This window comes from Oncorhynchus clarkii, unplaced genomic scaffold, assembly GCF_045791955.1.
Source record: "Oncorhynchus clarkii lewisi isolate Uvic-CL-2024 unplaced genomic scaffold, UVic_Ocla_1.0 unplaced_contig_2184_pilon_pilon, whole genome shotgun sequence".
Lineage (NCBI taxonomy): Eukaryota > Metazoa > Chordata > Actinopteri > Salmoniformes > Salmonidae > Oncorhynchus > Oncorhynchus clarkii.
Window position 1 is genome coordinate 528,615 of NW_027257947.1, and position 63,472 is coordinate 592,086.

Sequence of the window (63,472 nt, forward strand, 5' to 3'; positions counted from 1 at the left end):
GGAATGGAACCCTGTGACGGGAATGGAACCCTGTGATGGGGAATGGAACCCTGTGACGGGAATGGAACCCTGTGATGGGGAATGGAACCCTGTGACGGGAATGGAACCCTGTGACGGGAATGGAACCATGTGATGGGGAATGGAACCCTGTGACAGGAATTGAACCCTGTGATGGTAAATGGAACCCTGTGACGGGAATTTAACCCTGTGATGGGGAATAGAACCCTGTGATGGGGAATGGAACCCTGTGGTGTGGAATGGAACCCTGAGATGTGGAATGGAACACTGTGATGTTAAATGGAACCCTGTGATGGGGAATGGAAACCTGTGACGGGGAAGGGAACTCTGCGATGGGGAAGGGAATCCGGAGATGGGGAAGGGAACCCTGCGATGCGAATGGAACCCTGTGATGGGGAAGGGAACCCTGAGATGGGGAGGGAACCCTGCGATGCGAATGGAACCCTGTGATGGGGAAGGGAACCCTGCGATGCGAATGGAACCCTGTGATGGGGAATGGAACCCTGTGATGGGAATGGAACCCTGCAATGGGGAATGGAACCCTGTGATGGGAATGGAACCCTGTTATGGGGAATGGAACCCTGCGATGAGGAAGGGAACCCTGCGATGGGGAAGGGAACCCTGCGATGGGGAAGGGAACCCTGCGATGGGGAAGGGAACCCTGCGATGGGGAAGGGAACCCTGTGACGGAAATGGAACCCTGTGACGGGGAATGGAACCCTGTGATGGGAATGGAACCCTGTGATGGGGAATGGAACCCTGTGATGGGAATGGAACCCTGTGATGTGGAAAGGAACCCTGAGATGTGGAATGGAACACTGCAATGTGGAATGGAAACCTGCTATGGGGAATGGAACCCTGTGATGGGGAATGGAATCCTGTTATGGGGAATGGGACTCTGTTATGGGTAATGGAACTCTGTTATGGGGAATGGAACCCTGTGAGGGGGAATGGAACCCTGTGATGGGGAATGGAACCCTGTTATGGGGAATGGTACCCTGTGATGGATTAAGGAACCCTGGGATGGGGAATGGAACCCTGTGATGTGGAATGGAACACTGTGATATGGTATGGAACCCTGCAATGGAAATGGAACCCTGTGATGGGGAATGGAACCCTGAGGTGGGGAATGGAACCCTGGGGTGGGGAAGGGAACCCTGAGATGGGGAAGGGAACCCTGCGATGGGAATGGAACCCTGTGATGGGGAATGGAACCCTGAGATGGGGAATGGAACCCTGCGACTGGTAAGGGAACTCTGCGATGGGGGAGGGAACCCTGCAATGGGGATGGGAACACTGAGATGGGGAAGTGAACCCTGAGATGGGGAAAGGAACCCTGTGATGGGGAATGGAACCCTGTGGTGGGGAATGGAACCCTGTTATGGGGAATGGAACCCTGTGATGGGGAAAGGAACCCTGTGATGGGGAATGGAACCCTGAGATGTGGAATGGAACCCTGTGATGGGGAATGGAACCCTGTTATGGGGAACGGAACCCTGTTATGGGGAATGGAACCCTGTGACGGGAATGGAACCATGTGATGGGGAATGGAACCCTGTGATGGGGAATGGAACCCTGTGACGTGGAATGGAACCCTGTGACAGGAATGGAACCCTGTGAAGGGAATGGAATCCTGTGACGGGAATGGAACCATGTGATGGGGAATGGAACCCTGTGATGGGAATGGAACCCTGTGACAGGAATGGAACCATGTAATGGGGAATGGAATCCTGTTATGGGGAATGGAATCCTTTTATGGGGAATGGAACTCTGTTATGGGGAATGGAACTCTGTTATGGGGAATGGAACCCTGTGCTGGGAAATGGAACCCTGTGATGGGGAATGGAACCCTGTGATGGGGAATGGAACCTTGTGATGGGGAATGGAACCCTGTGATGGGGAATGGAACCCTGTGATGGGGAATGGAACCTTGTGATGGGGAATGGAACCCTGTGATGGAAATGGAATCCTGTGACGGGAATGGAACCCTGTGACGGGAATGGAACTCTGTGATGGGGAATGGAATCCTGTGACGGGAATGGAACGCTGTGACGGGAATGGAACCCTGTGATGGGGAATGGAACCCTGTGACGGGAATGGAACCCTGTGATGGGGAATGGAACCCTGTGACGGGGAATGGAACCCTGTGACGGGAATTGAACCCTGTGATGGTAAATGGAACCCTGTGACGGGAATGTAACCCTGTGATGGGGAATTGAACCCTGTGATGGGGAATGGAACCCTGTGACGTGGAATGGAACCCTGTGACAGGAATGGAACCCTGTGATGGGGAATGGAACCCTGTGACGGGAATGGAACCCTGTGATGGGGAATGGAACCCTGTGACGGGAATGGAACCCTGTGATGGGGAATGGAACCCTGTGACGGGAATGGAACCCTGTGACGGGAATGGAACCCTGTGATGGGGAATGGAACCCTGTGACGGGAATGGAACCCTGTGATGGGGAATGGAACCCTGTGACGGGAATGGAACCCTGTGACGGGAATGGAACCATGTGATGGGGAATGGAACCCTGTGACAGGAATTGAACCCTTTGATGGTAAATGGAACCCTGTGACGGGAATTTAACCCTGTGATGGGGAATAGAACCCTGTGATGGGGAATGGAACCCTGTGGTGTGGAATGGAACCCTGAGATGTGGAATGGAACACTGTGATGTTAAATGGAACCCTGTGATGGGGAATGGAAACCTGTGACGGGGAAGGGAACTCTGCGATGGGGAAGGGAATCCTGAGATGGGGAAGGGAACCCTGCGATGCGAATGGAACCCTGTGATGGGGAAGGGAACCCTGAGATGGGGAGGGAACCCTGCGATGCGAATGGAACCCTGTGATGGGGAAGGGAACCCTGCGATGCGAATGGAACCCTGTGATGGGGAATGGAACCCTGTGATGGGAATGGAACCCTGCAATGGGGAATGGAACCCTGTGATGGGAATGGAACCCTGTTATGGGGAATGGAACCCTGCGATGAGGAAGGGAACCCTGCGATGGGGAAGGGAACCCTGCGATGGGGAAGGGAACCCTGCGATGGGGAAGGGAACCCTGCGATGGGGAAGGGAACCCTGTGACGGAAATGGAACCCTGTGACGGGGAATGGAACCCTGTGATGGGAATGGAACCCTGTGATGGGGAATGGAACCCTGTGATGGGGAATGGAACCCTGTGATGTGGAAAGGAACCCTGAGATGTGGAATGGAACACTGCAATGTGGAATGGAAACCTGCTATGGGGAATGGAACCCTGTGATGTGGAATGGAACCCTGTGATGGGGAATGGAACCCTATGATGGGGAATGGAATCCTGTTATGGGGAATGGGACTCTGTTATGGGTAATGGAACTCTGTTATGGGGAATGGAACCCTGTGAGGGGGAATGTGACCCTGTGATGGGGAATGGAACCCTGTGATGGGGAATGGTACCCTGTGATGGATTAAGGAACCCTGGGATGGGGAATGGAACCCTGTGATGTGGAATGGAACACTGTGATATGGTATGGAACCCTGCAATGGAAATGGAACCCTGTGATGGGGAATGGAAACCTGTGACGGGGAAGGGAACTCTGAGATGGGGAAGGGAACCCTGAGGTGGGGAAGGGAACCCTGGGGTGGGGAAGGGAACCTTGAGATGGGGAAGGGAACCCTGCGATGGGAATGGAACCCTGTGATGGGGAATGGAACCCTGAGATGGGGAATGGAACCCTGCGAATGGGAAGGGAACTCTGCGATGGGGGAGGGAACCCTGCAATGGGGATGGGAACACTGAGATGGGGAAGTGAACCCTGAGATGGGGAATGGAACCCTGAGATCGGGAGGGAACCCTGCGATGGGAATGGAACCCTGTGATGGGGAATGGAACCCTGTGATGGGGAAAGGAACCCTGTGATGGGGAATGGAACCCTGTGGTGGGGAATGGAACCCTGTTATGGGGAATGGAACCCTGTGATGGGGAAAGGAACCCTGTGATGGGGAATGGAACCCTGTGACGGGAATGGAACCATGTGATGGGAAATGGAACCCTGTGATGGGGAATGGAACCCTGTGATGTGGAATGGAACCCTGTGACAGGAATGGAACCCTGTGAAGGGAATGGAATCCTGTGATGGGAATGGAATTCTGTGACGGGAATGGAACCATGTGATGCGGAATGCAACCCTGTGACGGGAATGGAACCCTGTGACAGGAATGGAACCATGTAATGGGGAATGGAATCCTGTTATGGGGAATGGAATCATTTTATGGGGAATGGAACCCTGTGATGGGGAATGGAACCCTGTGCTGGGAAATGGAACCCTGTGATGGGGAATGGAAGGCTGCGATGAGGAATGGAAGCCTGATATGAGGAATGGAAGCCTGCGATGAGGAATGGAAGCCTGCGATGAGGAATGGAAGGCTGCGATGAGGAATGGAAGCCTGAGATGAGGAATGGAAGCCTGCGATGAGGAATGGAATCCTGCGATGGGGAATAGAACCCTTCGATGGGGAATGGAAGCCTGCGATGAGGAATGGAAGCCTGCGATGAGGAATGGAAGCCTGCGATGAGGAATAGAACTCTGCGATGAGGAATGGAAGCCTGCGATGAGGAATGGAAGCCTGCGATGAGGAAGAGAAACCTTCGATGGGGAACGGAAGCCTGCGATGAGGAATGGAAGCCTGCGATGAGGAATGGAAGCCTGCGATGAGGAATGGAATCCTCTGAGGGGGAATAGAACCCTTCGATGGGGAATGGAAGCCTGCGATGAGGAATGGAAGCCTGCAATGAGGAATGGAAGCCTGCGATGAGGAATGGAAGCCTGCAATGAGGAATGGAAGCCTGTGATGAGGAATGGAAGCCTGCGATGAGGAATGGAAGCCTGCGATGAGGAATAGAACCCAGCGATGAGGAATGGAACCCTGCGATGAGGAATGAAAGCCTGCGATGAGGAATGGAATCCTCTGAGGGGGAATAGAACCCTTCGATGGGGAATGGAAGCCTGCGATGAGGAATGGAAACCTGCGATGAGGAATGGATCCCTTCGATGGGGAATGGAAGCCTGAGATGAGGAATGGAATCCTCTGAGGGGGAATAGAACCCTTCGATGAGGAATGGAAGCCTGCGATGAGGAATCGAAGCCTGAGATGAGGAATGGAAGCCTGCGATGAGGAATGGAACCCTTCGATGGGGAATGGAAGCCTGAGATGAGGAATGGAATCCTCTGAGGGGGAATAGAACCCTTCGATGGGGAATGGAATCCTGTGATGAGGAATGGAAGCCTGCGATGAGGAATGGAAGCCTGCGACGAGGAATGGAATCCTGAGATGAGGAATGGAATCCTCTGAGGGGGAATAGAACCCTTCGATGGGGAATGGAAGCCAGCGATGGGGAATGGAAGCCTGCGATGAGGAATGGAAGCCTGCAATGAGGAATGGAAGCCTGCGATGGGGAATGGAAGCCTGCAATGAGGAATGGAATCCTCCGAGGGGGAATAGAACCCTTCGATGGGGAATGGAAGCCTGCGATGAGGAATGGAAGCCTGCGATGAGGAATGGAAGCCTGCAATGAGGAATAGAACCCTGCGATGAGGAATGGAAGCCTGCGATGAGGAATGGAAGGCTGCGATGAGGAATGGAAGCCTGAGATGAGGAATGGAAGCCTGCGATGAGGAATGGAAGCCTGCGATGAGGAATAGAACCCTTCGATGGGGAAAGGAAGCCTGAGATGAGGAATGGAATCATCTGAGGGGGAATAGAACCCTTCGTTGGGGAATGGAAGCCTGTGATGAGGAATGGAAGCCTGCGATGAGGAATGGAATCCTGAGATGAGGAATGGAATCCTCTGAGGGGGAATAGAACCCTTCGATGGGGAATGGAAGCCTGCGATGGGGAATGGAAGCCTGCGATGAGGAATGGAAGCCTGCGATGAGGAATGGAAGCCTGCGATGAGGAATGGAAGCCTGCGATGAGGAATGGAAGGCTGCGATGAGGAATGGAAGCCTGAGATGAGGAATAGAACCCTTCGATGGGGAAAGGAAGCCTGCGATGAGGAATGGAATCCTCTGAGGGGGAATAGAACCCTTCGATGAGGAATGGAAGCCTGCGATGAGGAATAGAACCCTTCGATGGGGAAAGGAAGCCTGAGATGAGGAATGGAATCCTCTGAGGTGGAATAGAACCCTTCGTTGGGGAATGGAAGCCTGTGATGAGGAATGGAAGCCTGCGATGAGGAATGGAAGCCTGCGACGAGGAATGGAATCCTGAGATGAGGAATGGAATCCTCTGAGGGGGAATAGAACCCTTCGATGGGGAATGGAAGCCTGCGATGGGGAATGGAAGCCTGCAATGAGGAATGGAAGCCTGCAATGAGGAATGGAAGCCTGCGATGAGGAATGGAAGCCTGCGATGAGGAATGGAAGCCTGCGATGAGGAATGGAAGCCTGCGATGAGGAATGGAAGCCTGCGATGAGGAATGGAAGCCTGCGATGAGGAATGGAAGCCTGAGATGGGGAATAGAACCCTTCGATGGGGAATGGAAGCCTTCGATGAGGAATGGAAGCCTGCGATGAGGAATAGAACCCTTCGATGGGGAAAGGAAGCCTGAGATGAGGAATGGAATCCTCTGAGGTGGAATAGAACCCTTCGTTGGGGAATGGAAGCCTGTGATGAGGAATGGAAGCCTGCGATGAGGAATGGAAGCCTGCGACGAGGAATGGAATCCTGAGATGAGGAATAGAACCCTTCGATGAGGAATGGAAGCCTGCGATGAGGAATGGAAGCCTGCGATGAGGAATGGAAGCCTGCGATGGGGAATGGAAGCCTGCGATGAGGAATGGAAGCCTGCGATGAGGAATGGAAGCCTGAGATGGGGAATAGAACCCTTCGATGGGGAATGGAAGCCTTCGATGAGGAATGGAAGCCTGCGATGAGGAATGGAATCCTGTAATTTTTCCAATAATTGTTTACAGACAGATTACTTCACTTATAATTCCAGTGGGTCAGAAGTTTACATACACTAAGTTGAACATTTCCGGGAATGATGTCAAAGCTTGAGAAGCTTCTGATAGGCTAATTGACATCATTTGAGTCAATTGGAGGTGTACCTGTGGATGTATTTCAATGCCTACCTTCAAACTCAGTGCCTATTTGCTTGACATCATGGGAAAATCAAAAGAAATCAGCCAGGACCTCAGAAAACAAATTTGTAGACCTCCACAAGTCTGGTTCATCCTTGGGAGCAATTTCCAAACGCCTGAAGGTACCACGTTCATCTGTACAAACAATAGTACGCAAGTATAAACACCATGGGACCACACAGCTGTCATACCGCTCAGGAAGGAGACGCGTTCTGTCTCCTAGAGATGAACGTACTTTGGTGTGAAAAGTGCAAATCAATCCAAGAACAACAGCAAAGGACCTTGGGAAGATGCTGGAGGAAACAGGTACAAAGTATCTATATCCACAGTAAAACTAGTCCTATATCGACATAACCTGAAAGGTTGCTCAGCAAGGAAGAAGCCACTGCTCCAAATCCGCCATAAAAAAGCCAGACTACGGTTTGCAACTGCACATGGGGACAAAGATCATACTTTTTGGATAAATGTCCTCTGGTCTGATGAAACAAAAATAGAACTGCAGCAAAGCACCCCCACAACATGATGCTGCCACCCCCACAACATGATGCTGCCACCCCCACAACATGATGCTGCCACCCCCACAACATGATGCTGCCACCCCCACAACATGATGCTGCCACCCCCACAACACGATGCTGCCACCCCCACAACATGATGCAGCAAAGCACCCCCACAACACGATGCTGCCACCCCCACAACACGATGCTGCCACCCCCACAACATGATGCTGCCACCCCCACAACATGATGCTGCCACCCCCACAACACGATGCTGCCACCCCCACAACATGATGCTGCCACCCCCACAACATGATGCTGCCACCCCCACAACATGATGCAGCAAAGCACCCCCACAACACGATGCTGCCACCCCCACAACACGATGCTGCCACCCCCACAACACGATGCTGCCACCCCCACAACACGATGCTGCCACCCCCACAACACGATGCTGCCACCCCCACAACACGATGCTGCCACCCCCACAACATGATGCTGCCACCCCCACAACACGATGCTGCCACCCCCACAACACGATGCTGCCACCCCCACAACATGATGCTGCCACCCCCACAACATGATGCTGCCACCCCCACAACATGATGCTGCCACCCCCACAACATGATGCTGCCACCCCCACAACACGATGCTGCCACCCCCACAACACGATGCTGCCACCCCCACAACATGATGCTGCCACCCCCGTGCTTCACGGTTGGGATGGTGTTCTTCGGCTTGCAAGCGTTCCCCTTTTTCCTCCAAACATAACGATGGTCATTATGTCCAAACAGTTCTATTTTTGTTTCATCAGACCAGAGGACATTTCTCCAAAACGTATGATCTCTGTCCCCATGTGCAGTTGCAAACCGTAGTCTGACTTTTTTTATGGTGGTTTTGGAGCAGTGGCTTTTTCTTTGCTGAGCGTCCTTTCAGGTTATGTCGATATAGGACTCGTTTTACAGTGGATATAGATACTGCAGCAAAGCACCCCCACAACTGGTGCACTTCACAAAATAGATGGCAATCTGCAGGAAGGAAAATGATGTGGATATACTGAAGCAACATCTCAAAACATCAGTCAGGGAGTTAAAACTTGGTCGCAAATGGGTCTTCCAAATGGACAATGACCCCAAGCATGCTTTCAAAGTTATGGCAAAAAATCTTAAGGACAACAAAGTCAAGGTATTGGAGTGGCCAGCACAAAGCCCTGACCTCAATCCTATTGAACATTTGTGGGCAGAACTTGTTATAGCGTTGTTATAAAATGTATTTGCTTCTTCATCAATCTACACACAATACCCCATAATGACAAAGCAAAAACTGTTTTTTATAATTTTTGCAAATCTATAAAATAAAACAAAAACGTAAATATTACATTTACATAAGTATTCAGACCCTTTACTCAGTACTTTGTTGAAGCACCTTTGGCAGCGATGACAGCCTGGAGTCTTCTTGGGTATGACGCTACAAGCTTGGCACACATGTATTTGGGGAGTTTCTCCCATTCTTCTCTGCTGATCCTCTCAAGCTCTGTCAGGTTGGATGGGGAGTTTCTCCCATTCTTCTCTGCAGATCCTCTCACGCTCTGTCAGGTTGGATGGGAAGTTTCTCCCATTCTTCTCTGCAGATCCTCTCAAGCTCTGTCAGGTTGGATGGGGAGTTTCTCCCATTCTTCTCTGCAGATCCTCTCACGCTCTGTCAGGTTGGATGGGGAGTTTCTCCCATTCTTCTCTGCAGATCCTCTCACGCTCTGTCAGGTTGGATGGGGAGTTTCTCCCATTCTTCTCTGCAGATCCTCTCACGCTCTGTCAGGTTGGATGGGGAGTTTCTCCCATTCTTCTCTGCAGATCCTCTCACGCTCTGTCAGGTTGGATGGGGAGTTTCTCCCATTCGTCTCTGCAGATCCTCTCAAGCTCTGTCAGGTTGGATGGGGAGTTTCTCCCATTCTTCTCTGCTGATCCTCTCACGCTCTGTCAGGTTGGATGGGGAGTTTCTCCCATTCTTCTCTGCAGATCCTCTCAAGCTCTGTCAGGTTGGATGAGGAGTTTCTCCCATTCTTCTCTGCAGATCCTCTCAAGCTCTGTCAGGTTGGATGGGGAGTTTCTCCCATTCTTCTCTGCAGATCCTCTCACGCTCTGTCAGGTTGGATGGGGAGTTTCTCCCATTCTTCTCTGCTGATCCTCTCACGCTCTGTCAGGTTGGATGGGGAGTTTCTCCCATTCTTCTCTGCTGATCCTCTCACGCTCTGTCAGGTTGGATGGGGAGTTTCTCCCATTCTTCTCTGCAGATCCTCTCAAGCTCTGTCAGGTTGGATAGGGAGTTTCTCCCATTCTTCTCTGCAGATCCTCTCACGCTCTGTCAGGTTGGATGGGGAGTTTCTCCCATTCTTCTCTGCAGATCCTCTCACGCTCTGTCAGGTTCGATGGGGAGTTTCTCCCATTCTTCTCTGCAGATCCTCTCACGCTCTGTCAGGTTGGATGGGGAGTTTCTCCCATTCTTCTCTGCAGATCCTCTCAAGCTCTGTCAGGTTGGATGGGGAGTTTCTCCCATTCTTCTCTGCAGTTCCTCTCACGCTCTGTCAGGTTGGATGGGGAGTTTCTCCCATTCTTCTCTGCAGATCCTCTCACGCTCTGTCAGGTTGGATGGGGAGTTTCTCCCATTCTTCTCTGCAGATCCTCTCACGCTCTGTCAGGTTGGATGGGGAGTTTCTCCCATTCTTCTCTGCAGATCCTCTCACGCTCTGTCAGGTTGGATGGGGAGTTTCTCCCATTCTTCTCTGCAGATCCTCTCACGCTCTGTCAGGTTGGATGGGGAGTTTCTCCCATTCTTCTCTGCTGATCCTCTCAAGCTCTGTCAGGTTGGATGGGGAGTTTCTCCCATTCTTCTCTGCAGATCCTCTCAAGCTCTGTCAGGTTGGATGGGGAGTTTTTCCCATTCTTCTCTGCAGATCCTCTCACGCTCTGTCAGGTTGGATGGGGAGTTTCTCCCATTCTTCTCTGCAGATCCTCTCAAGCTCTGTCAGGTTGGATGAGGAGTTTATCCCATTCTTCTCTGCAGATCCTCTCAAGCTCTGTCAGTTTGGATGGGGAGTTTCTCCCATTCTTCTCTGCAGATCCTCTCAAGCTCTGTCAGGTTGGATGGGGAGTTTCTCCCATTCTTCTCTGCTGATCCTCTCACGCTCTGTCAGGTTGGATGGGGAGTTTCTCCCATTCTTCTCTGCTGATCCTCTCACGCTCTGTCAGGTTGGATGGGGAGTTTCTCCCATTCTTCTCTGCAGATCCTCTCACGCTCTGTCAGGTTGGATGGGGAGTTTCTCCCATTCTTCTCTGCAGATCCTCTCACGCTCTGTCAGGTTGGATGGGGAGTTTCTCCCATTCTTCTCTGCAGATCCTCTCACGCTCTGTCAGGTTGGATGGGGAGTTTTTCCCATTCTTCTCTGCAGATCCTCTCACGCTCTGTCAGGTTGGATGGGGAGTTTCTCCCATTCTTCTCTGCAGATCCTCTCAAGCTCTGTCAGGTTGGATGGGGAGTTTCTCCCATTCTTCTCTGCAGATCCTTTCACGCTCTGTCAGGTTGGATGGGGAGTTTCTCCCATTCTTCTCTGCAGATCCTCTCAAGCTCTGTCAGGCTGGATGGGGAGTATCTCCCATTCTTCTCTGCAGATCCTCTCAAGCTCTGTCAGGTTAGATGTGGAGTTTCTCCCATTCTTCTCTGCAGATCCTCTCAAGCTCTGTCAGGTTGGATGGGGAGTTTCTCCCATTCTTCTCTGCTGATCCTCTCAAGCTCTGTCAGGTTGGATGGGGAGTTTCTCCCATTCGTCTCTGCAGATCCTCTCAAGCTCTGTCAGATTGGATGGGGAGTGTCTCCCATTCTCCTCTGCTGATCCTCTCAAGCTCTGTCAGGTTGGATGGGGAGTTTCTCCCATTCTTCTCTGCAGATCCTCTCAAGCTCTGTCAGGTTGGATGGGGAGTTTCTCCCATTCTTCTCTGCAGATCCTCCCAAGCTCTGTCAGGTTGGATGGGGAGTTTCTCCCATTCTTCTCTGCAGATCCTCTCACGCTCTGTCAGGTTGGATGGGGAGTTTCTCCCATTCTTCTCTGCAGATCCTCTCAAGCTCTGTCAGGTTGGATGGGGAGTTTCTCCCATTCTTCTCTGCTGATCCTCTCACGCTCTGTCAGGTTGGATGGGGAGTTTCTCCCATTCTTCTCTGCAGATCCTCTCAAGCTCTGTCAGGTTGGATAGGGAGTTTCTCCCATTCTTCTCTGCAGATCCTCTCACGCTCTGTCAGGTTGGATGGGGAGTTTCTCCCATTCTTCTCTGCAGATCCTCTCACGCTCTGTCAGGTTCGATGGGGAGTTTCTCCCATTCTTCTCTGCAGATCCTCTCACGCTCTGTCAGGTTGGATGGGGAGTTTCTCCCATTCTTCTCTGCAGATCCTCTCAAGCTCTGTCAGGTTGGATGGGGAGTTTCTCCCATTCTTCTCTGCAGTTCCTCTCACGCTCTGTCAGGTTGGATGGGGAGTTTCTCCCATTCTTCTCTGCAGATCCTCTCACGCTCTGTCAGGTTGGATGGGGAGTTTCTCCCATTCTTCTCTGCAGATCCTCTCACGCTCTGTCAGGTTGGATGGGGAGTTTCTCCCATTCTTCTCTGCAGATCCTCTCACGCTCTGTCAGGTTGGATGGGGAGTTTCTCCCATTCTTCTCTGCAGATCCTCTCACGCTCTGTCAGGTTGGATGGGGAGTTTCTCCCATTCTTCTCTGCTGATCCTCTCAAGCTCTGTCAGGTTGGATGGGGAGTTTCTCCCATTCTTCTCTGCAGATCCTCTCAAGCTCTGTCAGGTTGGATGGGGAGTTTTTCCCATTCTTCTCTGCAGATCCTCTCACGCTCTGTCAGGTTGGATGGGGAGTTTCTCCCATTCTTCTCTGCAGATCCTCTCAAGCTCTGTCAGGTTGGATGAGGAGTTTATCCCATTCTTCTCTGCAGATCCTCTCAAGCTCTGTCAGTTTGGATGGGGAGTTTCTCCCATTCTTCTCTGCAGATCCTCTCAAGCTCTGTCAGGTTGGATGGGGAGTTTCTCCCATTCTTCTCTGCTGATCCTCTCACGCTCTGTCAGGTTGGATGGGGAGTTTCTCCCATTCTTCTCTGCTGATCCTCTCACGCTCTGTCAGGTTGGATGGGGAGTTTCTCCCATTCTTCTCTGCAGATCCTCTCACGCTCTGTCAGGTTGGATGGGGAGTTTCTCCCATTCTTCTCTGCAGATCCTCTCACGCTCTGTCAGGTTGGATGGGGAGTTTCTCCCATTCTTCTCTGCAGATCCTCTCACGCTCTGTCAGGTTGGATGGGGAGTTTTTCCCATTCTTCTCTGCAGATCCTCTCACGCTCTGTCAGGTTGGATGGGGAGTTTCTCCCATTCTTCTCTGCAGATCCTCTCAAGCTCTGTCAGGTTGGATGGGGAGTTTCTCCCATTCTTCTCTGCAGATCCTTTCACGCTCTGTCAGGTTGGATGGGGAGTTTCTCCCATTCTTCTCTGCAGATCCTCTCAAGCTCTGTCAGGCTGGATGGGGAGTATCTCCCATTCTTCTCTGCAGATCCTCTCAAGCTCTGTCAGGTTAGATGTGGAGTTTCTCCCATTCTTCTCTGCAGATCCTCTCAAGCTCTGTCAGGTTGGATGGGGAGTTTCTCCCATTCTTCTCTGCTGATCCTCTCAAGCTCTGTCAGGTTGGATGGGGAGTTTCTCCCATTCGTCTCTGCAGATCCTCTCAAGCTCTGTCAGATTGGATGGGGAGTGTCTCCCATTCTCCTCTGCTGATCCTCTCAAGCTCTGTCAGGTTGGATGGGGAGTTTCTCCCATTCTTCTCTGCAGATCCTCTCACGCTCTGTCAGGTTGGATGGGGAGTTTCTCCCATTCTTCTCTGCAGATCCTCTCACGCTCTGTCAGGTTGGATGGGGAGTTTCTCCTATTCTTCTCTGCAGATCCTCTCAAGCTCTGTCAGGTTGGATGGGGAGTTTCTCCCATTCTTCTCTGCAGATCCTCCCAAGCTCTGTCAGGTTGGATGGGGAGTTTCTCCCATTCTTCTCTGCAGATCCTCTCACGCTCTGTCAGGTTGGATGGGGAGTTTCTCCCATTCTTCTCTGCAGATCCTCTCAAGCTCTGTCAGGTTGGATGGGGAGTTTCTCCCATTCTTCTCTGCAGATCCTCTCACGCTCTGTCAGGTTGGATGGGGAGTTTCTCCCATTCTTCTCTGCAGATCCTCTCAAGCTCTGTCAGGTTGGATGGGGAGTATTTCCCATTCTTCTCTGCAGATCCTCTCAAGCTCTGTCACGTTGGATGGGGAGTTTCTCCCATTCTTCTCTGCAGATCCTCTCAAGCTCTGTCAGGTTGGATGGGGAGTTTCTCCCATTCTTCTCTGCAGATCCTCTCAAGCTCTGTCAGGTTGGATGGGGAGTTTCTCCCATTCTTCTCTGCAGATCCTTTCAAGCTCTGTCAGGTTGGATGGGGAGTTTCTCCCAATCTTCTCTGCAGATCTTCTCTGTCAGGTTGGATGGGGAGTTTCTCCCATTCTTCTCTGCAGATCCTCTCTGTCAGGTTGGATGGGGAGGTTCTCCCATTCTTCTCTGCAGATCCTCTCTGTCAGGTTGGATGGGGAGTTTCTCCCATTCTTCTCTGCAGATCCTCTCTGTCAGGTTGGATGGGGAGTTTCTCCCATTCTTCTCTGCAGATCCTCTCTGTCAGGTTGGATGGGGAGTTTCTCCCATTCTTCTCTGCAGATCCTCTCTGTCAGGTTGGATGGGGAGTTTCTCCCATTCTTCTCTGCAGATCCTCTCTGTCAGGTTGGATGGGGAGCGTCGCTGCACAGCTTTTTCTTGTTTCTCCTGGTCTGAGAGTCTTTGGGTGCCTTTTGGCAAACTCCAAGAGTGCTGTCATGTGCCTTTTACTGAGGAGTGGCTTCCGTCTGGCCACTCTACCGTAAAGGCCTGATTGGTGGAGTGCTGCAGAGATCACATGTGCCGAATACAACAGGCGTAGTAGACCTTACAGTGAAATGCTTACTTACCTTAACCGACAATGCAATTTTAAGAAAATACAACAACAAAAAAGTAAGAGATAGTGGGGAGGTAACAGGCCAAGACATTAACATTACCCTGGCCTGGTGGGGAGGGGAGGTAACAGGCCAAGACATTAACATTACCCTGGCCTGGTGGGGAGGGGAGGTAACAGGCCAAGACATTAACATTACCCTGGCCTGGTGGGGAGGGGAGGTAACAGGCCAAGACATTAACATTACCCTGGCCTGGTGGGGAGGGGAGGTAACAGGCCAAGACATTAACATTACCCTGGCCTGGTGGGGAGGGGAGGTAACAGGCCAAGACATTAACATTACCCTGGCCTGGTGGGGAGGGGAGGTAACAGGCCAAGACATTAACATTACCCTGGCCTGGTGGGGTGGGGAGGTAACAGGCCAAGACATTAACATTACCCTGGCCTGGTGGGGAGGGGAGGTAACAGGCCAAGACATTAACATTACCCTGGCATGGTGGGGAGGGGAGGTAACAGGCCAAGACATTAACATTACCCTGGCCTGGTGGGGTGGGGAGGTAACAGGCCAAGACATTAACATTACCCTGGCCTGGTGGGGAGGTAACAGGCCAAGACATTAACATTACCCTGGCCTGGTGGAGGTGGGGAGGTAACAGGCCAAGACATTAACATTACCCTGGCCTGGTGGGGTGGGGAGGTAACAGGCCAAGACATTAACATTACCCTGGCCTGGTGGAGGTGGGGAGGTAACAGTCCAAGACATTAACATTACCCTGGCCTGGTGGGGAGGGGAGGTAACAGGCCAAGACATTAACATTACCCTGGCCTGGTGGAGGTGGGGAGGTAACAGGCCAAGACATTAACATTACCCTGGCCTGGTGGGGAGGGGAGGTAACAGGCCAAGACATTAACATTACCCTGGCCTGGTGGGGAGGGGAGGTGAGGGGGAGGAGGTAACAGGCCAAGACATTAACATTACCCTGGCCTGGTGGGGTGGGGAGGTAACAGGCCAAGACATTAACATTACCCTGGCCTGGTGGAGGTGGGGAGGTAACAGGCCAAGACATTAACATTACCCTGGCCTGGTGGGGAGGGGAGGTAACAGGCCAAGACATTAACATTACCCTGGCCTGGTGGGGAGGGGAGGTAACAGGCCAAGACATTAACATTACCCTGGCCTGGTGGGGAGGGGAGGTAACAGGCCAAGACATTAACATTACCCTGGCCTGGTGAGGAGGGGAGGTAACAGGCCAAGACATTAACATTACCCTGGCCTGGTGGGGAGGGGAGGTAACAGGCCAAGACATTAACATTACCCTGGCCTGGTGGGGAGGGGAGGTAACAGGCCAAGACATTAACATTACCCTGGCCTGGTGGGGAGGGGAGGTAACAGGCCAAGACATTAACATTACCCTGGCCTGGTGGGGAGGGGAGGTAACAGGCCAAGACATTAACATTACCCTGGCATGGTGGGGAGGGGAGGTAACAGGCCAAGACATTAACATTACCCTGGCCTGGTGGAGGTGGGGAGGTAACAGGCCAAGACATTAACATTACCCTGGCCTGGTGGGGAGGGGAGGTAACAGGCCAAGACATTAACATTACCCTGGCCTGGTGGGGAGGGGAGGTAACAGGCCAAGACATTAACATTACCCTGGCCTGGTGGAGGTGGGGAGGGGAGGTGAGGGGGAGGAGGTAACAGGCCAAGACATTAACATTACCCTGGCCTGGTGGAGGTGGGGAGGTAACAGGCCAAGACATTAACATTACCCTGGCCTGGTGGGGAGGGGAGGTAACAGGCCAAGACATTAACATTACCCTGGCCTGGTGGGGAGGGGAGGTAACAGGCCAAGACATTAACATTACCCTGGCCTGGTGGGGAGGGGAGGTAACAGGCCAAGACATTAACATTACCCTGGCCTGGTGGGGAGGGGAGGTAACAGGCCGAGACATTAACATTACCCTGGCCTGGTGGGGAGGGGAGGTAACAGGCCAAGACATTAACATTACCCTGGCCTGGTGGGGAGGGGAGGTAACAGGCCAAGACATTAACATTACCCTGGCCTGGTGGGGAGGGGAGGTAACAGGCCAAGACATTAACATTACCCTGGCCTGGTGAGGAGGGGAGGTAACAGGCCAAGACATTAACATTACCCTGGCCTGGTGGGGAGGGGAGGTAACAGGCCAAGACGTTAACATTACCCTGGCCTGGTGGAGGTGGAGGAGGGGAGGTGAGGGGGAGGGGGTAACAGGCCAAGACATTAACATTACCCTGGCCTGGTGGAGGTGGGGAGGTAACAGGCCAAGACATTAACATTACCCTGGCCTGGTGGGGAAGGGAGGTAACAGGCCAAGACATTAACATTACCCTGGCCTGGTGGGGAGGGGAGGTAACAGGCCAAGACATTAACATTACCCTGGCCTGGTGGGGAGGGGAGGTAACAGGCCAAGACATTAACATTACCCTGGCCTGGTGGGGAGGGGAGGTAACAGGCCAAGACATTAACATTACCCTGGCCTGGTGGGGAGGGGAGGTAACAGGCCAAGACATTAACATTACCCTGGCCTGGTGGAGGTGGGGAGGGGAGGTGAGGGGGAGGGGGTAGCAGGCCAAGACATTAACATTACCCTGGCCTGGTGGGGAGGGGAGGTAACAGGCCAAGACATTAACATTACCCTGGCCTGGTGGGGAGGGGAGGTAACAGGCCAAGACATTAACATTACCCTGGCCTGGTGGGGAGGGGAGGTAACAGGCCAAGACATTAACATTACCCTGGCCTGGTGGGGAGGGGAGGTAACAGGCCAAGACATTAACATTACCCTGGCCTGGTGGGGAGGGGAGGTAACAGGCCAAGACATTAACATTACCCTGGCCTGGTGGAGGTGGGGAGGTAACAGGCCAAGACATTAACATTACCCTGGCCTGGTGGGGAGGGGAGGTAACAGGCCAAGACATTAACATTACCCTGGCCTGGTGGGGAGGGGAGGTAACAGGCCAAGACATTAACATTACCCTGGCCTGGTGGGGTGGGGAGGTAACAGGCCAAGACATTAACATTACCCTGGCCTGGTGGGGAGGTAACAGGCCAAGACATTAACATTACCCTGGCCTGGTGGAGGTGGGGAGGTAACAGGCCAAGACATTAACATTACCCTGGCCTGGTGGGGTGGGGAGGTAACAGGCCAAGACATTAACATTACCCTGGCCTGGTGGAGGTGGGGAGGTAACAGTCCAAGACATTAACATTACCCTGGCCTGGTGGGGAGGGGAGGTAACAGGCCAAGACATTAACATTACCCTGGCCTGGTGGAGGTGGGGAGGTAACAGGCCAAGACATTAACATTACCCTGGCCTGGTGGGGAGGGGAGGTAACAGGCCAAGACATTAACATTACCCTGGCCTGGTGGGGAGGGGAGGTGAGGGGGAGGAGGTAACAGGCCAAGACATTAACATTACCCTGGCCTGGTGGGGTGGGGAGGTAACAGGCCAAGACATTAACATTACCCTGGCCTGGTGGAGGTGGGGAGGTAACAGGCCAAGACATTAACATTACCCTGGCCTGGTGGGGAGGGGAGGTAACAGGCCAAGACATTAACATTACCCTGGCCTGGTGGGGAGGGGAGGTAACAGGCCAAGACATTAACATTACCCTGGCCTGGTGGGGAGGGGAGGTAACAGGCCAAGACATTAACATTACCCTGGCCTGGTGAGGAGGGGAGGTAACAGGCCAAGACATTAACATTACCCTGGCCTGGTGGGGAGGGGAGGTAACAGGCCAAGACATTAACATTACCCTGGCCTGGTGGGGAGGGGAGGTAACAGGCCAAGACATTAACATTACCCTGGCCTGGTGGGGAGGGGAGGTAACAGGCCAAGACATTAACATTACCCTGGCCTGGTGGGGAGGGGAGGTAACAGGCCAAGACATTAACATTACCCTGGCATGGTGGGGAGGGGAGGTAACAGGCCAAGACATTAACATTACCCTGGCCTGGTGGAGGTGGGGAGGTAACAGGCCAAGACATTAACATTACCCTGGCCTGGTGGGGAGGGGAGGTAACAGGCCAAGACATTAACATTACCCTGGCCTGGTGGGGAGGGGAGGTAACAGGCCAAGACATTAACATTACCCTGGCCTGGTGGAGGTGGGGAGGGGAGGTGAGGGGGAGGAGGTAACAGGCCAAGACATTAACATTACCCTGGCCTGGTGGAGGTGGGGAGGTAACAGGCCAAGACATTAACATTACCCTGGCCTGGTGGGGAGGGGAGGTAACAGGCCAAGACATTAACATTACCCTGGCCTGGTGGGGAGGGGAGGTAACAGGCCAAGACATTAACATTACCCTGGCCTGGTGGGGAGGGGAGGTAACAGGCCGAGACATTAACATTACCCTGGCCTGGTGGGGAGGGGAGGTAACAGGCCGAGACATTAACATTACCCTGGCCTGGTGGGGAGGGGAGGTAACAGGCCAAGACATTAACATTACCCTGGCCTGGTGGGGAGGGGAGGTAACAGGCCAAGACATTAACATTACCCTGGCCTGGTGGGGAGGGGAGGTAACAGGCCAAGACATTAACATTACCCTGGCCTGGTGAGGAGGGGAGGTAACAGGCCAAGACATTAACATTACCCTGGCCTGGTGGGGAGGGGAGGTAACAGGCCAAGACGTTAACATTACCCTGGCCTGGTGGAGGTGGAGGAGGGGAGGTGAGGGGGAGGGGGTAACAGGCCAAGACATTAACATTACCCTGGCCTGGTGGAGGTGGGGAGGTAACAGGCCAAGACATTAACATTACCCTGGCCTGGTGGGGAAGGGAGGTAACAGGCCAAGACATTAACATTACCCTGGCCTGGTGGGGAGGGGAGGTAACAGGCCAAGACATTAACATTACCCTGGCCTGGTGGGGAGGGGAGGTAACAGGCCAAGACATTAACATTACCCTGGCCTGGTGGGGAGGGGAGGTAACAGGCCAAGACATTAACATTACCCTGGCCTGGTGGGGAGGGGAGGTAACAGGCCAAGACATTAACATTACCCTGGCCTGGTGGAGGTGGGGAGGGGAGGTGAGGGGGAGGGGGTAGCAGGCCAAGACATTAACATTACCCTGGCCTGGTGGGGAGGGGAGGTAACAGGCCAAGACATTAACATTACCCTGGCCTGGTGGGGAGGGGAGGTAACAGGCCAAGACATTAACATTACCCTGGCCTGGTGGGGAGGGGAGGTAACAGGCCAAGACATTAACATTACCCTGGCCTGGTGGGGAGGGGAGGTAACAGGCCAAGACATTAACATTACCCTGGCCTGGTGGGGAGGGGAGGTAACAGGCCAAGACATTAACATTACCCTGGCCTGGTGGAGGTGGGGAGGTAACAGGCCAAGACATTAACATTACCCTGGCCTGGTGGGGAGGGGAGGTAACAGGCCAAGACATTAACATTACCCTGGCCTGGTGGGGAGGGGAGGTAACAGGCCAAGACATTAACATTACCCTGGCCTGGTGGAGGTGGGGAGGGGAGGTAACAGGCCAAGACATTAACATTACCCTGGCCTGGTGGGGAGGGGAGGTAACAGGCCAAGACATTAACATTACCCTGGCCTGGTGGGGAGGGGAGGTAACAGGCCAAGACATTAACATTACCCTGGCCTGGTGGGGAGGGGAGGTAACAGGCCAAGACATTAACATTACCCTGGCCTGGTGGGGAGGGGAGGTAACAGGCCAAGAAATTAACATTACCCTGGCCTGGTGGGGAGGGGAGGTAACAGGCCAAGACATTAACATTACCCTGGCCTGGTGGGGAGGGGAGGTAACAGGCCAAGACATTAACATTACCCTGGCCTGGTGGGGAGGGGAGGTAACAGGCCAAGACATTAACATTACCCTGGCCTGGTGGGGAGGGGAGGTAACAGGCCAAGACATTAACATTACCCTGGCCTGGTGGGGAGGGGAGGTAACAGGCCAAGACATTAACATTACCCTGGCCTGGTGGGGAGGGGAGGTAACAGGCCAAGACATTAACATTACCCTGGCCTGGTGGGGAGGGGAGGTAACAGGCCAAGACATTAACATTACCCTGGCCTGGTGGGGAGGGGAGGTAACAGGCCAAGACATTAACATTACCCTGGCCTGGTGGGGAGGGGAGGTAACAGGCCAAGACATTAACATTACCCTGGCCTGGTGGGGAGGGGAGGTAACAGGCCAAGACATTAACATTACCCTGGCCTGGTGGGGAGGGGAGGTAACAGGCCAATACATTAACATTACCCTGGCCTGGTGGAGGTGGAGGAGGGGAGGTGAGGGGGAGGGGGTAACAGGCCAAGACATTAACATTACCCTGGCCTGGTGGGGAGGGGAGGTAACAGGCCAAGACATTAACATTACCCTGGCCTGGTGGGGAGGGGAGGTAACAGGCCAAGACATTAACATTACCCTGGCCTGGTGGGGAGGGGAGGTAACAGGCCAAGACATTAACATTACCCTGGCCTGGTGGGGAGGGGAGGTAACAGGCCAAGACATTAACATTACCCTGGCCTGGTGGAGGTGGAGGAGGGGAGGTGAGGGGGAGGGGGTAACAGGCCAAGACATTAACATTACCCTGGCCTGGTGGGGAGGGGAGGTAACAGGCCAAGACATTAACATTACCCTGGCCTGGTGGAGGTGGAGGAGGGGAGGTGAGGGGGAGGGGGTAACAGGCCAAGACATTAACATTACCCTGGCCTGGTGGGGAGGGGAGGTAACAGGCCAAGACATTAACATTACCCTGGCCTGGTGGGGAGGGGAGGTAACAGGCCAAGACATTAACATTACCCTGGCCTGGTGGAGGTGGAGGAGGGGAGGTGAGGGGGAGGGGGTAACAGGCCAAGACATTAACATTACTCTGGCCTGGTGGAGGTGGAGGAGGGGAGGTGAGGGGGAGGGGGTAACAGGCCAAGACATTAACATTACCCTGGCCTGGTGGGGAGGGGAGGTAACAGGCCAAGACATTAACATTACCCTGGCCTGGTGGAGGTGGAGGAGGGGAGGTGAGGGGGAGGGGGTAACAGGCCAAGACATTAACATTACTCTGGCCTGGTGGAGGTGGGGAGGTAACAGGCCAAGACATTAACATTACCCTGGCCTGGTGGGGAGGGGAGGTAACAGGCCAAGACATTAACATTACCCTGGCCTGGTGGAGGTGGAGGAGGGGAGGTGAGGGGGAGGGGGTAACAGGCCAAGACATTAACATTACTCTGGCCTGGTGGAGGTGGGGAGGTAACAGGCCAAGACATTAACATTACCCTGGCCTGGTGGAGGTGGAGGAGGGGAGGTGAGGGGGAGGAGGTAACAGGCCAAGACATTAACATTACCCTGGCCTGGTGGGGAGGGGAGGTAACAGGCCAAGACATTAACATTACCCTGGCCTGGTGGAGGTGGAGGAGGGGAGGTGAGGGGGAGGGGGTAACAGGCCAAGACATTAACATTACTCTGGCCTGGTGGAGGTGGGGAGGTAACAGGCCAAGACATTAACATTACCCTGGCCTGGTGGGGAGGGGAGGTAACAGGCCAAGACATTAACATTACCCTGGCCTGGTGGGGTGGGGAGGTAACAGGCCAAGACATTAACATTACCCTGGCCTGGTGGGGTGGGGAGGTAACAGGCCAAGACATTAACATTACCCTGGCCTGGTGGGGAGGGGAGGTAACAGGCCAAGACATTAACATTACCCTGGCATGGTGGGGAGGGGAGGTAACAGGCCAAGACATTAACATTACCCTGGCCTGGTGGGGTGGGGAGGTAACAGGCCAAGACATTAACATTACCCTGGCCTGGTGGGGAGGTAACAGGCCAAGACATTAACATTACCCTGGCCTGGTGGAGGTGGGGAGGTAACAGGCCAAGACATTAACATTACCCTGGCCTGGTGGGGTGGGGAGGTAACAGGCCAAGACATTAACATTACCCTGGCCTGGTGGAGGTGGGGAGGTAACAGTCCAAGACATTAACATTACCCTGGCCTGGTGGGGAGGGGAGGTAACAGGCCAAGACATTAACATTACCCTGGCCTGGTGGAGGTGGGGAGGTAACAGGCCAAGACATTAACATTACCCTGGCCTGGTGGGGAGGGGAGGTAACAGGCCAAGACATTAACATTACCCTGGCCTGGTGGGGAGGGGAGGTGAGGGGGAGGAGGTAACAGGCCAAGACATTAACATTACCCTGGCCTGGTGGGGTGGGGAGGTAACAGGCCAAGACATTAACATTACCCTGGCCTGGTGGAGGTGGGGAGGTAACAGGCCAAGACATTAACATTACCCTGGCCTGGTGGGGAGGGGAGGTAACAGGCCAAGACATTAACATTACCCTGGCCTGGTGGGGAGGGGAGGTAACAGGCCAAGACATTAACATTACCCTGGCCTGGTGGGGAGGGGAGGTAACAGGCCAAGACATTAACATTACCCTGGCCTGGTGAGGAGGGGAGGTAACAGGCCAAGACATTAACATTACCCTGGCCTGGTGGGGAGGGGAGGTAACAGGCCAAGACATTAACATTACCCTGGCCTGGTGGGGAGGGGAGGTAACAGGCCAAGACATTAACATTACCCTGGCCTGGTGGGGAGGGGAGGTAACAGGCCAAGACATTAACATTACCCTGGCCTGGTGGGGAGGGGAGGTAACAGGCCAAGACATTAACATTACCCTGGCATGGTGGGGAGGGGAGGTAACAGGCCAAGACATTAACATTACCCTGGCCTGGTGGAGGTGGGGAGGTAACAGGCCAAGACATTAACATTACCCTGGCCTGGTGGGGAGGGGAGGTAACAGGCCAAGACATTAACATTACCCTGGCCTGGTGGGGAGGGGAGGTAACAGGCCAAGACATTAACATTACCCTGGCCTGGTGGAGGTGGGGAGGGGAGGTGAGGGGGAGGAGGTAACAGGCCAAGACATTAACATTACCCTGGCCTGGTGGAGGTGGGGAGGTAACAGGCCAAGACATTAACATTACCCTGGCCTGGTGGGGAGGGGAGGTAACAGGCCAAGACATTAACATTACCCTGGCCTGGTGGGGAGGGGAGGTAACAGGCCAAGACATTAACATTACCCTGGCCTGGTGGGGAGGGGAGGTAACAGGCCAAGACATTAACATTACCCTGGCCTGGTGGGGAGGGGAGGTAACAGGCCGAGACATTAACATTACCCTGGCCTGGTGGAAGTGGGGAGGGGAGGTGAGGGGGAGGAGGTAACAGGCCAAGACATTAACATTACCCTGGCCTGGTGGGGAGGGGAGGTAACAGGCCAAGACATTAACATTACCCTGGCCTGGTGGGGAGGGGAGGTAACAGGCCAAGACATTAACATTACCCTGGCCTGGTGGGGAGGGGAGGTAACAGGCCAAGACATTAACATTACCCTGGCCTGGTGAGGAGGGGAGGTAACAGGCCAAGACATTAACATTACCCTGGCCTGGTGGGGAGGGGAGGTAACAGGCCAAGACGTTAACATTACCCTGGCCTGGTGGAGGTGGAGGAGGGGAGGTGAGGGGGAGGGGGTAACAGGCCAAGACATTAACATTACCCTGGCCTGGTGGAGGTGGGGAGGTAACAGGCCAAGACATTAACATTACCCTGGCCTGGTGGGGAAGGGAGGTAACAGGCCAAGACATTAACATTACCCTGGCCTGGTGGGGAGGGGAGGTAACAGGCCAAGACATTAACATTACCCTGGCCTGGTGGGGAGGGGAGGTAACAGGCCAAGACATTAACATTACCCTGGCCTGGTGGGGAGGGGAGGTAACAGGCCAAGACATTAACATTACCCTGGCCTGGTGGGGAGGGGAGGTAACAGGCCAAGACATTAACATTACCCTGGCCTGGTGGAGGTGGGGAGGGGAGGTGAGGGGGAGGGGGTAGCAGGCCAAGACATTAACATTACCCTGGCCTGGTGGGGAGGGGAGGTAACAGGCCAAGACATTAACATTACCCTGGCCTGGTGGGGAGGGGAGGTAACAGGCCAAGACATTAACATTACCCTGGCCTGGTGGGGAGGGGAGGTAACAGGCCAAGACATTAACATTACCCTGGCCTGGTGGGGAGGGGAGGTAACAGGCCAAGACATTAACATTACCCTGGCCTGGTGGGGAGGGGAGGTAACAGGCCAAGACATTAACATTACCCTGGCCTGGTGGAGGTGGGGAGGTAACAGGCCAAGACATTAACATTACCCTGGCCTGGTGGGGAGGGGAGGTAACAGGCCAAGACATTAACATTACCCTGGCCTGGTGGGGAGGGGAGGTAACAGGCCAAGACATTAACATTACCCTGGCCTGGTGGAGGTGGGGAGGGGAGGTAACAGGCCAAGACATTAACATTACCCTGGCCTGGTGGGGAGGGGAGGTAACAGGCCAAGACATTAACATTACCCTGGCCTGGTGGGGAGGGGAGGTAACAGGCCAAGACATTAACATTACCCTGGCCTGGTGGGGAGGGGAGGTAACAGGCCAAGACATTAACATTACCCTGGCCTGGTGGGGAGGGGAGGTAACAGGCCAAGAAATTAACATTACCCTGGCCTGGTGGGGAGGGGAGGTAACAGGCCAAGACATTAACATTACCCTGGCCTGGTGGGGAGGGGAGGTAACAGGCCAAGACATTAACATTACCCTGGCCTGGTGGGGAGGGGAGGTAACAGGCCAAGACATTAACATTACCCTGGCCTGGTGGGGAGGGGAGGTAACAGGCCAAGACATTAACATTACCCTGGCCTGGTGGGGAGGGGAGGTAACAGGCCAAGACATGAACATTACCCTGGCCTGGTGGGGAGGGGAGGTAACAGGCCAAGACATTAACATTATCCTGGCCTGGTGGGGAGGGGAGGTAACAGGCCAAGACATTAACATTACCCTGGCCTGGTGGGGAGGGGAGGTAACAGGCCAAGACATTAACATTACCCTGGCCTGGTGGGGAGGGGAGGTAACAGGCCAAGACATTAACATTACCCTGGCCTGGTGGGGAGGGGAGGTAACAGGCCAAGACATTAACATTACCCTGGCCTGGTGGGGAGGGGAGGTAACAGGCCAATACATTAACATTACCCTGGCCTGGTGGAGGTGGAGGAGGGGAGGTGAGGGGGAGGGGGTAACAGGCCAAGACATTAACATTACCCTGGCCTGGTGGGGAGGGGAGGTAACAGGCCAAGACATTAACATTACCCTGGCCTGGTGGGGAGGGGAGGTAACAGGCCAAGACATTAACATTACCCTGGCCTGGTGGGGAGGGGAGGTAACAGGCCAAGACATTAACATTACCCTGGCCTGGTGGGGAGGGGAGGTAACAGGCCAAGACATTAACATTACCCTGGCCTGGTGGAGGTGGAGGAGGGGAGGTGAGGGGGAGGGGGTAACAGGCCAAGACATTAACATTACCCTGGCCTGGTGGGGAGGGGAGGTAACAGGCCAAGACATTAACATTACCCTGGCCTGGTGGAGGTGGAGGAGGGGAGGTGAGGGGGAGGGGGTAACAGGCCAAGACATTAACATTACCCTGGCCTGGTGGGGAGGGGAGGTAACAGGCCAAGACATTAACATTACCCTGGCCTGGTGGGGAGGGGAGGTAACAGGCCAAGACATTAACATTACCCTGGCCTGGTGGAGGTGGAGGAGGGGAGGTGAGGGGGAGGGGGTAACAGGCCAAGACATTAACATTACTCTGGCCTGGTGGAGGTGGAGGAGGGGAGGTGAGGGGGAGGGGGTAACAGGCCAAGACATTAACATTACCCTGGCCTGGTGGGGAGGGGAGGTAACAGGCCAAGACATTAACATTACCCTGGCCTGGTGGAGGTGGAGGAGGGGAGGTGAGGGGGAGGGGGTAACAGGCCAAGACATTAACATTACTCTGGCCTGGTGGAGGTGGGGAGGTAACAGGCCAAGACATTAACATTACCCTGGCCTGGTGGGGAGGGGAGGTAACAGGCCAAGACATTAACATTACCCTGGCCTGGTGGAGGTGGAGGAGGGGAGGTGAGGGGGAGGGGGTAACAGGCCAAGACATTAACATTACTCTGGCCTGGTGGAGGGGGGGAGGTAACAGGCCAAGACATTAACATTACCCTGGCCTGGTGGAGGTGGAGGAGGGGAGGTGAGGGGGAGGAGGTAACAGGCCAAGACATTAACATTACCCTGGCCTGGTGGGGAGGGGAGGTAACAGGCCAAGACATTAACATTACCCTGGCCTGGTGGAGGTGGAGGAGGGGAGGTGAGGGGGAGGGGGTAACAGGCCAAGACATTAACATTACTCTGGCCTGGTGGAGGTGGGGAGGTAACAGGCCAAGACATTAACATTACCCTGGCCTGGTGGGGAGGGGAGGTAACAGGCCAAGACATTAACATTACCCTGGCCTGGTGGGGAGGGGAGGTAACAGGCCAAGAAATTAACATTACCCTGGCCTGGTGGGGGTGGGGAGGGGAGGTGAGGGGGAGGAGGTAACAGGCCAAGACATAAACATTACCCTGGCCTGGTGGAGGTGGGGAGGGGAGGTGAGGGGGAGGAGGTAACAGGCCAAGACATTAACATTACCCTGGCCTGGTGGAGGTGGGGAGGGGAGGTGAGGGGGAGGAGGTAACAGGCCAAGACATTAACATTACCCTGGCCTGGTGGAGGTGGGGAGGGGAGGTGAGGGGGAGGAGGTAACAGGCCAAGACATTAACATTACCCTGGCCTGGTGGAGGTGGGGAGGGGAGGTGAGGGGAGGAGGTAACAGGCCAAGACATTAACATTACCCTGGCCTGGTGGGGAGGGGAGGTAACAGGCCAAGACATTAACATTACCCTGGCCTGGTGGGGGTGGGGAGGGGAGGTGAGGGGGAGGAGGTAACAGGCCAAGACATTAACATTACCCTGGCCTGGTGGAGGTGGGGAGGGGAGGTGAGGGGGAGGAGGTAACAGGCCAAGACATTAACATTACCCTGGCCTGGTGGAGGTGGGGAGGGGAGGTGAGGGGGAGGAGGTAACAGGCCAAGACATTAACATTACCCTGGCCTGGTGGAGGTGGGGAGGGGAGGTGAGGGGGAGGAGGTAACAGGCCAAGACATTAACATTACCCCGGCCTGGTGGGGAGGGGAGGTAACAGGCCAAGACATTAACATTACCCTGGCCTGGTGGAGGTGGGGAGGGGAGGTGAGGGGGAGGAGGTAACAGGCCAAGACATTAACATTACCCCGGCCTGGTGGGGAGGGGAGGTAACAGGCCAAGACATTAACATTACCCTGGCCTGGTGGAGGTGGGGAGGGGAGGTGAGGGGGAGGAGGTAACAGGCCAAGACATTAACATTACCCTGGCCTGGTGGAGGTGGGGAAGGGAGGTGAGGGGGAGGAGGTAACAGGCCAAGACATTAACATTACCCTGGCCTGGTGGGGAGGGGAGGTAACAGGCCAAGACATTAACATTACCCTGGCCTGGTGGAGGTGGGGAGGGGAGGTGAGGGGGAGGAGGTAACAGGCCAAGACATTAACATTACCCTGGCCTGGTGGAGGTGGGGAGGGGAGGTGAGGGGGAGGAGGTAACAGGCCAAGACATTAACATTACCCTGGCCTGGAGGAGGTGGGGAGGGGAGGGGAGGGGAGGGGGAGGGGGTAACAGGCCAAGACATTAACATTACCCTGGCCTGGTGGAGGTGGGGAGGGGAGGTGAGGGGGAGGAGGTAACAGGACAAGACATTAACATTACCCTGGCCTGGTGGAGGTGGGGAGGGGAGGGGGGGTAACAGGCCAAGACATTAATATTACCCTGGCCTGGTGGAGGGGAGGTGGTAACAGGCCAAGACATTAACATTACCCTGGCCTGGTGGAGGTGGGGAGGGGAGGGGAGGGGAGGGGGAGGGGGTAACAGGCCAAGACATTAACATTACCCTGGCCTGGTGGAGGTGGGGAGGGGAGGGGAGGGGGTAACAGGCCAAGACATTAACATTACCCTGGCCTGGTGGAGGTGGGGAGGGGAGGGGAGGGGAGGGGGAGGGGGTAACAGGCCAAGACATTAACATTACCCTGGCCTGGTGGAGGTGGGGAGGGGAGGGGAGGGGGAGGGGGTAACAGGCCAAGACATTAACATTACCCTGGCCTGGTGGAGGTGGGGCTGGGGGGTGAGGGGGAGGGGGTAACAGGCCAAGACAGTAACATTACCCTGGCCTGGTGGAGGTGGGGAGGGGAGGGGGTAACAGGCCAAGACATTAACATTACCCTGGCCTGGTGGAGGTGGGGCTGGGGGGTGAGGGGGAGGGGGTAACAGGCCAAGACAGTAACATTACCCTGGCCTGGTGGGGAGGGGGGGTGAGTTGAGGGGGCGTTAGGAGCACAGGGCAGACAAACTGGTGATAAATAATGTCTGAATCATTTATGGGAAGTCCTGCTCCTCACACGATATGTTAGATGACATGTGCCCATCTCCTCTGTTCAGTCCTTGGAGATTTCCATGCTAAATGTATGTGCATATTTTTTCATAGCAAAGTCGTATTAGAATTTCAGCCCCATCCAGGCAGTGAACATGAAAGGACTTGAGAGAGGATCATGCTGCAGCGTGATCAACCCCTCTGAGGCCTGGGGGTCCCGGGGGCACAGTAATGAGGACAGTTAAGTGCTTTGTGGAGTACTACTAGTCCAGTATTACTAGCTAGTACTCTTTAGATATTCTCTCTAACCCTTTATGGAAGGAGCAGCTGTCTATTCCTCCAGTACTCTAGCTCATCTAGTTGCAACAGTAGTCCAGAACTACTAGCTAGTACAATGGCCTTCTCTACCACAGAGACCTCTCTACCACGGATACCTCTCTACCACAGAGACTGGTCTAGAACTACTAGCTAGTACAATGGCCTTCTCTACCACAGAGACCTCTCTACCACGGATACCTCTCTACCACAGAGACTAGTCTAGAACTACTAGCTAGTACAATGGCCTTCTCTACCACAGAGACCTCTCTACCACGGATACCTCTCTACCACAGAGACTGGTCTAGAACTACTAGCTAGTACAATGGCCTTCTCTACCACAGAGACCTCTCTACCACGGATACCTCTCTACCACAGAGACTGGTCTAGAACTACTAGCTAGTACAATGGCCTTCTCTACCACAGAGACCTCTGTACCACAGACTTCCCTACCACAGAGACCTCTCTACCACAGAGACCTCTCTATCACAGAGACCTCTCTACCACAGAAACTTCTCTACCACAGAAACTTCTATACCACAGAGACCTGTCTACCACTGAGACCTCTCTACCACAGAGACCTCTCTACCACAGGGACCTCTCTACCACAGGGACCTCTCTATGGCCTTCTCTACCACAGAGGATTCTCTACCACAGAGACCTATCTACCACAGAGACCTATCTACCACAGAGACCTCTCTACCACAGGGACTTCTATACCACAGAGACCTGTCTACCACAGAGACCTCTCTACCTCAGAGACCTCTCTACCACAGAAACGTCTCTACCACAGAGACTTCTGTACCACAGAGACCTGTCTACCACAGAGACCTGTCTACCACAGAGACCTCTCTACCACAGGGATCTCTCTACCACAGAGACCTCTCTACCACAGAGACCTCTCTACCACAGAAACTTCTCTACCACAGAAACTTCTATACCACAGAGACCTGTCTACCACAGAGACCTCTCTACCACAGAGACCTCTCTACCACAGGGACCTCTCTACCACAGGGACCTCTCTATGGCCTTCTCTACCACAGAGGATTCTCTACCACAGAGACCTATCTACCACAGAGACCTCTCTACCACAGGGACTTCTATACCACAGAGACCTGTCTACCACAGAGACCTCTCTACCACAGAGACCTCTCTACCACAGAAACATCTCTACCACAGAGACTTCTGTACCACAGAGACCTGTCTACCACAGAGACCTCTCTACCACAGGGATCTCTCTACCACAGGGACCTCTCTACCACAGGGACCTCTCTATGGCCTTCTCTACCACAGGGACCTCACTACCACAGAGACCTCTCTACCACAGGGACCTCACTACCACAGAGACCTCTCTACCACAGTGACCTCTCCACCACAGGGACCTCTCCGCCACAGAGACTTCTCTACCACAGAGACTTCTCTACCACAGGGACCTCACTACCACAGAGACTTCTCTACCACAGAGACCTCTCTACCACAGGGACCTCTCTACCACAGAGACCTCACTACCACAGAGACCTCTCCAACACAGAGACCTCTCCACCACAGAGACCTCTCTACCACAGGGACTTCTCTATGGCCTTCTCTACCACAAAGACCTCTCTACCACAGGGACCTCTCCACCACAGGGACCTCTCTGCCACAGAGACTTCTCTACAACAGGTCACTCACTACCACAGAGACCTCTCTACCACAGGGACCTCTCTACCACAGAGACCTCTCCACCACAGAGACCTCTCCACCACAGAGACCTCTTCACCACAGAGACCTCTCTACCACAGGGACTTCTCTATGACCTTCTCTACCACAGAGACCTCTCTACCACAGAGACCTCTCTACAACAGAGACCTCTCCACCACAGAGACCTCTCCACCACAGAGACCTCTCTACCACAGGGACTTCTCTATGGCCCTCTCTACCACAGAGACCTCTCTATGACCTTCTCTACCACAGGGACTTCTCTAGCACAGGGTTTTCTCTACCACAGAGACCTCACTACCACAGAGACCTCTCTCATCACTTCACCTCTGTCAAACACTATCACAGACTGACTGACCTAATGACTGTCCTGTGCAATAACACTGAAAATGGGATTTCCTACCATATACCTACCACTAGAGGGTTTAATGATGAACACTACCATAAACCTACCAGTAGAGGGTTTAATGATGGACACTACCATAAACCTACCACTAGAGGGTTTAATGATGAACAGACACTACCATAAACCTACCACTAGAGGGTTTAATGATGAACACTACCATAAACCTACCACTAGAGGGTTTAATGATGGACACTACCATAAACCTACCACTAGAGGGTTTAATGATGAACACTACCATAAACCTACCACTAGAGGGTTTAATGATGAACACTACCATAAACCTACCACTAGAGGGTTTAATGATGAACACTACCATAAACCTACCACTAGAGGGTTTAATGATGAACACTACCATAAACCTACCACTAGAGGGTTTAATGATGAACACTACCATAAACCTACCACTAGAGGGTTTAATGATGAACAGACACTACCATAAACCTACCACTAAAGGGTTTAATGATGAACACTACCATAAACCTACCACTAGAGGGTTTAATGATGAACAGACACTACCATAAACCTACCACTAGAGGGTTTAATGATGAACAGACACTACCATAAACCTACCACTAGAGGGTTTAATGATGAACACTACCATAAACCTACCACTAGAGGGTTTAATGATGAACACTACCATATACCTACCACTAGAGGGTTTAATGATGAACAGACACTACCATATACCTACCACTAGAGGGTTTAATGATGAACACTACCATAAACCTACCACTAGAGGGTTTAATGATGGACACTACCATAAACCTACCACTAGAGGGTTTAATGATGAACAGACACTACCATATACCTACCACTAGAGGGTTTAATGATGAACACTACCATAACCCTACCACTAGAGGGTTTAACCTGATGAACAGACACTACCATAAACCTACCACTAGAGGGTTTAACCTGATGAACAGACACTACCATAAACCTACCACTAGAGGGTTTAATGATGAACATACACTACCATAAACCTACCACTAGAGGGTTTAATGATGAACAGACACTACCATATACCTACCACTAGAGGGTTTAACCTGATGAACAGACACTACCATAAACCTACCACTAGAGGGTTTAACCTGATGGACAGGCACTACCATCTGTAAAGGTGGTTAAACTCTGTTGTCTGCTCAGCCCTGACAGTATCTGTAGAGGTGGTTAAACTCTGTTGTCTGCTCAGCCCTGACATTATCTGTAGAGGTGGTTAAACTCTGTTGTCTGCTCAGCCCTGACAGTATCTGTAGAGGTGGTTAAACTCTGTTGTCTGCTCAGCCCTGACAGTATCTGTAGAGGTGGTTAAATTCTGTTGTCTGCTCAGCCCTGACAGTATCTGTAGAGGTGGTTAAACTCTGTTGTCTGCTCAGCCCTGACAGTATCTGTAGAGGTGAGGCGGCCATCTTACTGTGTCTCTCTGTCAGGTAGAGTTCACTGCAGGTTCACAGCTCCTCTCAGGTGACCCCTGGAGAAAGGTTGGCCCATCACAAGACCAACCTCATTCTGCCACACCAGAATCACCTCACTGAAACACAGTGACACCAGACTCACCTCACTGAAACACAGTGACACCAGACTCACCTCACTGAAACACAGGGACACCAGACTCACCTCACTGAAACACAGGTACACCAGACTCACCTCACTGAAACACAGATACACCAGACTCACCTCACTGAACCACAGTGACACCAGACTCACCTCACTGAAACACAGTGAGACCAGACTCACCTCACTGAAACACAGGGACACCAGACTCACCTCACTGAAACACAGGTACACCAGACTCACCTCACTGAAACACAGTGACACCAGACTCACCTCACTGAAACACAGTGAGACCAGACTCACCTCACTGAAACACAGGTACACCAGACTCACATCTCTGAAACACAGTGACACCAGACTCACCTCACTGAAACACAGTGACACCAGACTCACGTCACTGAAACACAGTGACAACAGACTCACCTCACTGAAACACAGTGACACCAGACTCACCTCACTGAAACGGTACACCAGAGTCACCTCACTGAAACACAGTGACACCAGACTCACCTCACTGAAACACAGTGACACCAGACTCATCACACTGAAACACAGGTACACCAGACTCACCTCACTGAAACACAGGTACATCAGACTCACCTCACTGAAACACAGTGACACCAAACTCACCTCACTGAAACACAGTGACACCAGACTCACCTCACTGAAACACAGTGACACCAGACTCACCTCACTAAAACAAAGTGACACCAGACTCACCTCACTGAAACACAGGTACACCAGACTCACCTCACTGAAACACAGTGACCCTAGACTCACCTCACTGAAACACAATGACACCAGACTCACCTCACTAAAACAAAGTGACACCAGACTCACGTCACTGATACACAGTGACACCAGACTCACCTCACTGACACACAGGTACACCAGACTCACCTCACTGAAACACAGTGACACCAGACTCACCTCACTGAAACACAGTGACACCAGACTCACCTCACTGAAACACAGTGACACCAGACTCACCTCACTGAAACAGAGTGACACCAAACTCACCTCACTGAAACACAGTGACACCAAACTCACCTCACTGAAGCACAGTGACACCAGACTCACCTCACTGAAACACAGTGACACCTTACTCATCTCACTAAAACAAAGTGACACCACACTCACGTCACTGATACACAGTGACACCAGACTCACCTCACTGAAACACAGTGACACCAGACTCACCTCACTGAAACGCAGTGACACCAGACTCACCTCACTGAAACACAGTGACACCAGACTCACCTCACTGAAACACAGTGACACCAGACTCACCTCACTAAAACAAAGTGACACCAGACTCACGTCACTGATACACAGTGACACCAGACTCACCTCACTGACACACAGGTACACCAGACTCACCTCACTGAAACACAGTGACACCAGACTCACCTCACTGAAACACAGTGACACCAGACTCACCTCACTGAAACACAGTGACACCAGACTCACCTCACTGAAACAGAGTGACACCAAACTCACCTCACTGAAACACAGTGACACCAAACTCACCTCACTGAAACACAGTGACACCAGACTCACCTCACTGAAACACAGTGACACCTTCCTCACCTCACTGAAACACAGTGACACCAGACTCACCTCACTGAAACACAGGTACACCAGACTCACCTCACTGAAACACAGTGACACCAGACTCACCTCACTGAAACACAGTGACACCAGACTCACCTCACTGAAACACAGTGACACCAGACTCACCTCACTGAAACACAGTGACACCTTACTCACCTCGCTGAAACACAGTGACACCTTACTGAAACACAGTGACACCAGACTCACCTCACTGAAACACAGTGACACCAGACTCACCTCACTGAAACACAGGTACACCAGACTCACCTCACTGAAACACAGTGACACCAGACTCACCTCACGGAAACACAGTGACACCAGACACACCTCACTGAAACACAGTGACACCAGACTCACCTCACTGAAACACAGGTACACCAGACTCACCTCACTGAAACACAGGTACAACAGACTCACCTCACGCTATACTATACAGGTTTATATTATACTATATTATACTATATTATACCATACAGGTTTATATTATACTATATTATACTATATTATACCATACAGGTTTATATTATACTATACAGGTTTATATTATAATATATTATACTATATTATACTATATTATACCATACAGGTTTATATTATACTATATTATACCATACAGGTTTATATTATACAGGTTTATATTTCACCATGCAGGTTTATATTATACTATACAGGTTTATATTATACCATACAGGTTTATATTATACTATATTATACCACACAGGTTTATATTATACTATATTATACTATGTTATACCATACAGGTTTATATTATACTATATTATACCATACAGGTTTATATTATACAGGTTTATATTTCACCATACAGGTTTATATTATACTATACAGGTTTATATTATACTATATTATACTATATTATACCATACAGGTTTATATTATACTATATTATACCATACAGGTTTATATTATACTATATTATACCACACAGGTTTATATTATACTATATTATACTATATTATACCATACAGGTTTATATTATACAGGTTTATATTTCACCATACAGGTTTATATTATACTATACAGGTTTATATTATACTATATTATACCATACAGGTTTATATTATACTATATTATACCACACAGGTTTATATTATAATATATTATACTATATTATACCATACAGGTTTATATTATACTATTTTATACCATACAGGTTTATATTATACTATATTATACTATACAGGTTTATATTATACTATATTATACCACACAGGTTTATATAATACTATATTATACTATATTATACCATACAGGTTTATATTATACTATATTATACCACACAGGTTTATATTACACTATATTATACCATACAGGTTTATATTTAAGAGACAATAATCTATAAGAGGTGTCGGGGTCCTGGGTTGGTTCTGAATTAGGAGGGGTCCTGGGTCGGTTCTGAGTTAGGAGGGGTCCTGGGTTGGTTCTGAGTTAGGAGGGGTCCTGGGCTGGTTCTGAGTTAGGAGGGGTCCTGGGTTGGTTCTGAGTTAGGAGGGGTCCTGGGCTGGTTCTGAGTTAGGAGGGGTCCTGGGCTGTTTCTGAGTTAGGAGGGGTCCTGGGTTGGTTCTGAGTTAGGAGGGGTCCTTGGTCCTGGGTTGGTTCTGAGTTAGGAGGTGTCCTGAGTTGGTTCTGAGTTAGGAGGGGTCCTGGGTTGGTTCTGAGTTAGGAGGGGTCCTGGGCTGGTTCTGAGTTAGGAGGGGTCCTGGGCTGGTTCTGAGTTAGGAGGGGTCCTGGGTTGGTTCTGAGTTAGGAGGGGTCCTGGGCTGGTTCTGAGTTAGGAGGGGTCCTGGGCTGGTTCTGAGTTAGGAGGGGTCCTGGGTTGGTTCTGAGTTAGGAGGGGTCCTGGGCTGGTTTTTAGTTAGGAGGGGTTCTGGGTTGGTTCTGAGTTAGGAGGGGTCCTGGGTTGGTTCTGAGTTAGGAGGGGTCCTGTGTCCTGGGTTGGTTCTGAGTTAGGAGGGGTCCTGAGTTGGTTCTGAGTTAGGAGGGGTCCTGGGTTGGTTCTGAGTTAGGAGGCTTTCACACTCATATATGGGGTGGGCTTAGTGTGGGGGTTTGGGGGGGCCTAGTGTGGGGGTTTGGGGTGGGCTTAATGTAGAGGTTTGGGGGGGCCTAGTGTGGTGGTTTGGGGTGTGCTTAATGTGGGGGTTTGGGGTGGGCTTAGTGTGGGGGTTTGGGGGGGCCTAGTGTGGGGGTTTGGGGTGGGCTTAGTGTGGGGGTTTGGGGGGGCCTAGTGTGGGGGTTTGGGGTGGGCTTAATGTGGGGGTTTGGGGTGGGCTCAGTGTGGTTTTGAGACACAGCCCACGCTAAAAACTGATCTCTAGTTTAAATTGACAGAGTTTGATGAGGATTATTCTCTTATGTTACTAACAGTGCCTTCGGAAAGTATTCAGACCCCTTGACTTTTTCCATTTTTGTTACGTTACAGCCTTATAATCCTCAACAATCTACACACAATACCCCATAATGGCAAAATTAAAACAGGTTTTTAGAAATGTTGGCAAATTTATTAAAAATAAAAACAAATACCATATTTTACATCAGTATTCAGACCTTATTTACATAAGTATTCAGACCCTTTTCTATGAGACTCAACATTGAGCTCAGGCGCATCCTGTTTCCACCGATCATCCTTGAGATGTTTATACAACTTGATTGGAGTCCAGCTGTGGTAAATTAAATGGATTGGACATGATTTGGAAAGGTGCACACATGTCCATACAAGGTCCACCAGTTGACAGTGCATGTCAGAGCAAAAACCAAGCCATGAGGTCAAATGAATTGTCTGTAGATCTCCGAGACAGGATTGTGTCAAAGCACAGATTTGGGGAAGGGTACCAAACAATTTCTGCAGCATTGAAGGGCCCAAAGAACACAGTGGCCTCCATCATTCTTAAATGGGTGAAGTTTGGAACCACCAAGAACTGGCCGCCCAGCCAGACTGAGCAATCAGGCGAGAACGGTCACTCTGACAGAGCTCCAGAGTTCCTCTGTGGAGATGGGAGAACCTTCCAGAAGGACAACCATCTCTGCAGCACTTTATGGTAGAGTGGCCAGATGGAAGCCACTCCTCAGTAAAAGGCACATGACAACCAGCTTGGAGTTTGCCAAAAGGCACCTAAAGACTCTCAGACCATGAGAAACAAGGCTCTCTGGTCTGATGAAACCAAGACTCAACTCTTTGGTCTGAATGCCAAGAGCCACGTCTGGAGGAAACCTGGCACCATCTCTATGGTGAAGCATGGTGGTGGCAGCATCATGCTGTGGGGGTGTTTTTCAGCTGCAGGGCCTGGGAGACTAGTCAGGATGGAGGCAAAGATGAACGGAGCAAAGTACAGAGAGATCCTTGATGAAAACCCGCTCTAGCGTGCTCAGGACCTCAGACTGGGGCGAAGGTTCACCTTCCAACAGGACAACGACCCCAAGCACACAACCAAGACAATGAAGGAGTGGCTTCGGGACAAGTCTCTGAATGTCCTCGAGTGGCCCAGCCAGAGCCCAGACTTGAACCCGATTGAACACCCTACAGAAAATATCTAATTCTAACCCTAACCCTACAGAAAGTATCCAATACTAACTAACCCTACAGAAAGTATCCAATACTAACCCTACAGAAAGAATCCAATACTAACTAACCCTACAGAAAGTATCCAATACTAACCCTACAGAAGGTATCCAATACTAACCCTACAGAAAGTATCCAATACTAACTAACCCTACAGAAAGTATCCAATACTAACCCTACAGAAGGTATCCAATACTAACTAACCCTACAGAAAGTATCCAATACTAACCCTACAGAAAGTATCCAATACTAACCCTACAGAAAGTATCCAATACTAACTAACCCTACAGAAAGTATCCAATACTAACCCTACAGAAAGTATCCAATACTAACCCTACAGAAAGTATCCAATACTAACTAACCCTACAGAAAGTATCCAATACTAACCCTACAGAAAGTATCCAATACTAACTAACCCTACAGAAAGTATCCAATACTAACAAACCCTACAGAAAGTATCCAATACTAACCCTACAGAAAGTATCCAATACTAACCCTACAGAAAGTATCCAATACTAACCCTAGAGAAAGTATCCAATACTAACCCTACAGAAAATATCTACTACTAACCCTACAGAAAGTATCCAATACTAATCCTACAGAAAGTATCCAATACTAACCCTACAGAAAGTATCCAATACTAACCCTACAGAAAGTATCCAATACTAACCCTACAGAAAGTATCCAATACTAACTAACCCTACAGAAAGTATCAAATACTAACCCTACAGAAAGTATCCAATACTAACCCTACAGAAAGTATCCAATACTAACCCTACAGAAAGTATCCAATACTAACCCTACAGAAAATATCTACTACTAACCCTACAGAAAGTATCCAATACTAACCCTACAGAAAGTATCCAATACTAACCCTACAGAAAGTATCCAATACTAACCCTACAGAAAGTATCCAATACTAACCCTACAGAAAGTATCCAATACTAACCCTACAGAAAGTATCCAATACTAACTAACCCTACAGAAAGTATCCAATACTAACCCTACAGAAGGTATCCAATACTAACCCTACAGAAAGTATCCAATACTAACTAACCCTACAGAAAGTATCCAATACTAACTAACCCTACAGAAAGTATCCAATACTAACCCTACAGAAAGTATCTAATACTAACCCTACAGAAAGTATCCAATACTAACCCTACAGAAAGTATCCAATACTAACCCTACAGAAAGTATCTACTACTAACCCTACAGAAAGTATCCAATACTAACCCTACAGAAAGTATCCAATACTAACCCTACAGAAAGTATCTACTACTAACCCTACAGAAAGTATCCAATACTAACCCTACAGAAAGTATCTACTACTAACCCTACAGAAAGTATCCAATACTAACCCTACAGAAAGTATCTAATACTAACCCTACAGAAGGTATCCAATACTAACCCTACAGAAAGTATCTAATACTAACCCTACAGAAAGTATCTAATACTAACCCTACAGAAAGTATCTACTACTAACCCTACAGAAAGTATCCAATACTAACCCTACAGAAAGTATCCAATACTAACCCTACAGAAAGTATCCAATACTAACCCTACAGAAAGTATCCAATACTAACTAACCCTACAGAAAGTATCCAATACTAACCCTACAGAAAGTATCTAATACTAACCCTACAGAAAGTATCCAATACTAACCCTACAGAAAGTATCTAATACTAACCCTACAGAAAGTATCCAATACTAACCCTACAGAAAGTATCCAATACTAACCCTACAGAAAGTATCTAATACTAACCCTACAGAAAGTATCCAATACTAACCCTACAGAAAGTATCCAATACTAACCCTACAGAAAGTATCCAATACTAACCCTACAGAAAGTATCCAATACTAACCCTACAGAAAGTATCCAATACTAACTAACCCTACAGAAAGTATCCAATACTAACCCTACAGAAAGTATCTAATATTAACCCTACAGAAAGTATCTAATACTAACCCTACAGAAAGTATCCAATACTAACTAACCCTACAGAAAGTATCCAATACTAACTAACCCTACAGAAAGTATCCAATACTAACCCTACAGAAAGTATCCAATACTAACCCTACAGAAAGTATCTACTACTAACCCTACAGAAAGTATCTAATACTAACCCTACAGAAAGTATCTAATACTAACCCTACAGAAAGTATCCAATACTAACTAACCCTACAGAAAGTATCCAATACTAACTAACCCTACAGAAAGTATCTAATACTAACCCTACAGAAAGTATCCAATACTAACCCTACAGAAAGTATCTAATACTAACTAACCCTACAGAAAGTATCCAATACTAACTAACCCTACAGAAAGTATCTAATACTAACTAACCCTACAGAAAGTATCCAATACTAACTAACCCTACAGAAAGTATCTAATACTAACTAACCCTACAGAAAGTATCCAATACTAACTAACCCTACAGAAAGTATCCAATACTAACCCTACAGAAAGTATCCAATACTAACCCTACAGAAAGTATCCAATACTAACCCTACAGAAAGTATCTAATACTAACTAACCCTACAGAAAGTATCCAATACTAACCCTACAGAAAGTATCCAATACTAACCCTACAGAAAGTATCTAATACTAACTAACCCTACAGAAAGTATCCAATACTAACCCTACAGAAAGTATCTACTACTAATATGGATGTTTAGTTTGGTAACTCCACCAGACATGCAGTATGATGTTAATCACCAATGACTCCTCTAAGAGCTCTCTCTCTCTCACCATGACTCCTCTAAGAGCTCTCTCTCTCTCTCACCAACGACTCCACTAAGAGCTCTCTCTCTCTCACCAACGACTCCTCTAAGAGCTCTCTCTCTCTCTCTCTCTCACCAACGACTCCTCTAAGAGCTCTCTCTCTCTCTCACCAACGACTCCTGTAAGAGCTCTCTCTCTCTCACCAACGACTCCTCTAAGAGCTCTCTCTCTCACCAATGACTCCTCTAAGAGCTCTCTCTCTCACCAATGACTCCACTAAGAGGTCTCTCTCTCACCAATGACTCCTCTAAGAGCTCTCTCTCTCACCAATGACTCCACTAAGAGCTCTCTCTCTCACCAATGACTCCACTAAGAGCTCTCTCTCTCACCAACGACTCCACTAAGAGCTCTCTCTCTCTCTCTCACCAATGACTCCTCTAAGAGCTCTCTCTCTCACCAACGACTCCTCTAAGAGCTCTCTCTCTCACTAATGACTCCTCTAAGAGCTCTATCTCACCAACGACTCCTCTAAGAGCTCTCTCTCTCTCACCAACGACTCCTCTAAGAGCTCTCTCTCACCAACGACTCCTCTCAGAGCTCTCTCTCTCTCACCAACGACTCCTCTAAGAGCTCTCTCTCACCAACGACTCCTCTCAGAGCTCTCTCTCTCTCACCAACGACTCCTCTAAGAGCTCTCTCTCACCAACGACTCCTCTAAGAGCTCTCTCTCTCTCACCAACGACTCCACTAAGAGCTCTCTCTCTCACCAACGACTCCTCTAAGAGCTCTCTCTAACCAACGACTCCTCTAAGAGCTCTCTCTAACCAACGACTCCTCTAAGAGCTCTCTCTCTCACCAACGACTCCTCTAAGAGCTCTCTCTCTCACCAACGACTCCTCTAAGAGCTCTCTCTAACCAACGACTCCTCTAAGAGCTCTCTCTCTCACCAACGACTCCTCTAAGAGCTCTCTCTCACCAACGACTCCTCTAAGAGCTCTCTCTAACCAACGACTCCTCTAAGAGCTCTCTCTCTCTCACCAACGACTCCTCTAAGAGCTCTCTCTAACTAACGACTCCTCTAAGAGCTCTCTCTCTCACCAACGACTCCTCTAAGAGCTCTCTCTCACCAACGACTCCTCTAAGAGCTCTCTCTCACCAACAACTCCTCTAAGAGCTCTCTCTAACCAACGACTCCTCTAAGAGCTCTCTCTCTCACCAACGACTCCTCTAAGAGGTCTCTGTCCTCTGAATGTTCCCGAGGGTGATTTAGGGCTGTTGTCAAGGCTTCCATTGTTAACATTCTAGAGCCCTTTCTTTCTGTCCAGACGAGCGGCAGAATGGATCGTGGTTAACCACAGGATCAGGGACTTAACACAGGAAGAGTTACGATGTCACCGTGTTTCTCCCAACTTCCCCAATGTACCACAACATAGAGACACATCCCCAAAGCAACATTAAGCAGATATACATGACACATTACAGCAGATTACACTATTTAAAACAACACATTTTATTCTCAAGTTAAAGTCAAATAGGTAGAATAGTGAAAGATCCCCAATCATTGTAGATTTAAGGTTAGCAATATTAAGCAGATGTGACAATACAGGTGACAGTATATAAACAATATGTTTTACTCTCAACAACAGATGACAGTACATGGAAATTAGCTTGAAAACTGCTCATTTCTTTCTGTGATGCCTTTTAAAATGTTCCTTCCCGGGGACTTGGTTTGTCCCACAATGCACTGCCAAAGTCACAGTAAAATTCCTTGTATGCTATTTCCTATCTCACTCTAGTTGTGTTCTGATGAGGGTGTCCCTGATGAATTTACTCACACAGAAGGGGTCCCAGGCCCCAAACAGTCTGAGAACCAACTGTTCTAACTAATGATCAGGGACTTCTGTTGCTCAGAAGATACGGTCCACCAACTTCTCTGTTAAATCTGAAGTCCAGCAGTTCAGTCATGTCTTATTCACCAAGAAGTCTCCTCTTACAGGTGGAAGCTAGTCTCTCTGTGTGTCTTACGTCATCGCTGTCTCTCTGTGTCTTACGTCAGGGCTCATCATGTCATCGCTGTCTCTCTGTCTCTGTGTCTTACGTCAGGGCTCATCATGTCATCGCTGTCTCTGTCTCTGTGTCTTACGTCAGGGCTCATCATGTCATCGCTGTCTCTCTGTGTCTTACGTCAGGGCTCATCATGTCATCGCTGTCTCTGTGTCTTACGTCAGGGCTCATCATGTCATCGCTGTCTCTATGTCTTACGTCAGGGCTCATCATGTCATCGCTGTCTCTCTGTGTCTTACGTCAGGGCTCATCATGTCATCGCTGTCTCTCTGTGTCTTACGTCAGGGCTCATCATGTCATCGCTGTCTCTCTGTGTCTTACGTCAGGGCTCATCATGTCATCGCTGTCTCTCTGTGTCTTACGTCATCGCTGTCTCTCTGTGTCTTACGTCAGGGCTCATCATGTCATCGCTGTCTCTCTGTGTCTTACGTCAGGGCTCATCATGTCATCGCTGTCTCTCTGTCTCTTACGTCAGGGCTCATCATGTCATCGCTGTCTCTCTCTGTACTCTGTGTGTTTCAAGGCCTGCATGCTTTTACAGCTGTTGCTCATTACAGAAGAACATTTCTCCCTGCACGTGAACGGCGATCTGATGTCTCCTCAGCCGGACCATGGTGATGAATCCTTTCTGACAGTCAGGACAGTGGTAAGGTCTCTCCCCTGTGTGTATCATCATGTGCTGCGTCAGATTGCAGCTCACACTAAACCCTTTACCACAGACAGTACACCGGTAGGGTTTCTCCCCCGTGTGGCTCCTCATGTGTGTCTGGAGATGACCCAGGACAGAGAAACACCTTCCACACTCAGTACAGCGGTGGGGTTTATACCCTGTGTGGATCCTCATGTGATTGGTTAGATTGGTTGCTCCTGCGAACCCTCTGCCGCAGACAGAACAGCGGTAGGGTTTCTCCCCTGTGTGGATTCTCATGTGTAACCTCAGAGCATTATTCTTAGTGAAACACTTACTGCAGAACTGACAAGTAAACTGAGCATCGATGTGAGCTTGAACGTGATCTTTTATCGCCTCTAACTCAACCTGTTTTCCACACACCCCACAGACACGTTCTCTCATCTTGGTGTGCATTCTCACATGTTTAAAGAAATAGCTTTTCATGAGAAACATTTTCCCACACACCTTACAGCGACTCTTAGAGGGAGAACTAGGATGGATCGACTTCACTGCAGAGACGGGCTGAGAAGCACTGGGTGTCTCTAATAGTTGGCGGTCCTCTGTAGTTCCTCTTTTCAACTGTTCATATGAGGTGCTGGTACTCTGGGTCTGGTAGAGATGTGAGGGCTGAGGTGGATCCTGATTACAGTCACTTTGCACACAAGCGGAAGTGAATATGAACTCTGTGGTGTCAGACTCCTGACCTTCCCCCAGACTGGTCCAGAGTTCCTGTTGTTCCTCTTTAATGTGTACGGGCTGTGGATCCTCCTGCCCCAGACTGTGGATCCTCCTGCTCCAGACTGTGGATCCTCCTGGCCCAGACTGTGAATCCTCCTGCCCCAGACTGTGGATCCACTCCTCCTGCTCAGAGGGAACTTCTTCTCCACAGGCTGGGAGCTGCTGCAGCTGGGTGTCTGGAAGGAAGGAAGCAGAGACAGAGATCAGAACATACACTGGGCCAGGTATTCCCAAACGGAAGTACGCCAAATAAAAATGTGATTCCCATTTTCAAACAGTCCATTTATATTTTCCAACGGGGCTCTACATTTGGGTGAATTTTTTTTCCTTCTCTCGCCTAAGTAGCCTCGTTACACTGACAAAAATAGCTAAATAACAACAAAATGTCAAATACAGGTGGCCCAGTCAAGTAATTAACCTCCAATCACATTAACCAGATGGTCCAGTCAAGTAATTAACATCCAATCACATTAACCAGGTGGCCCAGTCAAGTAATTAACATCCAATCACATTAACCAGGTGGCCTAGCCAAGTAATTAACATCCAATCACATTAACCAGGTGGCCTAGCCAAGTAATTAACATCCAATCACATTAACCAGGTGGCCTAGCCAAGTAATTAACCTCCAATCACATTAACCAGGTGGCCGAGCCAAGTAATTAACCTCCAATCACATTAACCAGGTGGCCGAGCCAAGTAATTAACCTCCAATCACATTAACCAGGTGGCCTAGCCAAGTAATTAACCTCCAATCACATTAACCAGGTGGCCTAGCCAAGTAATTAACCTCCAATCACATCAATCAGGTGGCCGAGCCAAGTAATTAACATCCAATCACATTAACCAGGTGGCCTAGTCAAGTTATTAACCTCCAATCACATCAATCAGGTGGCCGAGCCAAGTAATTAACATCCAATCACATTAACCAGGTAGCCTAGTCAAGTAATTAACATCCAATCACATTAATCGTTACTCTCTCGCGGTAATTCCACTAACGGTCTGTATGGAGCCAAACGTAGCTGCTGCTCATGTTGGCATCTGTACTGATGGTGCAAAAGCCATGACAGGGAGACATAGTGGAGTGGTAACGCGCCTGCAAGCAGTTGCACCTGACGCCACCTGGGTAGACTGCAGTATCCCCCTAGAGGCTCTTGGGTACACTGCGGCATCCCCCTAGAGGCTCTTGGGTATACTGCAGCATCCCCCGAGAGGCTCTTGGGTACACTGCAGCATCCACCGAGAGGCTCTTGGGTACACTGCAGCATCCACCTAGAGGCTCTTGGGTACACTGCAGCATCCACCTAGAGGCTCTTGGGTACACTGTAGCATCCACCGAGAGGCTCTTGGGTACACTGCAGCATCCACCGAGAGGCTCTTGGGTACACTGCAGCATCCCCCTAGAGGCTCTTGGGTACACTGCAGCATCCACCGGGAGGCTCTTGGGTACACTGTAGCATCCACCGAGAGGCTCTTGGGTACACTGCAGCATCCACCTAGAGGCTCTTGGGTACACTGCAGCATCCACCGGGAGGCTCTTGGGTACACTGTAGCATCCACCGAGAGGCTCTTGCTGCCAAGGGAACGCCTGACAGCTTGAAAGACGTTTTGGACACCACAGTGAAAATGGTTAACTTTGTTAAAGCAAGACCCCTGAACTCTCGTATATTTTCTGCACTTTGCAATGATATGGGCAGCGACCATGTAACCGTTTTACAACATACAGAAGAGCGCTGATTATCAACGGGGAAAGTATTGGCACGTTTTTTATTTTTTTATTGAGAGACGAGATTAAAGTTTACTGACCATAATTTTCACTTGTCTGACCGCTTGATGATGACGAGTTTCTCACACGACTGGCCTTTCTGGGTGATGTTTTTTCTCCCCTGAATGATCTGAATCTGAGATTACAGGGACTCTCTGCAACTATATTCAATGTGCAGGACAAAACTGAGGCTGATTAAGAAGTTGGAGCTCTTCTCTGTCTGCATTAACAACACACAGATCTTTCCATCACTGCAGGATTTTGTGTGTAAATTAACTCGAGCTAACGGACAATGTCAAATGTAATATCAAATCAAATCAAATTTTATTTGTCACATACACATGGTTAGCAGATGTTAATGCGAGTGTAGCGAAATGCTTGTGCTTCTAGTTCCGACAATGCAGTAATAACCAACAAGTAATTCCAAAACTACTGTCTTGTACACAGTGTGAGGGGATATAGCGAAGCATCAGAGTTACAGATGACACAAACTGGATTCGTTATCCCTTTCATGCCCTGCCTCAAGTCCACTGAACAAGAGAGCCTCATCAAAATTGCAACAAGCAGTTCTGTGAAAATTGGATTTAATCAGAAGCCACCGGCAGATATCTGAATAGGGCTGCGCTCAGAGTATCCTGCCTTGGCAAATTGCGCTGTTAAGACACTGATGCCCTTTGCAACCACGTACCTATGTGAGAGTGGATTCTCGGCCCTCACTAGCATGACAACTAAATACAGGCCACTGTGTGTGGAAAATGATTTCAGACAGACACTCTCTCCAATGCAACCCAACATTGCAGAGTTATGTGCATCCTTTCAAGCACATTAACCTGTCGTGAGTTATTCACCATTTGATGAACAAATAAGGTTTCATATGTAAGATGGTTAAATAAAGAGCAAAATTATTGATTATTATTATATTATTATTTGTGCCCTGGTCCTATAAGAGCTCTTGGTCACTTCCCACGAGCCGGGTGGTGACATAAACACACTCATTCTTATGTGTAATAAATGTATCGTATTGTGTGTGTGTGTGTGTGTGGCAGGCTTACAATGATGGTAAAATACATTTGAGAGTGCTCTGACCCTGGTGCTAGAGGGGGTACAGCTGACCCTGGTGCTAGAGGGGGTACAGCTGACCCTGGTGCTAGAGGGGGTACAGCTGACCCTGGTGCTAGAGGGGGTACGCTGACCCTGGTGCTAGAGGGGGTACAGCTGACCCTGGTGCTAGAGGGGGTACACTGACCCTGGTGCTAGAGGGGGTACAGCTGACCCTGGTGCTAGAGGGGGTACAGCTGACCCTGGTGCTAGAGGGGGTACGCTGACCCTGGTGCTAGAGGGGGTACAGCTGACCCTGGTGCTAGAGGGGGTACAGCTGACCCTGGTGCTAGAGGGGGTACAGCTGACCCTGGTGCTAGAGGGGGTACAGCTGACCCTGGTGCTAGAGGGGGTACAGCTGACCCTGGTGCTAGAGGGGGTACGCTGACCCTGGTGCTAGAGGGGGTACAGCTGACCCTGGTGCTAGAGGGGGTACGCTGACCCTGGTGCTAGAGGGGGTACAGATGACCCTGGTGCTAGAGGGGGTACAGCTGACCCTGGTGCTAGAGGGGGTACGCTGACCCTGGTGCTAGAGGGGGTACGCTGACCCTGGTGCTAGAGGGGGTACAGCTGTCCCTGGTGCTAGAGGGGGTACAGCTGACCCTGGTGCTAGAGGGGGTACAGCTGACCCTGGTGCTAGAGGGGGTACAGCTGACCCTGGTGCTAGAGGGGGTACAGCTGACCCTGGTGCTAGAGGGGGTACAGCTGGAGGTTGAATGTTTGACAGGGTACAGGACTATAAACAGTTAGGGAACCAGTGCACTAAGCCAACCATGTACTCTAAAAGGAGTGTAGGTCAGCCTACCAGTACTCCTTAAGGGCCAGGGACCTGGTTATTGTCAGAAGTAGACAAGCTCTGGCAGACAAAACAGACAAACGCTCCATCGATATGGTTCTAAATACATAGCCCTTTCACATCACGTCAAAATCCAGAATATACTGTCCAGTGTTTTAACAGCTTTATTAGTGGCAGTAGTTTTCAAGGACATGTTTCTGGCTGCGTTCCGTTACACACAGTCATTCTGAGCTAGATAGACAATTAGCACCGGTGGTCTCCTCTGTTTTATGTAAACACCGTTGTAACACGGAGATGTGGCTGTGTGGGAACACTTACCTTATAAAGGTGTATAGTAATAGAGCTCCACAGTGGAGGTGTCATAATACCCATAAAACCTAGCGGTTAAACAGGGAAATGGTTCCAATCATTTCCCCCCATAGGGGATTTTAGAAACAATTCAATTAAGGGCTGTGTTTCGTATGTCCTTACCCTGGCGTGACCTTTTAATAACCAGGTAAATCGCTCTCGGACAAGGTGACTTTTATCAAATGAGGGCTGTGCTTCGTGTGTCCTTACCCTGGCGTGACCTTTTAATAACCAGGTAAATCGCTCTCGGACAAGGTGACTTTTATCAAATGAGGGCTGTGTTTCGTATGTCCTTACCCTGGCGTGACCTTTTAATAACCAGGTAAATCGCTCTCGGACAAGGTGACTTTTATCAAATGAGGGCTGTGCTTCGTGTGTCCTTACCCTGGCGTGACCTTTTAATAACCAGGTAAATCGCTCTCGGACAAGGTGACTTTTATCAAATGAGGGCTGTGTTTCGTGTGTCCTTACCCTGGCGTGACCTTTTAATAACCAGGTAAATCGCTCTCGGACAAGGTGACTTTTATCAAATGAGGGCTGTGTTTCGTATGTCCTTACCCTGGCGTGACCTTTTAATAACCAGGTAAATCGCTCTCGGACAAGGTGACTTTTATCAAATGAGGGCTGTGTTTCGTGTGTCCTTACCCTGGCGTGACCTTTTAATAACCAGGTAAATCGCTCTCGGACAAGGTGACTTTTATCAAATGAGGGCTGTGCTTCGTGTGTCCTTACCCTGGCGTGACCTTTTAATAACCAGGTAAATCGCTCTCGGACAAGGTGACTTTTATCAAATGAGGGCTGTGTTTCGTATGTCCTTACCCTGGCGTGACCTTTTAATAAACCAGGTAAATCGCTCTCGGACAAGGTGACTTTTATCAAATGAGGGCTGTGTTTCGTGTGTCCTTACCCTGGCGTGACCTTTTAATAACCAGGTAAATTGCTCTTGGACAAGGTGACTTTTATCCACTTATTCATCTCTATTTACTCTCACATTCTAAAACGCTAGTTAGCATCAGAGTAGACATCCATTGAAGACGACAAATCCCTGCAGGTCATCTCTAGCTGACACCTTTTGCTAACAGGTATTGTGTCCATTTAATACTTGCACAAGACAATTCACAGAATTGTCACTTGACAGAAATGTCCTTAATTTATTAGAAACATTAGAAAGTAAATCCAGAAATGTTTACCTTTGCCTTGATTAGGCAGTCTCATCCAGATCATCATGGCATTTGTGCTTAATGATAGCCACATTAGCAACGAATTAGCGTTTCATTTGGTAGGGTAGATACAGGCAAGTCACACGAAACACAGCCCTTAATTTAAATGTTTCTAAAATCCACTATGGGAAACATTGTGGAAAAACAATTGGAACCATTTCCTTTTTTTGACTGCTAGGTTTTATGGGTATTATGACTCACACTGTGGTACTCTATTTAACCTTATGCTTTTTGAAAAAGTATTTATTTCTGATATAAAAGATAAGTTCCTTGTTTCCAAAACCGTATCCCAAGCTATGTTTGTTCTCGTTCAGACCGAACAACAAAACTCATCAATAGGCACTGCTGATCTGGGATCTGAAGTTAATTAGCGTCTATGAACGGGGAAACACTACATTAACTCTGGGCACATTTACAGAAAGCATCTCAGAGCAGCAGTGCTGATCTGGGATCTGTCGATATAATCTAATGGGAAAACGGATCCCAGATCAGATACTCCTACTCTGAGATGCTTTGTGGATAAGGGCCCTGGTCCACTGAGGGGGCGACGGCGTCTAGAAGCTAACGAACATCTACCTACTAACAATGTAAACATACCTAGAAAATCATTCACAAACCTGCTCTATATAACTTTATTTCTGGTTTAATAGTGATATCGAGCAGCTTCTGTAGACGGCTGTTCCTCTCTTCCGAGCGGGACATCTCGTCCTGATACTCGGCTATCGTTTTCTCCACGACCCGGAATATCTCTTCGGCAGCAGCTGCTAATCTCTGGTTGAAAAACGACCGTAATAGTTCTATTCTAGACATTTTAAACTTCGTAGTGAATAGCTAAATTAATCTTATAAACTAGCAGCGTATTCTATGCGTTTAGAAAACAGGACGTAGAGTCAACGTCACTTCCGGTTTTGGGCTTCAAAATAAAAGCACTCATCGGAAAACTATGTAAAATAGAGAGAGTAATGTTAATTTCTAAGCAATGGCTGATATTATTATATAATACGTAATTAAAATAGATTAAATAATTATTGTAACACTAACATTTTAGTACAATTGACTGTTATTAGCTGTCGCACAATACAAGTGGAGTGATTAAAGGTGAGAGAGGCAGGTTGAGGTGGCCAGGGTCAGAGTAGTGCTGGAGACGTGGTATGTTGAGGTGACCAGGGTCAGAGTAGTGCTGGAGACGTGGTATGTTGAGGTGACCAGGGTCAGAGTAGTGCATGAGATGTGGTATGTTGAGGTGACAAGGGTTGTTGGCCTGAAGTAGGATCAGATAGGGTTAAAGTAGTGGAATAAGGTTTGTTATCTCTAGTGGAATAAGGTCAGTCCTCTAGTGGAATAAGGTCTGTCCTCTCTAGTGGAATAAGGTCCGTCCTCTCTAGTGGAATAAGGTCCGTCCTCTCTAGTGGAATAAGGTCTGTCCTCTCTAGTGGAATAAGGTCTGTCCTCTCTAGTGGAATAAGGTCTGTCCTCTCTAGTGGAATAAGGTCTGTCCTCTTGAGGAATAAGGTCTGTTCTCTTGTGGAATAAGGTCTGTCCTCTCAAGTGGAATAAAGTCTGTCCTCTTGTGGAATAAAGTCTGTCCTCTTGTGGAATAAAGTCTGTCCTCTTGTGGAATAAAGTCTGTCCTCTAGTGGAACAAGGTCTGTCCTCTCAGGTCGTTGGCCTGGGGTAGGATTAGATGGGGTTAAAGTAGTGGAATAAGGTGGTGGGTTTTAATGAGGGCTAGTTGGTACCATCACGGCTACAAAATCATCCCCAGCTTCCAATTGGCTCATTCATCCCCCCTCCTCTCGCCTGTAACTATTCCCCAGGTCATTGCTGTAAATGAGAATGTGTTCTCAGTCAACTTACCCTGTAAAATAAGGCTTAATTAAAACATTTAAATGTATATTGTATTTTTCCCGTTTGCCTTTTTCCGTCACAAAGTTGAATGGGTTTATACTATAGTTCAGTTGGTGGCGGTAATGCAACATATTGGATGCCAACCGCCGTTAAACTCCACCGAAGAAGAAGAACGTCCTGCTTGGTCTTCTCTGAGAGGAAGAGGCGAAGCTGGGACCAAAATCTGTCTTCTCCAGTAGGTGGCGTTGTTTCCGCTCACCAAGCGAGGAGTTTTTTTTATGGAGATCAATGACAGAGTGTCGAATATGGTTGACAAAAAATGTAATGGCTTATTTGCTCGAATAGACGTATCGTAATGATTAGGTTTCTATGCGGGTACTGATATAAGTAGGACACGTGACATCCCGGCAACTTTGAGAAAAAAAAACACTTGATATCGAAGTTGTGCCTGGTCGTCACTAGTTACCACCGCCACAAAGTCCTAAATCTCACCTATCAATATAATGGATCATATGTGGTCCACTTCCCAAGCGTTCCCACAAGTCTCGCAATGCAGCGCCTCTGGTTTTAGAAACTGATTTTAAAAATGCAAAGGTCTGGGGTTTACGAAACAATGTGAAGCACAAGGCCTTATTTTAATTTGCTAAACAACTTCGGGAAAAATATAGATATTTTTTAGGAGTCGCGCTCAAATTCTGCTGATTCCAACTTCTGAACGCTCCGCTGGGGTCATTACACTGTAAAATACCTCTGGTGGTAATATTCTACACTCGGACTGTGACCCCTTTGGTTACTTTATTTATCCTGTCATCAGTTACAATGATATTACACTCATTACTGTAAACTTCTAGGGGTACCAAACCAAACATGAGAATGATGAGTTACAATGACATTATGCTCATTACTGTAAACTTCTAGGGGTATCACACCAAACATGAGAATGATGAGTTACAATGACATTATGCTCATTACTGTAAACTTCTAGGGGTATCACACCAAACATGAGAATGATGAGTTACAATGACATTACGCTCATTACTGTAAACTTCTAGGGGTACCACACCAAACATGAGAATGATGAGTTACAATGACATTACGCTCATTACTGTAAACTTCTAGGGGTACCACACCAAACATGAGAATGATGAGTTACAATGACATTTCGCTCATTACTGTAAACTTCTAGGGGTACCACACCAAACATGAGAATGATGAGTTACAATGACATTACGCTCATTACTGTAAACTTCTAGGGGTACAACACCAAACATGAGAATGATGAGTTACAATGACATTACGCTCATTACTGTAAACTTCTAGGGGTACCACACCAAACATGAGAATGATGAGTTACAATGACATTACGCTCATTACTGTAAACTTCTAGGGGTACCACACCAAACATGAGAATGATGAGTTACAATGACATTATGCTCATTACTGTAAACTTCTAGGGGTACCACACCAAACATGAGAATGATGAGTTACAATGACATTTACGCTCATTACTGTAAACTTCTAGGGGTACCACACCAAACATGAGAATGATGAGTTGCAATGACATTTCGCTCATTACTGTAAACTTCTAGGGGTACCACACCAAACATGAGAATGATGAGTTGCAATGACATTACGCTCATTACTGTAAACTTCTAGGGGTACCACACCAAACATGAGAATGATGAGTTACAATGACATTTCGCTCATTACTGTAAACTTCTAGGGGTACCACACCAAACATGAGAATGATGAGTTACAATGACATTACGCTCATTACTGTAAACTTCTAGGGGTACAACACCAAACATGAGAATGATGAGTTACAATGACATTACGCTCATTACTGTAAACTTCTAGGGGTACCACACCAAACATGAGAATGATGAGTTACAATGACATTACGCTCATTACTGTAAACTTCTAGGGGTACCACACCAAACATGAGAATGATGAGTTGCTTGAATCTGTAGAGAAACATATATTTCATTGGTTATCTAAATGTCCCAATTCGTTATTATGGGGGTGCCACAGGGTTCAATTCTTGGGCCGACTCTCTTCTCTGTATACATCAATGAGGTCGCTCTTGCTGCTGGTGAGTCTCTGATCCACCTCTACGCAGACGACACCATTCTGTATACTTCCGGCCCTTCTTTGGACACTGTGTTAACAACCCTCCAGGCAAGCTTCAATGCCATACAACTCTCCTTCCGTGGCCTCCAATTGCTCTTAAATACAAGTAAAACTAAATGCATGCTCTTCAACCGATCGCTACCTGCACCTACCCGCCTGTCCAACATCACTACTCTGGACGGCTCTGACTTAGAATACGTGGACAACTACAAATACTTAGGTGTCTGGTTAGACTGTAAACTCTCCTTCCAGACCCATATCAAACATCTCCAATCCAAAGTTAAATCTAGAATTGGCTTCCTATTTCGCAACAAAGCATCCTTCACTCATGCTGCCAAACATACCCTTGTAAAACTGACCATCCTACCAATCCTTGACTTTGGCGATGTAATTTACAAAATAGCCTCCAATACAATACTCAACAAATTGGATGCAGTCTATCACAGTGCAATCCGTTTTGTCACCAAAGCCCCATATACTACCCACCATTGCGACCTGTACGCTCTCGTTGGCTGGCCCTCGCTTCATACTCGTCGCCAAACCCACTGGCTCCATGTCATCTACAAGACCCTGCTAGGTAAAGTCCCCCCTTATCTCAGCTCGCTGGTCACCATAGCATCTCCCACCTGTAGCACACGCTCCAGCAGGTATATCTCTCTAGTCACCCCCAAAACCAATTGTTTCTTTGGCCGCCTCTCTTTCCAGTTCTCTGCTGCCAATGACTGGAACAAACTACAAAAATCTCTGAAACTGGAAACACTTATCTCCCTCACTAGCTTTAAGCACCAACTGTCAGAGCAGCTCACAGATTACTGCACCTGTACATAGCCCACCTATAATTTAGCCCTATCAACTACCTCTTTCCCAACTGTATTTAATTTATTTATTTATTTTGCTCCTTTGCACCCCATTATTTTTATTTCTACTTTGCACATTCTTCCATTGCAAAACTACCATTCCAGTGTTTTACTTGCTATATTGTATTTACCTTGCCACCAAGGCCTTTTTTGCCTTTACCTCCCTTCTCACCTCATTTGCTCACATTGTATATAGACTTGTTTATACTTTATTATTGACTGTATGTTTGTTTTACTCCATGTGTAACTCTGTGTTGTTGTATCTGTCGAACTGCTTTGCTTTATCTTGGCCAGGTCGCAATTGTAAATGAGAACTTGTTCTCAACTTGCCTACCTGGTTAAATAAAGGTAAAATAAATAAAATAAATAAATACAATTATTGATAGGAGGGGACTTTAACATTATTATAAATAATTCATCTGATAGATGGCCCCCAGGTAGGCCAACCAATCATAATTTGGGTTTAATACTTTTTTACGGAAAAGTTTGATCTTACTGATATATGGAGAGAGAGGTTTCTGCCCGACAGATCATTCGCTTGGAGTAACAAAACAGGTTCCAGACACAATAATGACTACAAGATATTAGCCTTACTACTTGCACAAATAATTAAAGAAGTCCTGGATGCAGTCATTGATGAAACACAGGCTGGCTTTATTAGTAGACATATTTCTAACAATAACAGACTAGTATTAGACAAGCTTGACTACTCAGACCTGAGAACAGTGGATAGCTTCGTATTATTTTTATTGACTACTCAGACCTGATAACAGTGGATAGCTTCGTATTATTTTTATTGACTACTCAGACCTGAGAACAGTGGATAGCTTCGTATTATTTTTATTGACTACTCAGTCCTGATAACAGAGGATAGCTTCGTATTATTTTTATTGACTACTCAGACCTGAGAACAGTGGATAGCTTCGTATTATTTTTTATTGACTACTCAGACCTGATAACAGTGGATAGCTTCGTATTATTTTTATTGACTACTCAGACCTGATAACAGAGGATAGCTTCGTATTATTTTTATTGACTACTCAGAACTGATAACAGAGGATAGCTTCGTATTATTTTTATTGACTACTCAGACCTGATAACAGTGGATAGCTTCGTATTATTTTTATTGACTACTCAGACCTGATAACAGTGGATAGCTTCATATTATTTTTATTGACTACTCAGACCTGATAACAGTGGATAGCTTCGTATTATTTTTATTGACTACTCAGACCTGATAACAGTGGATAGCTTCGTATTATTTTTATTGACTACTCAGACCTGATAACAGTGGATAGCTTCATATTATTTTTATTGACTACTCAGACCTGATAACAGAGGATAGCTTCGTATTATTTTTATTGACTACTCAGACCTGATAACAGAGGATAGCTTCATATTATTTTTATTGACTACTCAGACCTGATAACAGAGGATAGCTTCGTATTATTTTTATTGACTACTCAGACCTGATAACAGTGGATAGCTTCGTATTATTTTTATTGACTACTCAGACCTGATAACAGTGGATAGCTTCGTATTATTTTTATTGACTACTCAGACCTGATAACAGTGGATAGCTTCGTATTATTTTTATTGACTACTCAGACCTGATAACAGAGGATAGCTTCGTATTATTTTTATTGACTACTCAGACCTGATAACAGAGGATAGCTTCATATTATTTTTATTGACTACTCAGACCTGATAATAGAGGATAGCTTCGTATTATTTTTATTGACTACTCAGACCTGATAACAGTGGATAGCTTCGTATTATTTTTATTGACTACTCAGACCTGATAACAGTGTATAGCTTCGTATTATTTTTATTGACTACTCAGACCTGATAACAGAGGATAGCTTCGTATTATTTTTATTGACTACTCAGACCTGATAACAGAGGATAGCTTCGTATTATTTTTATTGACTACTCAGACCTGCTAACTGAGGATAGCTTCGTATTATTTTTATTGACTACTCAGACCTGATAACAGTGGATAGCTTCGTATTATTTTTATTGACTACTCAGACCTGATAACAGAGGATAGCTTCGTATTATTTTTATTGACTACTCAGACCTGAGAACAGAGGATAGCTTCGTATTATTTTTATTGACTACTCAGACCTGATAACAGTGGATAGCTTCGTATTATTTTTATTGACTACTCAGACCTGCTAACTGAGGATAGCTTCGTATTATTTTTATTGACTACTCAGACCTGATAACAGAGGATAGCTTCATATTATTTTTATTGACTACTCAGACCTGATAATAGAGGATAGCTTCGTATTATTTTTATTGACTACTCAGACCTGATAACAGTGGATAGCTTCGTATTATTTTTATTGACTACTCAGACCTGATAACAGTGTATAGCTTCGTATTATTTTTATTGACTACTCAGACCTGATAACAGAGGATAGCTTCGTATTATTTTTATTGACTACTCAGACCTGATAACAGAGGATAGCTTCGTATTATTTTTATTGACTACTCAGACCTGCTAACTGAGGATAGCTTCGTATTATTTTTATTGACTACTCAGACCTGATAACAGTGGATAGCTTCGTATTATTTTTATTGACTACTCAGACCTGATAACAGAGGATAGCTTCGTATTATTTTTATTGACTACTCAGACCTGATAACAGAGGATAGCTTCATATTATTTTTATTGACTACTCAGACCTGATAATAGAGGATAGCTTCGTATTATTTTTATTGACTACTCAGACCTGATAACAGTGGATAGCTTCGTATTATTTTTATTGACTACTCAGACCTGATAACAGTGTATAGCTTCGTATTATTTTTATTGACTACTCAGACCTGATAACAGAGGATAGCTTCGTATTATTTTTATTGACTACTCAGACCTGATAACAGAGGATAGCTTCGTATTATTTTTATTGACTACTCAGACCTGATAACAGTGGATAGCTTCGTATTATTTTTATTGACTACTCAGACCTGAGAACAGAGGATAGCTTCGTATTATTTTTATTGACTACTCAGACCTGATAACAGTGGATAGCTTCGTATTATTTTTATTGACTACTCAGACCTGCTAACTGAGGATAGCTTCGTATTATTTTTATTGACTACTCAGACCTGATAACAGAGGATAGCTTCATATTATTTTTATTGACTACTCAGACCTGATAATAGAGGATAGCTTCGTATTATTTTTATTGACTACTCAGACCTGATAACAGTGTATAGCTTCGTATTATTTTTATTGACTACTCAGACCTGATAACAGAGGATAGCTTCGTATTATTTTTATTGACTACTCAGACCTGATAACAGAGGATAGCTTCGTATTATTTTTATTGACTACTCAGACCTGATAACAGAGGATAGCTTCGTATTATTTTTATTGACTACTCAGACCTGATAACAGTGGATAGCTTCATATTATTTTTGTAAAGCATTTGACACAGTAGAGCATCAGTTCCTCTTCCACTCCCTTGAGACATTTGGCTTTGGGGATTTTTTCTGTAAGGCTATTAAAACTCTCAATACGAATGGTAACAGCTCTATCAAACTGAAACATGGCCCCTCACCTAGATTTGAGTTGAAGAGAGGAACTAGGTCAAGTTGTCCTATCTCACTGTATCTGTTTTTATTAATCACACAACTTCTTACAAATGATTTAAATAGTCCAGTACAAGGTATTTCCATAGATGGTAAAGAAATTATTATAAGCCAGCTGGCTGACGATACTACACTTGTTCTGAAAGACACTAGTCAGATGACCAATTCAAACAATGTGATGTGTCATTTATTATGTCTTGACATGAATACATGTGAACTCATGGCTGTCAAAGATTGTGACATATGATGGTTTTCCAGTGAAAGAATATATTACACATTTAGGTATAACCGTCACTAAGGATCAGAAGTCTACAGGCTTACTACATTTTAACCATCTTATTCTTTTATAAACAGAAGGAGCTAAATCAATGGCTACAGAGGGACTTCTCTTTAAAAGGAAGAGTCCTAATAATCAAGGCTGAAGGTATCTCTAGACTAACATACGCTATCTTTATATCTTGACGGTAAAATCAGCAAGGAGATAGAACAGATGCTTTTCAACTTTCTGTGGAGAAACCGTACCCTAGGAAAGCTGTTGTAATGAACACATGAGAATGGTGGGTTGAATTTTCTGGACTTTACTACCTTAAATAATACTTTTGAGATCAATTGGATAAAACAATTCCTAAGAAGACCCACTTCTATGTGGAACTGTACTCCTGTGTTCTCTGCTTTCGGTGGCCTTGATGTCCTGTTGGTTTGGAATTAGAATATTGTCAAAGTTCTAGTGAAACTCTCTGTTTTTCATCAGCATGTTTTCTAGTGAAACTCTCTGTTTTTCATCAGCATGTTTTCTAGTGAAACTCTCTGTTTTTCATCAGCATGTTTTCTAGTGAAACTGTCTGTTTTTCATCAGCATGTTTTCTAGTGAAACTCTCTGTTTTTCATCAGCATGTTTTCTAGTGAAACTCTCTGTTTTTCATCAGCATGTTTTCTAGTGAAACTCTCTGTTTTTCATCAGCATGTTTTCTAGTGAAACTCTCTGTTTTTCATCAGCATGTTTTCTAGTGAAACTCTCTGTTTTTCATCAGCATGTTTTCTAGTGAAACTCTCTGTTTTTCATCAGCATGTTTTCTAGTGAAACTCTCTGTTTTTCATCAGCATGTTTTCTAGTGAAACTCTCTGTTTTTCATCAGCATGTTTTCTAGTGAAACTCTCTGCTTTTCATCAGCATGTTTTCTAGTGAAACTCTCTGCTTTTCATCAGCATGTTTTCTAGTCATGGTCCTTAATTAATAAGCACAGATTTTATATATGGAATAATCGGGACATATTGTATAAAAATACTTGTTTGTTTTTAGAATATTGGTTCTGAAATAATATGCTATTGGTTAGCCAACTGGTAAATTCAGAGGGTATTTTACTTAGTTATAAGGAATTCTTATTCCTTTACAAGGTCCCTGTAACACCTAAAAGTGTTGTGATTGTTTTAGATGCCATTCCCTCTGGTGTTGCTGTATTATTCAGGAACCTGACCCCGTCAAGACCTGACCCCGTCAAGACCTGACCCCGTCAAGACCTGACCCTCAGAACATACCTATGATTAACCATGTTCACTCATCAGCAGGAGAGATTAGTTTTTCTGTTGGTCTGTTCAACAACAATAGAACTATAGGAACCTTGTTTCAACAGGATGTTGCATCAATACCTTATGGCATGTTGGTCCATTCAACAACAATAGAACTATAGGAACCTTGTTTCAACAGGATGTTGCATCAATACCTTATGGCATGTTGGTCCATTCAACAACAATAGAACTATAGGAACCTTGTTTCAACAGGATGTTGCATCAATACCTTATGGCATGTTGGTCCATTCAACAACAATAGAACTATAGGAACCTTGTTTCAACAGGATGTTGTATCTATTCCTTATGTCATGCCATATTGGAACGGTTTTATTGATCATGTCTGTTGGAAAAAAGTTTGGATATTGCCACACACATACCTACTTATTAACAAAATTAAGGAAGTTTCTTTAAAAATTATTAATAAATATTATCCTGCCAACCACCATATCATGAAGAAATGTTAAGAAAATATAAATTCAAATGGTACCTTTTGTAATGACCACCCAGAAACAGTGTTGTATCTTTTGTAATGACCACCCAGAAACAGTGTTGTATCTTTTGTAATGACCACCCAGAAACAGTGTTGTATCTTTTGTAATGACCACCCAGAAACAGTGTTGTACCTTTTGTAATGACCACCCAGAAACAGTGTTGTACCTTTTGTAATGACCACCCAGAAACAGTGTTGTACCTTTTGTAATGACCACCCAGAAACAGTGTTGTATCTTTTGTAATGACCACCCAGAAACAGTGTTGTATCTTTTGTAATGACCACCCAGACACAGTGTTGTATCTTTTGTAATGACCACCCAGAAACAGTGTTGTATCTTTTGTAATGACCACCCAGAAACAGTGTTGTATCTTTTGTAATGACCACCCAGAAACAGTGTTGTATCTTTTGTAATGACCACCCAGAAACAGTGTTGTATCTTTTGTAATGACCACCCAGAAACAGTGTTGTACCTTTTGTATTGACCACCCAGAAACAGTGTTGTATCTTTTGTAATGACCACCCAGAAACAGTGTTGTACCTTTTGTAATGACCACCCAGAAACAGTGTTGTATCTTTTGTAATGACCACCCAGAAACAGTGTTGTATCTTTTGTAATGACCACCCAGAAACAGTGTTGTATCTTTTGTAATGACCACCCAGAAACAGTGTTGTACCTTTTGTAATGACCACCCAGAAACAGTGTTGTACCTTTTGTAATGACCACCCAGAAACAGTGTTGTATCTTTTGTAATGACCACCCAGAAACAGTGTTGTATCTTTTGTAATGACCACCCAGAAACAGTGTTGTATCTTTTGTAATGACCACCCAGAAACAGTGTTGTATCTTTTGTAATGACCACCCAGAAACAGTGTTGTACCTTTTGTAATGACCACCCAGAAACAGTGTTGTATCTTTTGTAATGACCACCCAGAAACAGTGTTGTATCTTTTGTAATGACCACCCAGAAACAGTGTTGTATCTTTTGTAATGACCACCCAGAAACAGTGTTGTATCTTTTGTAATGACCACCCAGAAACAGTGTTGTACCTTTTGTAATGACCACCCAGAAACAGTGTTGTATCTTTTGTAATGACCACCCAGAAACAGTGTTGTATCTTTTGTAATGACCACCCAGAAACAGTGTTGTATCTTTTGTAATGACCACCCAGAAACAGTGTTGTACCTTTTGTAATGACCACCCAGAAACAGTGTTGTATCTTTTGTAATGACCACCCAGAAACAGTGTTGTATCTTTTGTAATGACCACCCAGAAACAGTGTTGTATCTTTTGTAATGACCACCCAGAAACAGTGTTGTACCTTTTGTAATGACCACCCAGAAACAGTGTTGTACCTTTTGTAATGACCACCCAGAAACAGTGTTGTATCTTTTGTAATGACCACCCAGAAACAGTGTTGTATCTTTTGTAATGACCACCCAGAAACAGTGTTGTACCTTTTGTAATGACCACCCAGAAACAGTGTTGTATCTTTTGTAATGACCACCCAGAAACAGTGTTGTACCTTTTGTAATGACCACCCAGAAACAGTGTTGTATCTTTTGTAATGACCACCCAGAAACAGTGTTGTATCTTTTGTAATGACCACCCAGAAACAGTGTTGTATCTTTTGTAATGACCACCCAGAAACAGTGTTGTATCTTTTGTAATGACCACCCAGAAACAGTGTTGTATCTTTTGTAATGACCACCCAGAAACAGTGTTGTATCTTTTGTAATGACCACCCAGAAACAGTGTTGTATCTTTTGTAATGACCACCCAGAAACAGTGTTGTATCTTTTGTAATGACCACCCAGAAACAGTGTTGTATCTTTTGTAATGACCACCCAGAAACAGTGTTGTACCTTTTGTAATGACCACCCAGAAACAGTGTTGTATCTTTTGTAATGACCACCCAGAAACAGTGTTGTACCTTTTGTAATGACCACCCAGAAACAGTGTTGTATCTTTTGTAATGACCACCCAGAAACAGTGTTGTACCTTTTGTAATGACCACCCAGAAACAGTGTTGTATCTTTTGTAATGACCACCCAGAAACAGTGTTGTATCTTTTGTAATGACCACCCAGAAACAGTGTTGTATCTTTTGTAATGACCACCCAGAAACAGTGTTGTATCTTTTGTAATGACCACCCAGAAACAGTGTTGTACCTTTTGTAATGACCACCCAGAAACAGTGTTGTATCTTTTGTAATGACCACCCAGAAACAGTGTTGTATCTTTTGTAATGACCACCCAGAAACAGTGTTGTATCTTTTGTAATGACCACCCAGAAACAGTGTTGTATCTTTTGTAATGACCACCCAGAAACAGTGTTGTACCTTTTGTAATGACCACCCAGAAACAGTGTTGTATCTTTTGTAATGACCACCCAGAAACAGTGTTGTACCTTTTGTAATGACCACCCAGAAACAGTGTTGTATCTTTTGTAATGACCACCCAGAAACAGTGTTGTATCTTTTGTAATGACCACCCAGAAACAGTGTTGTATCTTTTGTAATGACCACCCAGAAACAGTGTTGTATCTTTTGTAATGACCACCCAGAAACAGTGTTGTATCTTTTGTAATGACCACCCAGAAACAGTGTTGTATCTTTTGTAATGACCACCCAGAAACAGTGTTGTACCTTTTGTAATGACCACCCAGAAACAGTGTTGTATCTTTTGTAATGACCACCCAGAAACAGTGTTGTACCTTTTGTAATGACCACCCAGAAACAGTGTTGTATCTTTTGTAATGACCACCCAGAAACAGTGTTGTATCTTTTGTAATGACCACCCAGAAACAGTGTATCTTTTGTAATGACCACCCAGAAACAGTGTTGTATCTTTTGTAATGACCACCCAGAAACAGTGTTGTATCTTTTGTAATGACCACCCAGAAACAGTGTTGTACCTTTTGTAATGACCACCCAGAAACAGTGTTGTATCTTTTGTAATGACCACCCAGAAACAGTGTTGTACCTTTTGTAATGACCACCCAGAAACATCTTTTGTAATGACCACCCAGAAACAGTGTTGTATCTTTTGTAATGACCACCCAGAAACAGTGTTGTATCTTTTGTAATGACCACCCAGAAACAGTGTTGTATCTTTTGTAATGACCACCCAGAAACAGTGTTGTACCTTTTGTAATGACCACCCAGAAACAGTGTTGTATCTTTTGTAATGACCACCCAGAAACAGTGTTGTATCTTTTGTAATGACCACCCAGAAACAGTGTTGTATCTTTTGTAATGACCACCCAGAAACAGTGTTGTATCTTTTGTAATGACCACCCAGAAACAGTGTTGTATCTTTTGTAATGACCACCCAGAAACAGTGTTGTAT

General features: G+C 47.9%; 1 protein-coding gene across 1 annotated transcript; it reads right to left on the bottom strand.

The window, feature by feature from the left end:
- Window positions 1-42,416: 42,416 nt before the first annotated feature.
- LOC139394163 (zinc finger protein ZFP2-like) lies at window positions 42,417-50,536 on the bottom strand. Its single transcript, XM_071142202.1, has 2 exons — window positions 50,244-50,536; window positions 42,417-44,578 (listed from the first exon to the last, which is right to left on the bottom strand). The coding sequence occupies exons 1-2, from the start codon at window positions 50,434-50,436 to the stop codon at window positions 43,530-43,532; spliced, it is 1,242 nt and encodes a 413-aa protein (XP_070998303.1). The 5' UTR covers window positions 50,437-50,536; the 3' UTR covers window positions 42,417-43,529.
- Window positions 50,537-63,472: the final 12,936 nt, after the last annotated feature.

Bases quoted from the DNA above. Each gene is read 5' to 3' on its own strand.
- LOC139394163 (XM_071142202.1), bottom strand. From the start codon at position 50,436: ATGTCTAGAATAGAACTATTACGGTCGTTTTTCAACCAGAGATTAGCA. The intron at 44,579-50,243 runs GTTTGTGAATGA...CCTTCCTTCCAG, and splicing joins AATAAAGTTATATAGAGCAG to ACACCCAGCTGCAGCAGCTC.